A 72,089-nucleotide genomic window follows, 5' to 3' on the forward strand; every position below is an offset into this window, starting at 1 on the left:
TTCATGATGTTTTTCAAGCAATAGTCTTGGCAGGAGCTTCGTAAGTGGATCAACAACCTTATCTGCAGAGCCGACTCTCTCAACCAATATGTCTCCTCTTCCTACAATCTCTTGAATGATGTGCAGCTTACTCACTATATGGTTGGATCGCTCATGTGACCTTGCCTCCTTTTCTTGTGCAACGACTTCAGCGTTGTCGTAGTACATTGGGACTATATAAACTCCATTTGGAATGACGCCCAATTCTTGGAAAAAACTTCTCCTCCAAACCATCTCTTTTGTTGCAGCTGATGTATCAATGTATTTGGCCTTATTGGTAGAATCCAATGTAGTGTCTTTCTTGGAACTCTTCCAAAAGACAACACTAATATTGAGCATGAATACAAATCCAGACGTTGATTTCGAATCATCCATATATGATTGAAAACTAGCTAGAATCAGTGTAGCCTTCCAATTTTAATTCTACGCCCCTATAGACCAAGAAAAAATTCTTAGTCTTCTCAAGTACTTAAGAATATCCTTCATGACTTTCCAATGCAATGGACCGAGGTTCGACTGATATCTTCTTGCAACACCCAGTGCAAAGGCTATATTAGGTCGAATAGATATTATATCATATATAATACTACCAATGGCTAATGCGTAGAAAATGTCTGTCATATTTTCTATCTCCTCATAAATCTTAGGGCACATAGATTTGGAGAGATTCACACCATGATAAATTAGTATATATCCTCTCTTTGACTTCTCCATAGAGAATATTCTCAATATGATATAGATTAAGTGGATTTGATGAGTCTTAGCATCCTCTTTGATCTATCCCTGTAGATCAGTATTCCTAATAAATATGATGTTTCACACATGTCCTTCATAGAGAATTTAATAGCTAGCCATATTTTAGTTGATTGTAATAATCCTATATAATTCTCAATGAGTAGTATATCATCAACATAAACTAATATGAATGCCACAACATTCCACTAACTTTCTTGTACACAAAATGGACTTGAACATTGCGACTGGAGAAAAGATTTTCTCATCGCCAATTCCTCGCCTTTGAGTATATCGTTTTTGCCAACAGTCTAGCTTTAAATTTCACTACTATCCCATCCATCCCAAGCTTCTTTTTGTAAATCCAATTGCATTCTTTTGGAACAATTCTCTCGGGGTAGATTTATTAAGGACCAAACTTGGTTCGAATACATGGAGACCATCTCAGACTGCATGGCTTTTAGCCATTTTGGTGAATCGGCATCAAATATTGCTTCTTTGAAGTTCCTGGGATCACAGCTAGGTTTAGGCTCATTTTGGTCGTCTTGAAGAAGCGGACTCATCCTCATAGATGGTCTTGATATTTTTTTAGATCTCATAGGAGCGTGTATCTCTTGGATTGGATGTTGGGATGTGAGTGCTACAATCTCAAGTGTGGTGCTTCTCAAACCTCATCGAGTTTTATAAGGCCTTTTGTATACTATATAAACTACTTCTCTAAGAAGGTGGCACTCCTAGAAACAAACATTTTTGTTTCCTTAGTGGGATCATAGAAATTATATCCCACAGAAATTTTTGGATATCCACAAAGTACCACAAAATGGAGGAGGGTTGTTCCTTGACTCATCATATAAGAACTCGTCATGTATGACTGGACATATCCATGTCCCTACTAATGAAACACGGCATGTAATATCATAAATCCTAGTTTCGAGCTCGAGTGACCTTTAACCTTATTTAAGTAGTTGAATCAACAAGGGACACTTTTAGAATGTACACTAACTTTTAATTGAGTTTCATGAACGTCCTGACTTGTACGACCTCATTGTACCATAATATATTCAAAGTCTTTATTTATACAGCTTACATTGGTATACAAATAAAGTAAATTTCAGAAAGTATTAGATCGTAATATATTATTAAAATAAATTTTGTGCATCACATAATAGTCAATAATGCTCAAACCATGAGTTGACTTGTTGAAAAGCTACTCTAAAAATACTCACTAGCAAAGTTCTAGAAATACGAAGCGCGTCAAAACATGGAGGTCAAGCTTAAGTGTAAAAAAGCGTTTTCAAGTTTTGCAATAATTTTACTTAATTCAAGTCAAAAATAAATAAAATGATACACTAATCATAAATTTAAGATTAAATTAAAAAAATTTCAAATTATAGAGAACACAAATATATTAAAATTTCTATAATTATTATTGTTTACAAATCTAAAAAATAATCTCGTTATCAATTAGCATGTCATACTTATATTTATGATTTTTATATTTATTATTTTAAAAAAATAATTTGAAAACATAAATGAAATCTTGTACCTAAAATACGGTTTCTTAATCGAACTTTAAGGAACTAAAGCTTAAGAGAGATTTTTAGAATACTGCTCACTGGGAATAAGCCAATATCAACTGAGTTGGGTGTCTAAGATATCAATCACAAAAAGGAAAAAATACTCTCTGAAAAATAAAAACTAAATAATGTATAAAATTATTTTCTAGACTCAGTCTCCCAAGAAAACATTGAAGAGAGGTGTAAGCCTTAGTAGAGCAAATATAAAAAAACGTTTAGGTATTATGTATCCTAATATTGAAGTAAAGCAGACATATTAATTAATAATATCGTTATTAATAACGTACGGGAGGCCAAAATCAACTTGGATGATATTATTAAGGATGATGTACATTATCTAAATATAGACGAAGATATAATAGGAGATAAAACACAATGATATAAGAGGATCTATCTAGCCGATCGCACTTAGATTGAATTTTTGAGGCAATTCAACAGACATATCCCGAATTGTTTTCAAAACAATTCTCTTACAAAATCAGAGTCTAACTGATGAGAGCATAATGAATATCATATATACCATGAAAGCTTTTCAATTTGTTAAAATATCAAATTACATGGCCACTATCATAGTGTACTTTTTGTCATAAAGGACGATGATGTGGTACAACAATTTACTATATCTGTAACTGCTATCGGATTCAAAAAAAGTCATTGGATAGAAGCCTATAAATAGATCGGTTGGGTGGACATTCAGGGAAGAAAATCCACGACCTACAATCAAGCATTATCTAGGGATGTAAATGAGCCGAACTGTTCGCGAGTTTTTCGGATCTCGGCTCGTTAAAAAGCTCGTTCGGGCTCGTTCGTTAAGCTTATCGAGCCGAGCCCGAGCCTTATTTTGGGCTCGACAATTTTGTCGAGCCGAGCTTGAGATTAATGATGTTCGGCTCGTTAGCTCGTGAACATGTTCGATAATAGGTTCGTGAGCTCAAAATTGAGCTCGGCTCGTTATGCTGGCTCATGAGCTCGAGCTCGAGCTCGGCTCGTTTAAGTGGTTCACGAGAGTTGCTGGTATAAAAAAAAAGGGATATCAGCGACAGTTTTTACTAAACCGTCGCTATATAGCGACGGTTTTAATTAAACCCGTCGCATAATAAATTCAGCGACGGTTTCTTAAAACCCGTCGCTATTATAGCGACGGTTTACATAAAACTGTCGCTATAATAGCGACTGTTATGAGTAAACCGTCGCCGATTAATATCAGCGATGGTTTTAGCAAACCGTCGCTCATAGCAACTGGGGTTTAGGGTTTAGGCTTTAGGGTTTAGGGTTTAGAGTTTTAGCAAACTGTTTAGAAATTGTCGCGTTTAGAGTCGTTTGTAACATTTGCACTTAGTCATCTTGAGTGTTTATTAAATGGATATATCTGTTGTCCTTACAATCGAAAAAAATGTCAGAACAAACCATATTTAGACGAAATTACAAACCATTTTTGTTTTCTAATAAAAAGTACAAAATTGTGGATGTCAATCGAAAAAAAAGTCTTGGATACTACGAACCCTTTGTGTTTCCTACGCAAGCCTCGCAAGTTGTGTATTTGACTTATCCAACAATGAAGAGAGCAGAATCAGATTGGATGCATGTGAGTACTCTACGTAGGCGAGCTTATGTCACTGATGTTGAGCCAAATACTGAGCATAATCAAATTGATGCGAACGATGCATTTCAAAACAACGAAAGTGGACCTCATGACATCTCAACTCAATTTCTTTTATCGTCTCAAAATCTAGTCAATGTTAATGTTATGTACGACAACGAAATTGATTTGAACTGAAAGTGAAATATAAGAGGTTCAATATTCGAGCGACGATGTTCGTGACATTTATTGAATTGTACTTTGGAAAAAATATATATTTCATTAATTATAAATGTTAATGTTTTACAATTATTGAATTTATTTTAGCGAGCACGACATGGCAGAGATCCAACGTCATAGGAGCTATACGTTCACACACATCGACATGCAGATGGATCTTTCGTTGACACGCGATTCGCCTGCTCCACGTAAGTTTATTAAATTTCGTTATTCTCATCAACGTTACATTAAGAAAATTCAATTTGATTCATTTTAAATCAACATCACAGGAGGAGATGTAGCGCTACATGGCTGATTCATTTTGTATGAAACACTTGTATTATTATTTGCAGATTAATAATATGATTACATTTCTCAAATTTTGTTAATTTTTTTTCGATTATACAGCACAATATATTTTTATTTCAGATTTAAATAATTATAAAATTTAAAAAAAAAACATTTAGCGGCGGTTTTTTGTTCAAACCGTCGCGACATTAGCGACATGTTTTATAAAACCCGTCGCTAATGGCGACAGGTTTGACATACTGTCGCTATAATAGCGACGGTCTAAAATAACCGTCGTTTTTTGGCGACGATGTCTGTAACTAGCGCTATTTGCGACAGTTGTAGAAAAACGTCGCCGATCAGATCGGCGACGGTTATGCATAACCGTCGCTGTTGGCGACGGTTTAAGAAAAACGTCGTCGATCCAGATCGGCGACGTTTTTGTAAATACCCGTCGCTATTAGCGACGTTTGTGTCAATACCCGTCGCTATTAGCGACGCTTTTAATCAAAACCCGTCGCTATTAGCGAACCCGAGACAGTCTCATTAAACAAGATAAAAGAGCCATTAACGAGCCGAGCCCGAGCTTCATAAATTCCGAACGAGCCGAGCCCGAGCTTCAAACCCGAGGCTCGTAACGAGCTCGAGCCGAGCCCGAGCCAGCTACTGCTCGGCTCGGCTCGGCTCATTTACATCCTTAGCATTATCTATCTTTAGTATTTTGCGATCAAAAATTTCAAAGCCCAACTGATCAAGAGTTTATTTCAGCACATGCTTAATTATTCATATTCGATAATTGATGATCATTTTGTGCTAAGTGTATTTTGTTTTGAAATACCTATAACTGATAGTAAGTGTCTTATTGATCTGATTTATTGAGTTGTAAGATAGCTACCAGTTTCGGTATGTCTGTGATAAGCTCTATTGAAGTGAGTTATTGCAAGTTGTAATTGCTAAAGTCTTTTGGTGAAATCATTTCTGAAAATAAAGAAGTGGAGACGTATGAGTATTTAAGTCTCCGAATCCCATAAAAATTGTTTTGTTCATTTACTTATTTTTTTGGCCTAACTATTCTTGAGCCTTATTATTTATTGTTCAAATCGATTCAGTGAGCCTTTTTCGCATAGTTTCCTAACTATTGGCTTACTGAATTCTAACTGAAAAGAATTATAATTTAATGTTGTTAAATCAACCGAATTAATTATGAGATTTTATTGGGATTTTTTATTCAACCTCCCCTAATCAATATCACGATCCTAATATGTGGTATCAGGTAAAGTTCATTCTTATCTCTGAACATCGAACATATAATGTCCTCTTTCATTAAGATCCCAATATTTTCCAAAGAAGACTTTGATGAAAAGAATATTATAATGCAGGTTCATTTATCCGCACAATATGATCATATGTGGTACGTCATGACAGACAGACCAATGAAGATTTTGAAGACAAATACAGTTGTTGCTATTTCCGAAGGTGCACCGCAGATGGTTGAAAAACCAAGGATGAAATGGACAATTGACGATATGAAGAAAGCCAACTTGGATACTGTGGCTAAATTCATATTGAACAAAAAACTAGATAAGAACACATTCAGCAAAATTAAAATGTTCTCAACTGCAAAGAATATCTGGGAGAAGTTAATTCAGCTCTACGAGATCAATGACCAAACAAAAGAGAACAAATTGTATGTTTTCACGCAGAAGTCTAATAGCATAAATATGAGTTCAGGTGAATCTATGTCAGATTTTGATGAAAGAGTCGGCAGTATAATAATCGAATTGGTTGCTCTGGTAAAGAGTAAAGGAACAGAGATAGACTTGAAGGTGATGAGAGAACTCCTAAGGGAATGATATGTCAAAATAATGGTCATGAGAGAATCTAAAGACCTAAACAAGCTTAAACTGCATGATCTGATCGTAGATCTTAAGGCATATGCGATGGAATTTGAATCCAAAACTGATGGAGAGTACACATAAAAAGACACCAAAGCACTAGCTGCTGTAAAAATAGATCCATCGGTTCCCAAAGAAAAATATGTCAAAAAAAAAGTAGTAATGACATAATGTCATTAATGAAGAAATTTTGGAAGTTTCTAGGGAAAAATTAGGTCAAATTTTAGAGTCCCAGCAGAATAAATAATTACAAGAAATAGTCCATTGATGAGGACAATGCATGTTTCAACTACGAAAGAACTGGCCATTTCGTAGCCAGTGGTCAATTGATAAGGACGAGATATCCCATGACAAGAAGAAAAGACACAAGGGTGGATGAGGAAGTAAGAGTAAGTAGGTGGATTATGAATTTGATTCATCTTAATCATAGAGTGGTTGAAACATCTATTGATTTTTTTTAAAACTAAATCTCGAATATAAACATTTTATGCATGTATGTGATAACAACTGAAAATTTACACATTTTGAAATAAGAGTACTCCACCATCAATAAAAACGCTGTAGTAAAAAGATACGACAAAACGTCAAACATGCAAAACTCCTGCCAACCATCAACATATAAAAATGACAGAGTATGAAAATATCCAAAATCTCTTCCAACTCGTAAACATTATGTGCGGAAAAGTAAGGTCCTCGGGTTAGCGTGCGCACATCCAGGCTCGCCTACTCAGACTTTGGCATCTCCAGTCTCCTCATCGATATACTCACATGAATCATTCACATCTAGTGAGTCTAAAGACTCGACACACCAACATAACACGCAACAGTGAAGAGTACCGTAGTAAAAATAAATTTCATGATCTTAAAAAAACTTGAGCTTAAACATGTCGTAATAAAGCATAACGTGTCAGAACATGTATCAACATATCATCATATATGTGTCCATTTTCTTTAATTGAATTTTATTCATTAGGTTTCACTTTCGTATCAGCTCTATTCGATGGATCCATCTATGTATAACTGTGGTACCCGGCGGCGGGGACATCAGTGACAATATTATCCATCCACTGAGCATTGGCCTTACATGTCATTGTATTCTTATTAGTCACAACAAACCCTCATCCTTCAAAACATATCATCATATTCATTGTTTATAAAATCATGCATATACGTAAATTTTCTTAAAATCAAACATGCAACGTATTTTTCATAATTATATAAAAATTCATGTTCATTATATCGTATACATTTAAAAACGTGCAATTTTGTGGTCAGGGAGCTGCCATGGCTACTAACTCGACCCGGATGCAAAATGATCATTTTGCCCTTAGAAACCCTAATTGACCATTTTACCCCTGGCCTCAAAATTTCGACCCGAAGCCAACCAAACTCCATAAAACACCTAAAAACATAATTATTAACATTTACTAGAGGTAATCTCAAGCTCGTTTCGTAACTTACATGATTTGTTTTAAAACATGGACCGAGGTCCCGGTTTTAACTCGAATCAACCCGAAACTTAATCCTAAATCACTTGTTCCAGACCCATTAAGACTTACGAACCACGCCTAAAAGTTGCTGGAAATTTCCAGCGCACACAAGTTGTAGTTGCACCAACCAGCATTTTATCGATCCTAGCATAAAAACCGACGTGTCCAGCCCTCAACCCAAAAACCTAGTACTAAGACTGAGCCAAGGACCCACCCCACCTCTTGGACCATTCAACCCGCGCCTACAGCCCCATGAAATTAGTTGTACGCCTTTTCCCTGAAAACACCAAAACCGACTCCAGTTGCCCTCGATTTCCTCTTAGCCCGAGACCAGCCATGTAAGGACCTCTCGCAGACCTCGGTTTGGATCCTACAGTACCGCACTATGGCCTGGTTAAGTCCCCCTTGGCCGTGCCTCCCCTTTCCTTCCACTATACCAACCAAAAACCCTAGCCGCTCAAGAACAACGGTCGGCCCTCACTCAAATCGTGAACCATTCGAGATTCAAACCTGTTGACGCATATTTCCTTGACATGAACATCCCCCTAGGACCCTCACTCACCATTCCCTTGCACCAAGGTAACAAAAACATGAGTTATGAAACAAACCATGCATATTTCATGTCAAAACGTTGTGAAAAGAATAATATATGATAAATCAAATAATTTCTCATGCAAACACACACAAAAAAAAACATATACATAGCATGAATGATGATAAAAATAGATACATGGCATGCTTTAATGTTTATACGCTCAAAAACCTAAAGACCCTTGAAAAGAACGTGCACTGGAGGGGCGGGGGATGATTTTCTTTAAAGCCTTGAGAGGATTTTCGAGAGGGCTGCTGGTTTTTCGAAAAAAAATGAGCAGCTGAATGAGGGAGGTAGCAGCCACCTTGAATAGATTGGGTTTAGGGTTGAAAATTAGATTTAGGTTAAGATAATAACACACTAATGGGCCCTTAATAAAAATTTAAAGAGATTAAAAGGGTTTTAGGCTCATCAAGCAATAAAATAAACCCATCGAGCCCAATAACACTCTTGAAAAATATTTTGTTTTGGTACGTTTTAGAAAATATTGTCCGAACCCTCAAAAAGTCCCCCGACTCGCTAATTTTTTGCGCACCGGTTTAAAATATGACTCGACGAGTAAAAATACTCAACCAAGACCCATTTTCGAAAATCACACTTAAATACACCTTATATTAAATAAATAAAATTAACTATTTAATAAAAAAAATTTCTAAATATCATCGATATTCGTTCTTCGTTCGAGCGCGAAATATAAGTTAAAACCCTAATACATGAAACTTTAGTTAAATCATGAAATGACATACGTAATAATGCAATAATCACGCCTTTAAAACTTTAAAATAATTAAACACTGATTTTTGTAAAAACCCTAGATTGCATGAGTCAGTTTACGTAGTTCGAATTTCCTAGACCTTACAGTGGTAGCAGTAGCAGTAATGAATAATAGTTTCAGTACCTCATGACCAATACTAAGCTGGAATCAACAAGTGAAAAGATGTTTGATTTTAACTCAACTTATTTCACACGAGATGATCTTGTCACAACACTTCATGAAATGGTCAATGAGTATACAATTTTTTCTCAATCATTCTAGCAAGTCAAAGCTAAGCATTCAAGGTTGGCTGAAATGGTACATATCCTAACTAGTAACAGTCACGCGAAGTGTCAAGTATTAAGGCAAAATTTGCAAAGATAAAAACTGAGAATGAACAAGTACATATTGATCATTAGCGTTTGATTTTTGAGAACAATAAATTAGTCGAGATGATCAAACTTTGGAACGATTATTTAGTTAGTCCCGAGATAAAGCAGGAGCTACATAAGCCATCAGGACACATGAGGTCTCAGCTTCAGTAGCAATGATTGAAACCTAGTTGACATTAATACTCAAGTGTGCGTAAACAAAGGCAAAACAAAACTCATTAATTTCGTTAGATCTAGCACAATATATGAACATCGGGGGCATATCTTTCAAGTTGAGAAGAATGTGGAACAGATGAACTGAATGAAATTTTTTTATAGGGTTACACGAGAGAGTTTTCATGCTAAGATCAACTGGTATGGTCGCAGATTTAGTTCAATAAGTCACAATTCTATGAAGGATAAACTCTACTAATGCCATAACAGTAAGCCTGTCTAGAAAAGATACATGCTGAACAATGCATTCAGGAAGGTGAAACAACACTTGGTAATAATACACAAAGAACACCACACACACATGTTTCTACACAATAATTTGTGAACAACCAGAGTGGTTGGTCAATCATACTGATCCAACTTTGGTTCTAAATAGACTAACCTAGTTAGAACTCAAATAAGATTGGGTACTGATTGATCATATCTATGTCAGAAGGTCAAAAATAAAAAAAAACTGAAGGATTCAGTCTAATACTTGGACAATGGATAAACGAAGCATGTGACTGGACAAGCCCAACTTCTAACAGAACTGATTATAAGTGAAGGACCCAAGATTAATTTTGGTGTCAATGCGAAGTTTAAAGTCATGGGTAAAGGTAACAATACTTAAATGCTGTGATTAATGATGTGTTACTTGTTGAAAATTTGTTCTATAATTTAATCAGTTTCAATCATATTTGTAATAATGGTTGCTTAGTTGAATTTCATAAGAGTAACAGCTTAATTAAGTATGATAATAATAGAACTTTACTGATTGGAATTATAAATTACAATACATATAAAATTGGTTGAAATAATGATTATCTAGCTTTGCCGAGTTGTTTTGTAGTTGTTAATCATGATAATAATTTATTATGGCATAAGAGGCTTCATCATTTGAGCTTTAAATCAATTGTTAATCTATGTAAGAAAAATATTTGGCAATTGGTCTGCCAAAAATCGAGTTTGTGGAAAATAAGTTTTGTTTAACTTGTCAGTTTAGTAAGCAAATCAAATATAATTTATAAAATAAAAGGAGTAAGCTAACCTCTCTATGCTTATAACTATCGCGGATAAATATTTTTAGACCCATATCATGCTAAGTTTTGGGGGAATGAAATACACATTTGTTATTATCGATGATTTTTTGATTCATTTGGGTAATTTTCTTGATTGTTAAGGATCATGCTAATTCTCAACTGATAAAGTTCTTAGCACGAATTAAAAATGAAAAATCTTGTGGGATAAATCAGATTCAAAGTTATTATGGCATTGAGTTTACAAATAAAATTCTTGAATACTATCTATATGATCAGGGAATCCAGCATGAGTTCTCAGCAACGAGAACACACTCAGGAAAATGGTGTTGTTGATGGAAGGAATAGAAACTTGAAAGAAACTACTTGAACGATGCTTGCTGATTCCAAAAATTCTCAACGATTTTGAGCAGAAGTAATAAAAATTGAATGTTACACATAGAACCGAACAATGAATAATAAGAAAGCTGGTACAACGCCTTATAAAATCTAGAATAATAAGAAACTCAATGTAACTTATTTCCATGTGTTTGTTGTAAATGTTATAATCAAAAGAATGGTAAGAACCATTTATCTTTTTTCTAGGCCAAATCGGAGTTGATATATTTCTTGGTTACTCGGCCATTAGTAAGGCATTTATTTTGTTTAATAAAAAGACCTTGAATGTTGAGAAAACTATTAATCTCGTGAACTAAATAATGATCAACTTAACCTTGTTGAGTTCAGTAATCAGATTAGATAAATTTATTTAGAAGATGAAAGTGAAGAATAAATCAATATGAACAAGAGGAATCATCAATCACCTGAGACAGAGATGCAAGATCATACAACTATACATGTTACTGAGGAATAAGAAGAATATATTGATAACCAAGCTTATCCAAACCAAACTAAGATGAACCAGACTGATAATATCCAAGCTGATGGAAACCTGACTGAAGAGAACCAAACTAAATAATCAGAAAAATGCTGACAACAATCCTCCCACAGGAACAAGCTACAAATGGAGCAAAACTCATCTAATATCACCGGTGATCATTAACCCTTCATCACAACTTAAATCTAGACAATAGTTAATTAATGATTTATTGCAAGCTACTTTTATTTCGCAATTTAAAACCTAAGAAAATAGACAAATCACTTGGATAACAGTTGGATAAAAACGATGCATGAACAATTGAATCAGTTTGATAGAAATAAATTTTGGTATTTATTTCCTGGACTTACCCATTAGTCAGTAATAGGAACTTAATGGGTATTTAGAAACAAACTGAATGAAGATTGAATTGTAATTAGGAGTAAAACAAGATTAGTCATACAAAGATTTAGATAAAAAGAATAAATAGAATTTGATGAAACCTAAATAGTGATTATATTAGAGGAAACCATAATGTTTCTTTCTTATGCTGGTTATAGGAATTTTTTAAATATTTCAAATTGATGTAAAGAGTGCTTTATTAAATGGCCTACAAGAAGAAGAATTTTACGTGAAACACCTTCACAGCCTTCAGCTTTTGTTAATCATACCTTAAAAAATCATATGTTTAGAATTTTTTTATGAATTAAATCAAGCACCACGTGTCTGAAATGATACTTTATTGCATTTTTTTCTTGATTATAACTTTACAATTGGTTATTGATGGATCGGTTCGGACACCTACGTTGGTGCTTCAAACACAATATTCTCAATGAGCTGCAATAGCGCGTGTTCTAATAATATAAACACTGATGAATTAAACCGAGTTTGGTTATAAACTAAGCGAAAAATACTTGAAATTATCCTTCGTTAAGAAAGCTAATAAGTTTAAAGCTTTTAACTTGTGTAAACTGATTAACTGATATAAGGAGGATCAGTTCTTGCATATATCAGTTCAGTTATGGTGAGAACTAAACTGATAACAACTCGAACTGATCAAATCAGTTTAAAAACAATAGTTAAATAGTTAATAACGAAATATATGTTTATGGATGTTCGGAAACTTCAACTGCTCCTACGTCACCCCTTCTACCTCCTCGAGTAGGATACACTAGAAGACTTTGCTTTATACAATACCTTGTACAAACCCACTCAGCTTAGTAGTTACTCTACTGCCTAACTGAACTCCTAGTTTAGACTAAAGGCAACATCTTCCAACAAACACTTGTTTAACGTCTGTGTGTTAAAGACTTCATAAAAAAGTTTTACGTCTTTGTGCAAGACTCACTCAACTGATCTTTTAAGCTCTACTCTCTGACATATGTGTGTGAACTGAACAATAAATATACCGAGAAGGTGTTCTCATACACTGAGGGAAAAGAGATTCTATACTGAGCTGATAACACATTGAAGTGTTCCCTCACAACTGGGCCGATCACTTCTTGTAAGCTGATAAGGCTTTTAGCGTGCCATTTTTCTTCACTCACTCTTGTTGTTGTGTCGTCTTCACTGGTCTTCATCTTCTATTTATAGGCGTGAAGTTTGATCGTACAATGATACTCAATTATTGTATCTGTTGCATTTTGAATATGTTCCACAAAATATGTTTGTACTTTCCGTCAGCCATTCTGGAACGTTTTGGATTTAAACATTGATGCAACGTCTATTATTGTCCTTTGACTGGACAATTTCTTTTGTACCTATGTGCACAGTTGGATTCCATTGAATAAGCTTGTCGTGTTCTGCAACTGATTGGTTCTAACTGATGCCTTGAACTGGTCATATGAACTGATCTTCAGTTGGGCTGGTGAAATCAGTTGACTGGTCAGTTGAACTGATTTCACTCTTTCAGTTGAACTGATCGGCTGGGCTCTTCAACAGCTGGCCAAGATTCTGAAAGTCTTCTTCTCAACAACCTATCAGTTGGAAAATCAGTTGAACTGGTTTACGATTCATCAGTTGAACTGGTTCAGTTCGATTAATCAGTTGTTACTTTCAGTTTACATTTTTCGATAGTTTCAGTTACATTCAGCTAACTGCACACTTAAGTAATTTCATTAGCATCAAAATAACAAGTTTTGTTAATATCAAAATCTAGCAAGATTGAGAACATGAAATTTTCCAACAATCTCCCCCTTTTTTATGATCACAAAACTTCAACAATTAAAGCGATTTAAAAATGTAAGTTTTTAAAATTTAACTAATTCTCCCCCTTTGTGAAAATCAAAAACATTTAAAAAAAATCAGTTTGAAGGATAAGAAAGCTCCCCCTCAAGAACAGAAATTAAAAACAAGTTTAAAACAATTTTCAGTTCGAGGGATAATTTTAAAGAAAACCCCCCCTCAAGAACTGAATTAAAAACGAGTTTAAAACGAATTTAAAACATTTTTCATTTCGTGGGATAATTTTAAAGAAAACTCCCCTTCAAGAACTGAATTTAAAACTCCCCCTAAAAAATATAATCATTTACGTGATTTTAACAATGAGTTTTAGTATCATTCAACATTCAACCAGTTTAGGCAACACATATGAAAATAGCAGGGTTCTCTGAGAGAGAGCCCTGGTGACAGTTATATAGTAACTAACTGGATAAATGATGTTTATTTAATCAAATATGCATTCTTTTTATACATTTAAGTGAAACAAATTGTAAAGGAAACTGCTATTATAATAGCAAATTTTAAACAACATCAAATATCAGTCAGTTTATACATGCTAGAACTGGATATACCAACAACTGGTCGCCTTGAATGCTTTGAATGATGCATCGTTCTTGAGTCCCTTTTGTCATAAGAGCAGCTAATTGCCTTGGACTTGACTTCTTTTCTGGCTAACTAGTCGATCTGACTCAAACTGAACTCAACTGATGCTGAACCACATTGATCATCTATTTTGATCTGATATGGCAATTAAGCGGCGGTACTTCTGATGGTTAAGCTCCACTTAAATCATCAGTTTCAGATGGTAGTTGGGTTTCGTCTGTTGATCAGTTAAACTGGTAGGCCGGAAACTGAATAGTCCACCGATCAGTTTAGTTGTTCTGCTGTCAGTTGAACTCAGAACCCTACAAGCTGCTAAAACATGAAAGTTACTGAGTCGAGAGAAGTGGCTACTATGTTAGTTGGAAAACTAAAAACATTCTCTCTTCCCATGAGAAACTTATAAAATATTTAAGGGAATTTTGAAATCCATTTTAAATAATATTTTGAAACATATTTTAAAATATTAGCTTTTAAAAATGTCCTTCTTAGATCAGCTAGTTCTGACACCAATTGATGGATCGGTTCGGGCACATGCAAGGGTGCTTCAAACATAATATTCTGAATGAGCTGCAATAGCTCGTGTTCTAAGAATGTAAACACCGATGAATTAAATCGAATTTGGTTATAAACCAAGCGGAAGATACTTTAAATAATCCTTTAATGCCCCAGATTCGACGACTGTCCTCACTGTATCAAGACGAGTCTTTCCAGCGTGCTTATGTCCTCACTCACACGCATCCTAGGAAACTTCCCAAGAGGTCACCCATCCCAAAATTTTCTCAAGTCAAGCACGCTTAACTTTGGAGTTCTTATATGATGAGCTACCGAAAAGAAGATGGACCTTCGTGATATGAGTAGTACCAATCAAATCTTTTAAGCCCTCTTCAAATGTACAGTCCATTACATTGAACAGTCTCGGAATCCCTCTCATTCCCGTGTGGGTCGGTTCATTAATGTTTCCTCCACCTAGAAGCCTGCAAAGAGCCGCTCATTGTCCGTGCAACTGATGGCATCGGCGATCACCCCCCGCCCTCTTGGGGCCCGGGCCTCACATGCCCACCAGCTTCCGCTTGGTTCGTCTCCGAACCACACCGTACTAAGAGAGGTCGGCTCTGATACCACTTGTAACGCCCCAGATTCGACGACTGTCCTCACTGTATCAAGACGAGTTTTTCCAGAGTGTTTATGTCCTCACTCACACGCACCCTAGGAAACTTCCCAGGAGGTCACCCATCCCAAAATTGCCCCAAGTCAAGCACGCTTAACTTTGGAGTTCTTATGTGATGAGCTACCAAAAATAAGATGCACCTTCGTGATATGAGTAGTACCCATCAAATTTTTTAAGCCCTCTTCAACTGTACAGTCCATTACATTGAACAGTTTCGGAATCCCTCTCATTCCCGTGTGGGTCGGTTCATTCATGTTCCCTCCACCTAGAAGCCTGCCAGAAGCCGCTCATTGTCCGTGCAACTGATGGCACCGGCGATCACCCTCCGCCATCTTGGGCCCTGGGCCTCACAAATCCTTTGTTAAGTAAGCTAACCAGTTTAAAACTTTTAACTTGTGTAAACTAATCAACTGATAAAGCGGATCGGTTCTTGCATATATCAGTTCATTTATGGTGAGAACTGAACTGATAACAGGTCAAACTGATCAAATCAGTTTGAAAACAATAGTGAAACAGTTAATAACACAAGATATGTTTATGGATGTTCGGAGACTTCAACTGCTCCTATGTCACACCTTCTACCTCCTCGGGTAGGATACACTAGAAGACTTAGCTTTATATAACACTTTGTACAAACCAACTCAGCTTAGGACTCACTCTACTGCCTAACTGAACTACTAGTTTAGACTGAGACAACACGTTCCAGCCAACACTTGTTTAACGTCTATATGTTAAAGACTACATCAGGTCTCCTTCAAAGTCTAGTAAACACTCTGGATCTCACAGAGAGCATCACAAGAAATAGTTCTTAGTTCAGTCTTGGTTTCAATATTAGTTTATCAAAAGTTACTTTTGCTTTTCTTCTATCTCTTTTGGTTATTATATGAATTCAGTTTTTATGACATCTCGTGAATATTTGCCATCGCCAAAAATAGAAATTATTAGATCAATTTTTTTTAATTTAACAAAAGTATGTTGATTTAACATGAACATTTATAAGAGCCTATATGAATTGAATTCATAAAAGAAAAAAGAATATTCATGCGTAAATGTTTTTCCAAGCCAAACTAATGCATAACTGATCTTCAATCGTGATAGAGTGTCAAAATTCAACGGATTCACAAGGACTACCTATTGACATCTTAGATTTAATAGTCAGACAATTCAACGGATAGACCATGAGTATTTTCAGAACAATTATCGTACAAAACCAGAGCTAGCTGACAGATCATAATGAATATCCTTCGTACCATAACGTATTTCAATCCATTAAAATGTAAAATTACATGCACATTATCAAAGCATAACTTTTGTAATAAAGGATGATGACATAGCACAAAGTTTTGGAAACTTAAATTTGGAGTTTGACAAATTGAGCGTGACAAGGATGAACAACTGATCAAGAAGAATGAGTGTAACTGAATTGAAACAAATCGTGAACTGACAGTTGCCCAAACTGAATATTAATGTGTATTTAAGGCAACTGAATCAAGCCAACTGAACTTTGTAGTCAACTGGATGATCAGTTGAAAACTAATCAGTTAAACTTCAATAAGTTGATATTAATCAGTTAATCTTATCGGCTTTGTCAACTGATAAATCAGTTTGACACTTCATCAGTTAAAGAACGTAGCTATCAACCGACAATTGTACAAGAGCGGACTACAATGCATGGTGGGAACTCTGCATAACAGAAAAGCTACAGTGTACGATTGTCAGAAGAATGTTGACGTGGATATACAACAGATATAAAGTTTCAAATGGATTTATTGTTACCGTTAAGCAAGTCTATAAATATCCGAGAAGATCAGCTGATCAAATATCTTGAATCCACGATCGAGAGAAATCAAGCAGTCAGCTATCAAGAAAAAACTTAGTGTTCTAAAGCTCTCAAAAGCTCACGCTTAATAATATATATTCATAACATTCAAGGCTATACTTCGAGCTTAAAATCTCAAACTTAGTATTGTATTATTCGATCTTGCAGAGATCAGTTGTGCTAAGTAGTTACATATTAGTTGAGTACTGATAGTTGTATTGGAACTAAGAGTTTCAGTTTTGGCATTGTTAAGTCCAAAAACTGAAGTGGGTTTGTACAAATCATTGTATAGATCAAAGTCTTTTAGTAAATATCTTATCTTCGAGATAGAAGAAGTGACGTAGGAGTGTTTGAAATCTCCAAATATCCATAAATCTTGTGTCTCTTTATTTCAGTTTTTATTATATCTGCAGCACTTTCATCGGTTAACTGATTGACATTGACAAACAAAATTCCAGAATTCAGTTTGCCACCAAACTGATTCATTATTGGAAGAGTTTGTGAAAATGGTCAAGTGTTTATTCAACCCCACCCCCCTTCTAAACACTTTTTCACTCCCAATTAATCCTAACAAGTGGTATCAGAGCAGTTGAATCTTGTTCCTGAATATTCCTACCTATAAAACTGATTATCATATCTTCCTTCAACAAAATTTCAATGTTCTCCAGAGAAGAATTTGAGGATTGGAAGATTATGATTCAGGCTCATCTAGCTGCACAAGATGATGATATGTGGTACATTATCACTGATGGGCCAATGAAAATACTGAAAGAAAACACTGTTGTTGCCATAACTGATGGTGCACCCCATCGCAATTGAAAATCCCAGAGAAAAATGGACTGCAGAGGATAAGAGAAAAGCTTTTTTGGACAATGTGGCTAAAAATATCTTGTACAAAACGCTGGATAAAATTACTATAAGCAAGATGAATATGTGCAAGAGTGCAAAAAAATATGGGAGAAGTTAGTTCATCTCTGCAAAGGCAATGACCAAACCAAGAAAATAAATTTTTAGTTGTTGTTCAGAAGTTCGATAATATTAAGGTGAAGACTGGAGAATCTATGAACGAATATGATGAGAGAATCAGCAACATGATAAATGAACTGAATGCACTTGAAAAAGTGTATTCAAACAAAGAAGTACTGAAAGTGGTCCAAGGTCTTCCCAAGGAGTGGTATGTTAAGAATATGGCCATCAAAGGACCTGAATAGGTCAAACTACATGATTTATTTGCTTATCTAAAAGCATATGAGTTCGAGTAGCAAATAAGAGAAGGAGAACCTTCTACATCAGTAGCTACAAATGCTCTTAGTGATGTAAAACTGGAACCAACTGGTTCAGTTGAGAAAACTGCTGATTAGTTAAGTAATGACGCAATGTCATTATTTGTGAAAAAATTTGGAAGATTCATGAGAAGAAATCAAGGTTCTTTCCAAAGACAATATCAAAAGAATAACACCAAAGAAGAACCAAATTCTTGCTACAACTGTGGCAAAACTGGACATTTTATTTGTAATGCAAGAGAATTATAGAATTGATAAACCAAGATTATTAATCTTCGTTAACGTTAGACTCGGAAGATATGAGAATGCATAATATGCAATGAAGGAAGAAAAGACATGAGAAATTTGGGTTTTGCAAGACCGCACCCACGCCCAGAACAGGAGTGCACCCGCGGTCATGCAATTGTGGATTTTTGTAAGAAAGGCCGAAGCCATACCGCACCCGCGGTGCAACAAAGACCGCACCCGCGGTGAATGTCCAGTAGGGTACCTAATTTTGACATTTCGATACCGCACCCGCGGTAAGAACAAGACCGCACCCGCGGTGGTGTTACCGCACCCGCGGTCGAAGATTTTAGAATAATGATAAAGCTGCCGAAGCATGAGCGCACCCACGCTGCTAAACACACCGCACCCGCGGTCATGCGTGTAGCTTGAAAAATGATGCCACGTTTCATGAAGTGCATGCAGTATATATACAGATGGATGGCACGTAATTCCTCAGAAAATTCAGGAAAAGAGACGAGGCTTTGAGAGAGTTTTTCCTTACGCCTTTTGATTTGCGATTGTGAAAGATTCGTCCATCAGAATTCAAATCCGACTACAGTTCTGAGTTCCTCTTGACTTGAGCTACACAAGGACGTAAGTTTGTTACGTTTTGAGATGTTTTGAAAATATGATGTTGCTAGAATCGAATATGATTCAGATATGATGTTTCTGCTACCGTAGATATTGTATAATTGAAGTCAGATTTCAGAATAGACTGTTTAAGCAATTATTATGATTTTTGAAAGATATTGACTGAGATTTTGATATCAGAATTGTATATTACTGATTTTGAATATACCGATATTAAGATTATGAGTTCTATTTAGTACCGATTGTGAGTTCTGGTATGATATATGTGATGTTGAGACTGACGGGGTTATTCAGATTGTATTTTTATGCCGTCGAAACATCAGTTGATTTAGATTGATCAGATTCAGATATGATTTCGATTATATTGTGATGTCGATTATATGAATCATATTGTACCTTGTTCAGACATTGATCAGATTATGTACTGATTGGATTATTGATCAGAACAGATTGTGTATCGAGTTATTCACTGATACAGTGTATTCGATATTGTCATTGCCAGATCAGGTATGGACAGATTGGAATACCAGACTTCGTCTTCGTCAGACCAGGAAGACAAAGGTATAATTCATGTGATATTCGGGAAGATACAACTCAAATAAGATCCTATTTGAGTTTCCCAACCAAATCACATACTAGAATTATCGTGTTTATTTTATGATATGATTATGCTTTGTTTACAGATTGTTATTCATTGCATTTAAGATAGGAAGTCTTGACAGAACAGTCAAACTTCTAGACGTTCGGTGGTATCACAGCGTAGGGGAAGATCAGTCTCCTATTGTAGATGTGGATATAGATCAGACCGAATTCTAGGAATAAGACGTACCGTCACCCCGATTGGTAGGGTAGATGATAGATCGTCTTATTCACACCGGGATCCCTCGAGTCATAGTTGAGTCGAGTCTAGACATGATTTGACTAGAACTGCATGCGTTTATGGATGTGGTTTCATAGACTATGAAACCCATTTTTATTGCTTTCAGTCATGATAGCATGTTTTTATGATTTGATTTGAGTAGCATGTTTATCTGATTTGAGTTGCATGCTTATTTTGAGTTGATTTCACAGATCATGAAATCTATTGTTTTTAAGTTTATTCATGATAGAATACTTCATGATTTAATTTATGTATATGCATGTTTACCATGTTTTATACTGAGATTTATTCTCACCGGAGTTATCCGGCTGTTGTCTTGTTTTGTATGTGTGCATGACAACAGATGGGACAAGATCGGGGTCAGAAGATGATGAGAGAAGACGAGTTTAGCGTGGTGATTCCGGACTTGGATATAAATAGGTTTTATTACTGGAACTTTAGTAGTTGAACCTTAGATTAATTGAAAGACTGTTGTATATTATTGTACTTTTATACAGATATGTATATTATTTAGATGTCATTACCTTCCGCACTTGTATTTTAAAAGAAAAATTTTTAGACCCTGTTTTATCTGAATTGATAATTAAATCCCAAAGAAGATTAAGAAGAAGATCAGCGTCTGGGTCCCCACATTATTGCTAACTGTCATAATCCAAAGAAAGATAGTCGATGCTCAGCTGAAAAAGGAAAAAAAATCATTTGAGCACAGGAGAAGAGCCAATGATGATTAGAAATCATTTAAAAGAAACATGAAATTCTTCTAGCCGAGGAAAGTAAATTCAAATGGGTAGAAATTGACAGCGATGAATCAGAATATGAGAGCTCTAGCAGCTCCAGCGATGAAGAAGAAGTGAAATGTCTGATGGCTACTGACACAGAACTGGAATCAACCAGTTAACAAGTATTAGATTTCAGTTCAACTAACTTTACACGAGACGAAATTATTTCTACATTACATGACATGGTCAATGAATATCACAAGTTTGCTCAATCATTTTATAAAGCCATAGCAAAGCAAATTAATAACAAAGACAATAAAACTGAAACTGATGAATCAGTTGAAATGTTGAGTCTTAAACAGGAGATTGCTGAGCTGAATGCCGAAAGAAGCGAGAATCAATCTATGATTCAGCAGTTAACGCTTGAGATTTCAAAGCAAACTAATCTTATTCAGGTATGGAATAAATCATCAGTTGCCTTAGTCGAAATGCGGGATATTCAAAAATCAGTTACTGATAAAACTAGTTTAGGGTTTAGCAAACAAGATGAAAATTTTACCTGTGATACAAAGCCAGAACTGAAAGTGCGCAAAGGGAAATATATTCACTTTGTCAAATCAGTTGTGGTACAAGAACAACCTGAGTCAAGTAGACCAGTTGAGCAGCCTATTGAAAATAAGAACAAGGTTAAAAGGTATGGAATTGGTTATAGCCCTAAGAGTTCAACTGATTCACGAAACTGGACACATAGAAGGTTCGGTTATAAATACCGGAACTCTCCTAATGGCTATTCCAATTACTATAACTATAAACCAGTTCAGAAAAGATATAGACTAAACAACCAGTTGAACAAGGCTAAAGCACATAATGTTTCATCTGCAAACAACACACCAAGCACACAAGCCAGGAAAAATCATTTGGAACTCAGCAACTGGAAAGTCAGTTAGACTGATCCAAGTCTGGGTTCCTAAAGGACTAATCAGTTTAGGACCCAAATATATATGGGTACCAAATTTATTCATTTTGTGTGATTGTAGGTGACAGGTACTTCAGCTAAAAAATCAATTTCGTATCTGGACAGTGGTTGCTCATGACATATGATAGGGAATGCCAATTTGTTATTCCAACTGATCAAATAAACTGGTCCAAACATTAGTTTTGGAGACAACTCCAAAGATAGAATTATGGGTAAGGATAAGCTTATCCATGGTTTATCATTAAAGATATTTTACTAGTTGAGAACTTGAAGTATAACTTGATTAGCATTAGTCAGTTATGCGACAACAATTTATCAGTTTAGTTCAACAGACACACTTGTAAAGTTAGAAACTCAATTGATTAGATCATCTTAATTGGCAATCGTCGTGAGAATACCCAGAAAGTAAGTTGGACTGATAAACCTAATGCACCAGTTTGTTTTATAGCTTCAAAATATTCTAAAAACTGGTTGTGGCATAAAAGGTTGAACCACTTAAATTTTAAGTCTATTGTTTATATGAGTAACCATGATCTTGTAACTGGTCTGCCTAAGATCGAGTTTTCAAAAGATAAAATTTGTTCAGCATGTCAGTTTGGTAAGCAAGTAAGATCTTCATTTAAAAACAAGTGTAGTAAATCCTCCTCCAGAGGCTTAGAATTGCTACATATAGATCTTTTTGGTCCAATACCAGTAATGAGTTTAGGGGAATGAAATACACCTTGGTAATTGTTGATAAATTTTCAAGATTTACTTGGGTTATCTTTTTAAAATCAAAAAGATCAAACTGCTGCACAATTGATTAAACTATTCAAAAGATTATTAAATGAATCAGTTGGTATTGACATAATAAGGTATGATCGAGGGACTAAATTCATCAATCAAAATCTTACACAATTTTTAGAAAATACTGGGATCAAGCATGAGCTTTCAACGTCAAGAACTCCTCAGCAAAATGGTGTATCTGAGAAAAGAAATCGAACCCTTAAAGAAGCTGCTAGAACAATGATTGCTGATTCTGGTATTTCTTAGTGGTTTTGGGCAGAAGCAATAAACACTGCATGTTACACTCAAAACAAATCAATGATCAACAAAAGTCATTTAAAATACCATATGAGATCTGGCATGAACATAAAATTGTGGTATCTTACTTCAGAATATTCGGGTGCAGATGTTTTATTCACGATAATGGTAAAAATCATTTGATGCAAAGTCTGCCAAAAGAATATTTTTGAGTCATTCATCAGTTAGTAAAGCTTATAGAGTATTTCACGAATGAACTTTAAATGTAGAAGAGTCAATTCATATTGTATTTGATGAATCTGCACTAACAGATAATCCAACTGATCCAGTTGAGCTAGTCGATCGCTTTACATACATCAGCTTGGAGGATGATAGTGAAGAAGAAGCTCATATCAATCAAAATATCCTTCAAACACATAAACCAGAGATATTGGATCAATCAGTTGAACAAGAAATTGTTCCTTATCATCAGTTGGTAGAGCAAAATGATGAGATTCAAATACCAACTGAAGCAGCAACAACTGAAACAGAAGAAAGCTTTCAGCTACCAACTGAACCAGTTGCTGAAATCGATCCAGCCAATGCTGAATACAGATGAAAGAAATCACACCCACCAAAATTGGTAATATGTAATCCATCTGATCCGGTAAGAACTCAGAATCAAATTTTTAATTTATTTATTCATTCAAAATTTGTTTACCAACTAGAACTAAAGAAAACTGATGAATCTCTTGCAAATCCTAACTGGATAAATGCTATGCAAGAAGAGCTACATCTGTTTACCCATAATAATGTGTGGAACTTAATTTCAAAACCGATTTCTAAAACCGTTATATGTACAAAGTGGGTTTACAGAAACAAACGGAACGAAGAAGGTTCAGTTGTGCGCAACAAAGCGAGGCTTGTAGGACAAGGATATAGGCAAGAAGAAGTGATAGATTACGATGAGACATATGCCCAGTTGCACGACTGGAAGCAATCAGAATATTCCTTGCTATGCCTCATTCAAAAACTTTAAAGTCTACCAAATGGATGTCAAGAGTGAATTCCTAAATGGTCAGTTGCAGGAAGAAGTATATGTTGAATAGCCACCAGGTTTTGCTAATCACTCTCTTCTTGATCATGTTTATCATTTGAACAAAGCTCTCTATGGTCTCAAACAAGCTCCAAGAGCTTGGTATGAAACACTTTAAAAATTTCTAACTGATCATGACTTTACTGTTGGATCAGTTGACAAGACTCTGTTCAAATTTTCAAAAATTGATCATATTTTACTTGTGCAAATATATGTTGATGACATTATTTTTTGGGTCAACTAACCCCAAATTATGGGAGAAATTCCCCAAGTTAATGCATGAAAAATTTGATATTAGTATGATGGGTGAACTGACGTTCTTTCTCGGTCTACAAGTGAAGCAACTGGAAACTGGTACTTCTATCAGTCAAACCAAATACACAATGGAACTGCTCAAGAAATTTGGCATGGAGACATTTTCAGCTCAAGTAATTCCATGAGTTTATCGATTAAATTAGATAAAGATGAAGGGGGAATATCAGTTGAGATGGCACTCTACAGGGGTTTAATAGGTTCTTTTTTACACCTAACTGCAAGTCGTCCTGATATTGTATTTGTTATTTGCATGTGTGCTAGATTTCAGGCAGATCCTAAGCAGTCGCATTTTTTAGCTACCAAACATATATTGAAATATCTTAAAGACACACAAAATGTGGGCTTATGGTATGCTAAGGACTCATCTTTCAATTTAGTAGGACATTTAGATGCAGATTATGCTGGATGTAAACTAGATAGTAAAAGCACCAGTGGATCATGTCAATTTCTAGGAGGCATACTGATTTCATGGTTCATCAAGAAGCAAACATCCATAGCAACTGCCACAATTGAAGCAGAATATATAGCTGCTGGAAGTTGTTGTGCACAACTGCTCTGGATTCAGTAACAACTGAAATACTATTGAATCATTGTAGAATAATCACCAAGCTTATTTGATAATACAAGCACAATTGCGATTACATATAATCCAATTCTTCACTCTAGGACCAAGCACATTGATGTCATACATCACTTCATTAGAGATCATGCTCTAAATAAGGCAATCAGGCTGGAATACATTTCAATTGAACAACAAGCAGGTGACATATTCACAAAGCCATTACCCGAGACTAAGTTTTCTTACTTTCGAAATATTCTTGGTTTAATTGATTTGTCTGAATATTAGTTGCTTTCTTATATCAGTTTGAAAAATCAGTTAGTAGATTGTTTAACTGTCACTGATTATTTTTTAAGATTAGTATCAGTTAGTATGCATAAATAATAAAAAGTAGACAAACATTAACTGAAATGAACTTTTCATTGATTGAAACGATTAACTATTACATTGGTTATTTCTAATTCTAGTGCTTCCAACCAAAAGTTCATCCAGGCGAACAATTTTCTGGTGGCAGACTTCGTAAAATCATCTGAAAGAGCAATCTCTTTCAGAACCTTCTGCTCTTTGAGTAGTATGAGATACTTCATCTCTGAAAATTTCTGATGCTTGAGCAACACCAAGTCGATTCATATATTAAGCTTCAGTTGCCACTCGTCTTCTAGTGACCTTCATTTCTTCCTCTCAAGAGGACTGCAGCTCCTGGATTTTTGACCAGGTTGACAAGGTCTTCTAACTTAAGCTTTCACGCAGCTTCAATGGACTGCTTAAATTTCTCAGCCATATCTGGTTGTCGAGAATTACCTGCGTCGTCCATTTGCTGATTATGATAATTTTTGCTATTTACTGAGATACCCAAATGATATTGTGACTAATCTCTTTATATGAATCTAGCCAGCCATTATGCGTTCCAAGAATCAATCCCGATAGTACGCTTGAAGATGTTGAATGTTGCTCTTCATCCAACCAATGAAAGCTTGGAAACAAGGCTCGAAGGGTTCGGATTGCATCACAATCAAGTAGAGGATGACCGAGGCTACATGGACGTGCACACGGACCTGTACACGGGGTCCGTGTCCCTTACATTCGAGAACGAGAAATAACGTGCCTACACAGACCCGTTTCCGGACCTCTACACGGGGTCCTTGTCACATACGATTTCGTGCAGATTTTTCCTTTCTAGAGTTTTAATTATTTTGGAGACTAGATTTTTTATATCTTTTGTTTATTAAAACATGTTTGGACGAAATTTTGAACACTAATTCAGATTATTATTGATATTTTATCAAAGTTAGAGTTTTTCTCTAAACATTCAAAGCTTCGCTTTGTTATTCAATAATCAAACTTATCAAGATTCGTCTTGTGGCGTTTGTCGATCGTGCTTGTGCGGATTGTCTTAGACTTGTTCTTTGAAGGTTCGTTGAGTTTTTCGATTGTTTATTCCGTGATTATTTGTTGCTAGACTTTTCATAGTTTAGAGGTGAAAATCACAACACATAAACTTGATTCAAAAGATCGGGACAACAACGATTCTTTGTTCGTTATTGAATTGAGGGCGCGATTTGATTTTAATCGTGTTTTCTATTCGTTTGTACGAAGATTCACATCATCTCTTCATTCTTATTTATAGATTAACTTTGCAGCCATCTGAAGAGACGCATTTTTCATATTCCGACGATTCATCTTCAAAGGATAAGAATCATTTTACTTTTATGTAATTTAATTAGAAGGAAATCTTTGACTTAATTTTAATCTAATTACGTCAGTTGGTCCTAATTATTGTTCAGTTAGTCAATTGATTTTTATTCAACTGATCTTCAGTTAGTCAATTGTTCTTTAATCAAACTGATCATCAGTTAGTATGAAAAACGTAAACAGAAAGGAATTGGAAATAGCAATTTTATTGATAATATCTCTCAATTGTTACACGAATAATTTCTCTCTCAATGGAATCTAGCCAAAGAGACATCCAATCAGACAATTCATTGCAGGCAATACTTCCAAATATTTCTGATACAATAATCTTTTCCAGCACCATCTGCTCCTTCCTAAGCATCAAATAGTAGAGACCTTCGTTGGTTACAAGATCCGAAGTGTGGATAACATCCAGCCGCCTCTTGTATTCGATCTAATTTTCCTTCTGTTTATCAGTAGCAACTAATCTGTTTTGCTATGGTCTGAAGGTCATGAATCTTAGTCCAGGTGGACATGACCTTATCGAAGACAAAATCTTCAATGACCTTCTTCCATGTCTCCGCTCCTGCAAGTCTTGGATTCGGATTGTTGGAACTGCTGGATCTATCCATATTTTCTTAACTGTTAATATCTAATGAAGTTGAATTTATTTATAGACAGATTCCAACTGAAGAAACAGCAGAAGACAAAGAGACATCAGTCAACAGAATGCATTTAATTTATTCAGACTGAGCTTCTCTTACTTTTATTCACTTATAAGCACTTAATTTAGGGGATGTCGATTCTAAAAAGTTAACTGATAAGACAATAATCAGTTGATCTTCGACTGAACTGATTCAGTTTTCAACTGATCACTCAGTTATTGACTTAATTGATCTTATCATATAAGTTAACTGATTAATTGATAAGCATTCCATATTAAGTTATGTGACAGTTAAAATTACACCTTTAGTTTATGTCATTCATTGAATAGTAATTTGAAACGTGACCTCACGTAGTCCATTAGACTTCTGTTTACGTTTTCACCGCACAAACACACGTTTTTATTCAATTTATCTTGGACTGACACGTGTCCAAAAATTTGAACAGTCACAAACATAAGTAATTGTTCCGCTACATTTCAGTTTCTTCACGAGCACTTCTTTTTCATGGCAAATCAAATTTACAAAGCCTTTATTTTTCACAGATACTCAAATCTAAAATGGCAAGCCAAGTTCCAACATACATGCTCAATTCTGTGGCAATCGATTTTGACTTCATCCTCTCTGTTAAGGACGAAGCCGTTCACAATGTCTTTCTCAAGCTGGAAACTTCCGGACGGAAGAAATTTCTTGGGTCGTCTACTCAAGAAACTTACTCTAAAGAAACTCAGTATTTCTACAGCAACGGCTTCCTCTCAGCTGAAGGGAAGATTACAGCTACTGTCAACGGAAAGTTGCTGACTCTTGATGAAGAATCTTTCAGCTCCATCTTCCAACTGTCAACTGATGGCCTCTCTCATTATCCTGAAGTGAAATTCACTGATGTAGAAGATATGCTCATGCTTTTATCTGCTGATGGGAGAAAGATAAAAGTATCAGATCCCAAGAAAGAGCTTAAGTATGAATATCATATGCTGGCCGATATCGTGGCAAAAGGCATTTTAGCCAAAGAAGGTTTCTTTGCTGCCCTCACACTAGATAAATTCCAGATAATGGCTGCTCTGGTGAATGGACGGAAGCTAAACTTGTCAACCATACTGTTCAGCATTTTGAAGAACTTGGTTCAATCTTCCAAACAGTCCAAAGGATATGCTGTGCCGATCAGTTTTCTACTGAAGACCAAAGGCTTGGTGGATGATTCTTCTGAGAAATCATCCAAATACAAAGTGTTCAATGATAAAAATGTTCAGCCTCCCAAGACCAAGTTGTACATATCTCCTGATTAGTTTGTCCAGATCAAGAAGGAGATTGGGATGCTAGCAGCTCCCATATCATTCAAGAAGCCCAAAAACTTGGCTAAGAAAAAGACAATCAAGAGGAAACTGATTGCCAGTGAGTCTGAATCAGAGAAAACTCCTTCTCCGAAGATTATGAAGAAGCTAAGGACTCAAAGAACCAAACCCGCCACTGTTTTGGAAACAATCCATGCTGACATATTGAGGGAAACTAGAGCTCAACAGCTAATCAGCGCAATATCAATCTCGGTAGTTCCAGTTGATTCATCAACTGAACAGCAGTCTCCACCTCCAACTGCTCACTCCGAGAAGACTATCACCAAATCTGGTGATAAAAAGAAAATTGTTGGAGAAAAAGCACCACTGATCACCATCACTAGCCCAATGACTCTACCTTTTATCAGACCAAAGGGCGTGGATCTGAGAACATGGATGCAACTGTTTCAGGGCTGAGTATTTCTAATTCCCTATCTGACCCGAAAGGTAAGGGCAAGATGATTGAAGAGCCCAGACCAACCAACTATGTTCAGACTCATATCGACCTAATTTGGAAAGAGGTGAATGAATTTTCTGAATCGAAGTTGAAGACTTACAATGAATGGGTCAGATACAGAGCTTAAGTGGTTGCCAAGCTACAGCAGAAGAAATCAATTTTGAATAAATTTGTTGCATTGGAAACCATAGTTATGAAAATTGTCAAAGCTGCAACAGTTGTTCAGGCACTGGAGAGGTGGATGTATTTCTTTGATCTGATGCGAGCCAAGAAGCTAGCTCAAATAATAGCTCAGCTACGCAATAATTATGATCCCACCAATCCAACTGCCTTCAATGACAAAGCAGTTTACGATCAGTTGGAAACAGATCTATTATCACTGCTGACGAAGATCAAAGATTCGGAAATGGGTCAAGAGCTGACTATTCCTACAACTTCCCAAAGTCCATCCTCAGAAGAGTAGGCTGGACCTTTATCTCAACAGCAAGAGCCGTCCAAAGAAGCAGTTCTCAATCAACTGAACAAGAAAGTGCTCCTTCTTCAAAGGATGCTCAGCCGTTAACTTCTGCTCTTCAATCCTCTCCTAAAGGTTCTCAACTCTACACTGAAGCTGAGTTATCACTGGCCAATATCGACGAAGTTATACAATCAGTCGCCAGTGATATCAAGTTGAATGTTGAAGAACCTAGCCTAACTGAACAACCAACCTCAGAGGCTATTTTGCAAGAAACTGAAGAACCAGTTCAGTCGCCTGCCACGACTGAACAGGTAGACCTAGCTGAAGCTGAATGTCTCAATTGCACTTGATTCCAACTGAAGCAGTGCCAACTGAGGTATCAGCTGACCAACCAACTGAAGATCCTTCAAGCTCAACTGATGTTCCGACGAATACTCCTCCTCCATAACTCCAATAAGAAGAAGTCACAAAAATGGTTGTCGTTGTGATTGAATCAGGCATTGGTGATTTTTCAATGAAGAAGAAAAGGAGCAAGAGTGAGAATTCTCTGAAGCTATATATCCTGATATAACAATGACAACTGATTCAATGGTAGAAAACATTCAGTCCAACATTCTCCATTTAGTATCTTCTATTTCCGACATCAAGTCAACTCAACTCCTACATAACTTGAAGGTTGGTTCTATGAAGGAGACCACAATGAAGAACATGAACCAGGTCACAAAGGACATCACTTCTTTATTTCTCCAGCTATATGAATTAAAGAGAGAACGAGTGACGGTTCAAGCACATTTCCAGACTCAAGACATGTTCAAGAATTGCATTGAATTCTTGGAAACTGTTGTAACAAAGAGAATGGATTAAATGCAAGAAGAAATAATGACTGTCATATCTAATGTCACCTCGGAAGTTCGTGCTTTATCATGCAAGGTTGGTGAGTTTGACAAAAAAGGGGAAGAGGTAGAAGATCAACAGAAGCTATCCAAAAAAAACCGAGTCAATTGACTGATCAAGGACCAGCAGTTAAACTACAAGCTGTTGATGAAGTCCAAATTAGTTAAGAAGACAGTCTTCATATTCAGTTGAGAAAATTTGGCACTAGAAGATTCTGTTATTCTTTCATTCTTTGTACGAATCTGTACATTGACAAGGTTGTTAATAAAAGATTACTTTATCTATGAAGAGTTCAGTTTGATCAGTTCATATATTCTAAGTTTTGTCAAACACCTAAAAGGAGAAATTGTTGGAAACTTAATTTCGGAGTTTGAAAAACTGTTCGTGAAAAGGATGAACAACTGATCAAGAAGACTGAGTGTAACTGAACTGAAACATATCGTAAACTGACAGTTTTCCGAACTGAAGATTAGTGTGTATTTAAGGTAACTGAATCAAGCTAACTAAACTTTGTAGTCAACTGGATGATAAGTTGGAAACTGATCAGTTAAACTACAATCAGTTGAAATTAATCAATTAATCCTATCGGCTTTGTCAACAGATAAATGAGTTTGACACGTCATCAGTTAAGGAACGTAGCTATCAACGGAAAACTGTACAAGAGCATACTGCAATGCACGGTGGGAACTCTGCATATCAGAAAAGGTACAATGTACGATTGTCAGAAGAATGTTGACGTAGCTATACAACGGATATAAAGTTTCAAATGGATTTATTGTTACCATTGGAAGCAAGTCTATAAATAGCCAAGAAGATCGGTTGATCAAATATCTTGAATCCACAATCAAGATAAATCAAGCAATCATCTATCAAGCAAAAATTCAGTGTTCTAAAGCTCTCAAAAACTCACGCTTAATATATATATATAGCATTCAAGGCTATACTTCGAACTTAAAAACACAAACTTATTACTGTATTATTCGATCTTGTAGAGAACATTTGTGCTAAGTAGTTACATATCAGTTGAGTACTGATAGTTGTATTGGAACTAAAAGTTTCAATTTTGGCATTGTTAAGTCCAAAGCCTGAAGTGGGTTTGTACAAATCATTGTATAGATCAAAGTCTTATAGTAAATATCATATCTTCGAGATAGAAGGAGTGACATATAGTGTTTGAAATCTCCAAACATCCATAAATCTTGTGTCTCTTTATTTCAGATTTTATTCTATCTGTCAATCAGTTTATTTTCTCACTTTCATCAGTTAACTGATTGATATTGACAAGCAAGATTCCAGAATTCGGTTTGTCATCAAACTGATTCATTATTCGAAGAGTTTGTGAAAATTGTCAATTGTTTATTCAACCTCCCCCCTCGTAAACACTTTTTCACTCCCAACCGATCCTAACACAAAGGTTATTATATCTGGAATGACTATCAGATTCAAAAAGTCAACTGTTGGATGGAAGCCTATAAATAGATCAGTCAGATGAACTTTCAGATATGACAATCCACGACCTACAATAAAGCATTATCTATATTGATTATTTTGCAATAAAAAAATTTTAGAGCCCAATTGATCAAGTTATTTTAGCACACACTTAATTATTCATATTCGATCATTGGGGATTATTTTGTGCTTTTTGAAATACATGTAACTGACAGTAAGATTCTTACTGATTAGATTGATTGAGTAGTGAGATAGCTAGAAGTTTCAGTAGGCCATTGATAAGCCCTACTGAAGTGAGTTATTGCAAGTTGTTGTAATCGCCAAAGTTTTCCAGTGAAATATTTTTTGAAAAGAAAAAAGCAAGACGCGAGAGTGTTTAATTCTCAGAAAACCCATAAAAAATTGTTTTGTGCATGTACTTCAATTTTGCTAGTCTAACTGTTCTTGAGCCTTATTGTTTTTGTTAAAACTGATTGAGTGAGTCTTTTTCCGCACAGTGGTATAACCGTTGGTTTGTTGAAGTCTAATTGACAAAAAATCACAGTTCTGCATTGTTAACCCTGCTGAATTTCTTTTTAGATTTAGTAAGATTATTTATTCACCCCTGATCGATCTCTCGATCCCAACTGACAAGCTGTGAACCGTTCCTATCGGTTCACCTTTTTTTTTTTGTTTAGAAATTGATTATTTTTTTACATTCCTTGAAAAAATATTTCTTATATAAATCTTATTTTAGTTATATATATATAAATATATATATATATATGTGTGTGTGTGTGTGTGTGTTTAATTGGATTTTAAAATTTGTTAAAAACATTATTTTATTAGCATTAAAGCATATTTTGATTTATTTTTTTGTCTACAAAATATAGATATATATGTTTTTTAGATTTTAAATTTTGATAAATATTTATATTTATATAAACATTTAACATCTTTAGAATTTTAAATATAAAAGTCACTCTAATTAACGAAAATAGTGATACTCAAAAAGTCATTCTAATTAAATAAATAACTTGATAAAAAAAAATTACTCCTTAAATTCTTGATTTAGATTTTAGTAATTTGAGAAAAATGATATTTTTGGTTTATCAAAAATCGAACCATGATACAAAGAGTGTTATTATAAGTATTTTAAACTTAATAATATATATATATATATATATATATATATATATATATATATATATATATATATATATATATAATAAATGTCACTTTTATGAAGAATGTATCTTGTGAGATAGTCTCTCCAAACTTTAACTATAAGATGAGTTGATCTGATCCATAATTATCATGAAAACTTAATTTTGATATACAATGATATTTTTTCATGAGTCGAGTAATATTGAAAATTTATCTCATAAAATTAATTTGTCAGATAATTTCATAATTTTTTTTGCCTTTTCTATCAAAATAGGTGAAATTCTCGAAAGTGTATACACCTTTAATACGTGTCATCAATTATTTCACAAGAAAGGTAGCCATGTACACATAATACACAGTATTATCTACGGCGAGCAGTGAGGAAGAGTCTCTTTTTCAGATCCCAAATAAGAAAATATAATATTTTAACAAAATAAATATAATAAGGGATAAAAATAAATAATTAATATTTTTATATAAAAAATAATTAATATTATCAAAATGTTTGAAGAGCCGTGGCTTTTTGTACAGCTTTGAGGTGTTGTTTTTATGCATAAACTTCAAAATAGATTTGGGTCCCACACACTCCTACTTTGCAGACATTCTGCCAGATTTTCAAACTCATCTTTTTGAAATTAATTCAACCATTAAATATGCTTCAATAAATATGAAATAAACATTATATTATAATAATCACTAATAGATTATCTGTCATTAAATCCTGTTGATTTTTTTTTTTTTCGCAATATAGATGTCAATGATTATTAATTTTTTTTAAGATTTTTTGTATTTTCTAAAGTGAAATTCAATATTATTTTTTTACATGTGTGTGAAGATATATTTTCTAAACAAAAAAATTATGAATATCATATTCGATTGAGTAAATAATTATTTTAAACGAATCCAACAATTACAATATTGAAAAAAAAAATCATATTACCCTGTTAAAAAATATTTGGGTAGTCTATAGAGATTCGAGTGATCGACTAAAACTCAATATTTCAGAGAACAAACTTTTTAGGTTTATATCCGCATCGCAGAGCAAATTCAATGAAGTTAGGAGGTGTTCAACAAAAATACTCTGATGTTTAAGTTAGTAATTGTTCTATGAAATCTCGTACCGTATGATTAAAATATTTGTCTAATTATTAAAGAAATAGGTCTTTTGTGAAACGGTCTTACAAATCTTTACCGGTGAGACAAGTCAACCCTATCGATATTCACAATAAAAAATAGACAAAAACTTGTGTGAGACGGTCTCACGAGTCGTATTTGTGAGACAGATCTCTTATTTGGATCACGCATAAAGAAGTATTACTTTTTATTGTAAGAATATTACTTTTTATTGTGAATATGGGTAGGGTTGACCCGTCTCACAGATTATGATCCGTGAGACGGTCTCACATGAGACTCTTTTTAAAAAGTAATACTCTTATCGTAAAAAGTAATAATTTTTCACTGATGACCCAAATAAGAGATCCATCTCACAAAATACGATCCGTGAAACCGTCTCACACAAATTTTTGCCTTTTCAAAGACCATACATTGAAAATGTGATAACATTGTTTATTTATTGATTTTTGGAGAGTTTTACAGTCTTTAACATTTATACAATATAGTTTAATTTATGGATAATGATAAATATATCAATAAATAATTAAATCTCAAAAGCCTAATTTAGTGAGATAAATAGTTGAATCGGGTCATATGCTCTAACACGTGTGAGAGTGACCTTGTAGACAGGACTCAAACTGCTAAAACACAAAATCGGAGGGTTCAAAGTGCATAATATCATATGTCTTACACGTGAGAGGGCACCAAAAGTTGGTGAAAAAAGGAAACCACTAATTCAGATGTATTTATCAAACTAATTATGGTTGCATTATTAAAACCCTTGTGAAAAAAATAAAATCGGTTTATATATTATATCATTTCAAATAATATCTACCAATTTAATATTATAAAGTTTAAATAATATTTTTAAAATTTTTATATATATTATTAAGGATTGGAGTATAAACTAAAAAGTAAATGTAACTCCATGGTCCGTCACTTTTAAATACCCTTATTAAATAATTATTTTATGTAATGATAGTCAACGAGAAAATTCCAAGATATCAAAATTTTATAATACCCAATAATATGATTTAGATTACAGTATGCCTCTTGTGAGACGCTCTCACGAATCTTTATCTATGAAACGAGTTAACTCTACCAATATTCACAATAAGAAGTAATACTCTTAACATAAAAATTAATAATTTTTCATGAATGACTAAATAAGAGATCCGGCTCACAAAATATGACTCGTGAGACTTTTTCACACAAGTTTTTACCTTTAAGATTAATATTTAGATCTAACTCAACCTTAAAAACTAGTTCAAAGAGAATTTTCAGGTCTACATAGTTGCTCCCAAAGAACTCAACCCCAAAAAGCAGTTGAAATGAGAAAATTTGTCCAAGATTATATATACAACTCTGAAGACCGTAATCCAATCGATGTGCGATATCTTAGATACATAAATTGATTTAATTTTTTGTTTGTGTTCGTTTTTATTTTTTAAAAAAAAAAACGACTTTATAAACAAAATTCACCAACTTAAAATAGAGGATGACCTCAAGTTTATAAAAAGGTATGAAGAAAGACAATAAAATGATTGAAGCCTTTTTACAATTGCAAAAAGCAAGTCAAATAGTATATAGGGCTGGCTTACTCTTACTCTTACTCCTACTCCCCAGGCCGGTATAAAAGAGAATCAAAAAGCGCAGCAAATCCCAAACATGGCTTTAGAAGCCCTTTCTTCCAATGAATTCTTGAATTTCATTATGTACGACTCAATAATTGGTGTTTGCAATGATGACGCCTCCGCAACCGCAGCACTACTAACCCAACAAGAAATCGGTGGCCATCGGAGCAGCGGCTTCCAGCCAGTGGCCCCGCCGGAAGCTCCATCCGAGAGGCCTGCGGCGGTTCAGGGGCGGAAGAAGCGGCGGAGGAGGCCCAGGGTTTGCAAGAATAAGGAGGAAGCTGAGACACAGAGAATGACGCACATTGCTGTGGAGAGGAACAGACGGAAGCAGATGAATGAGCATTTGGCTGTGCTGAGATCCCTCATGCCTGAATCTTATGTGCAAAGGGTATGTTTTTTCTTTTTCTTTCTCTTTGTTTCTCCTTTGATTTTGTGTTCCCATTCACAATTTTTGTTTTTGTTTTTTTTTGAAATTTTTAAAGGGGTTCTTAATTATATGTCATGAATCATTCTTGGTCTTTTTTTTTTCATAAAAATATTTTTTTTTTCGATTTTCATGAAACCAAATTACTAAATTTCTGAGTTTGTAATTTCTTGCATAATTGGGCATCCGGCCGATATAATGAAAGTTAATTTAAATTTTTTTGGTGAAAAATTATTTTTTAGAAAAAAAGAAATTCTAGGCACAATTATGTGCAAGAATGTAGAGTTTTTGTAAGCAATTAAACAAATTCATGCATAAAATATTTCAATGTAATTTTCTAGAGGGAGATTGAAAAAAAAAATATATAGTTGGATTTCTTTTTTTTTTTTTTTTGATTACTATATATAGTTGGATTTCAAACTAGTAAGAATGTAGAGATGAATAAAATATAATATAAATTTTATATAATTTTTTAAAATTAAAATCCAACTTCGTAAACCTTAGAAAGTACAATTAGAGCCAAAGTTTAATTTATTTAATTTCTCCAACTATTTAGCAAATATGTATTGTTGTAAAATAGTTAATATTCTTATACTCCAGTCTCGTATATTAATTTCACATGTTCTGTTCTTTTGGACGTACGTTGTTGTTATAATTCTCTGAGGTACAAGCCAAACATATATTGACAAAGTAGTAATAGTAATTAGAAATCAACCTGACTAGAATCTCCTATACTTTTATTATATTAATCTCATTTATTTTGTCATTTATTAGCTTAAGAATCATTGCACACTCCAATATAAAAATGTTAGAATAGAAAGAAAAATAACATGAGAATAATTAATGAAACTGACATTTCTAGAGCAATTTTATATATGTACCATAAATTTCAAGAAAATAGTAATTAGAAATATTAGATTTCGATGATCCAAAACAGATGTGATCCAAAATGTGCATGTTTCGTGAAATCTTTTTAATCCCAACATAAATGGTTGATTATTTGGTGTAGGGTGACCAGGCATCCATAGTCGGCGGCGCCATAGAGTTCGTGAAGGAGCTGGAACACACACTACAGTCTCTGGAAGCCAAGAAACACAAGATCATCGAGCAGCAGAAGGCCGAAATATCCCCGGAAAAGCTCGAAACCGATCCCCAAAACCCGTTTTACAGCACCCCGTTTGCCCAATTCTTCACGTACCCGCAGTTCAGCTGCAGTACCGGCGGCAGTGTGTCGAGCTCCACCAGCCAACTGAGCAGTAAATACACCTCCCAGAGCAAGGCAGCCATCGCCGACATCGAGGTGACCTTGATCGAGACGCACGCCAACATTCGTATCCTCTCCCGGAAGAGGGTCCGCCAGCTCTCCAAGATTGTCGCCGCGTTTCATTCCGTGTGTTTCACCATTCTTCACCTCAATGTCACCACGCTGGACTCGTTTGTACTCTACTCTATCAGTGCAAAGGTACGTACAATCCCATTATGCATACGTCGACATACATATATACATACATACATACATACATATAACTCTGTGTGTGTTTGTGGGGCGGGGGGGTGGTTTGGTATATATACTGTGGGGGTGGTAACAAAACAGAAACTGTAGAAAAATGACAAGAGCATGCAAAAGAATCTACTTTTACACATGCTACACGTACTTTTACATCAGATACTGTGTACAGATTTGACTAAATTATTAGTATAAATAAGGGTTATTTTTTAATAATAAAATATAATTTTATCGATAAAATCGATTTGTTTTGGATCATTCATACATACTATTTTGTTTCGTATATAATAGGTCAAATAATTTGTTCTGAATTCAAAAAGATGGATTTTTGGTTCATTCATGCATTTTCATTTCGTACATAGGAGGTCGCGCAAAAGCAAGTCAAATAATTCGCATTCTTGTGACATTTTCTAGTGTATTCGTATGGTCATACAAATTCCCTCCCAAAATATAGAAACGAATCCCTCGTCACATCTACAAAATAAGAACTTTGAGTCGAGCTAAACTATTTGGCAAAAATTTGTGTAAGACACTCTCACGGGTCTCTTATTTAGGTCATCAATGAAAAAATATTACTTTTTATGTTAAGAGTATTACTTTTTATTGTGAATATCGGTAGGATTTACCCGTCTCAGAGATAAAGATTCGTGATACCGTCTCATAAGAGACCTACTCAAACTATTCATTCCGTCGGTTCCAAATATATAGTTCAGTTTCTTTTATCAATTGAAATTCCAATAATTTGTATCCAACTAAAAAATTTATTAAATCAAAGTAAAATGAGAAATTTCATTGTAAAATTTACTTTTTCACTAACTTTCTTTTTAGGAATTTTGTTTGATAATTTACTAAATTTAATTTGTAGGTGGAAGAAGGTTGCCAACTGAATTCGGCAGATGACATAGCTGGCGCAGTTCACCACATGCTTAGAATAATCGAAGAGGAAGCCATCCTATGTTGTTAATTAATCCTACGCACCTACCCTATAATATCATGTTATTATATTTTTATTTCTTAGTAAAAATTATCAAACCTTTTCTAATTATTTTTTTTCTTTCTGTCTATTTTATTCCATGTTTATTAATATTAATAATGCATGCGCATCCTTGGGATTTATGGAATGGAGATGTCACTTTTGTTCAAAAATAATTGGAACTTTTTTAGAGTTCTATGGTGATTATTATCAAATGATTTTGTTTTTGAATATAAATCGAGGGTTATTTCTATTCTCAGGAGCTGTAGTTGGGTAAAATTAATTATTGGAATAGCGATTAGAATTTTTGTATTAAAAGATTCGAGTCGTACTACTATCATATGCGATTTGATATTCGGCGAAAACAACTACGTGTAAAATGATAATCTATGGTTGGTTCGATGTTATATTCAAGGAAACTAAAGGCGATTACTATTTTTTTAATAAGAAAAGATTTCTCTATATTTTAAAATTCCAGATTTTCTCTCTTGGCCTTCTATTTAGGTAGAAACTTGAATGCAGAAACTTGTGTAAGACGGTCTAATGAGTCGTATTTTGTGAGACAGATATCTTATTTGGATCATCTATGAAAAAGTATTACTTTTTTATGCTAAGAGTATTGCTTTTTATTGTGAATATCGATAGGATTAACCTGTCTTACAGATAAAGATTTGTGAGACCGTATCACAAGAGATCTACTTGAATTAAAATAAGAATATCAAAATGTTGGCTTAACTAACTTACCTCGTCCTCATTAATGTAGGAATAAATGAATGGTGTGGCGTCGGATCCCATGAGGATTCATTGCAACGAACCAGGATAATGAAGTACAAAATATTTTAGAATATAAATAAATAAATAAATAATTAGTGATGATATATAAAATAACACAAGAAATTTAATTACAAGTTAGTTTCTATTGAAGAAACAGACTATGAAAAAGGAGTTGAATCTAAAACCTTTTTTTAAAAAAAAAAGATATGATTAATTACTAAAACTTCTGAAATAGGAAGTAAAATAAATTTGGTTCTAATTATAAATGTATGTAAGTTTTTTTCTAAAAGTAACAACTTTATTGCTTATAATATGCTCATATTCGGTTTTAAAAATTAGTTTATTTATCATTATAACTTCTTTTTTTTTATCGGTAAATGTAAATTTCATAGATCAAAATAGTTCGAACATATACAAATACTCCGAACATATCCAAATTGTACGATCAATAACGGAAGTTTTCCTGTTACCGTACATTTTTCTCAATGACGAAATAAATTTTCTATCTCGTTATAAATTTATGTGATGGAATCCTCTTCTCGTACAATATTCATAAAGTCCTTAATCATAGTTTCAAGATCGCATTCGTTTACAAAACATATAGTTGATGGTAATCGTACAAATTAAATATATCAAAGTATAGCAATTCAAGTACACGTTTCGATCGTTCTCTAGTAATTGTTGCTGGCTAAAAAACTCTCCCTCGGAAAATTAATTGATCTTGTTAATTGATTTATGCATGAATCACACAATCAAACCTGGTTCTTATTAAGTTTTCTTAGGAGGTGAATTTAATTTGATAGGGAACAAAAAGCATCTTCTGAAATATTTGTTAAATCTCCTTTAAGAAATGCACATATATACTATGTCTAATAAGGAGCTAATAAGAACAAAACCAGCCTATTGCATGATGTGTAGTCTTTTTCATTATTGAAACAAACAACGAAATATGATTTATACATGTTCCTAGCTAGCTAATTCTCTCTGTGGTCCATTTCTTTATAGACCTTTTATATATATATATATATATATATATATATATATATATATATATATATATATATATATATATATATAGCAAACCTCTTATAATTATTTTTAGTACTCGATTAAGATTTCGAATAATGTCTATGATTAAGCGAGACGATCTGTATGTTACCGCAAGTTTCTTGCGAGCGACTTGACTAGAGCTCGATTGATATCTAAGAAATTTCAAGCTTGATGTAGATCGATTGAGGTCAAGTTATTAAAAATTTACTAAAGTATGTAAATTTTATTGTGGCATGTCAAGCCAGAGTAAGGTGCAACTCAAGATTGACTATCTTATAAATTTGAACCCCTAGCTAGCTAGATTCACTAGGCCGATGAATGTCGATTTTCGACTCTTAAGCATGAAGAGATTGATCGACGACGAGAGAGTTCGCTCTATCGTGGGGTCGACCGGAAGCGGCCTAGCTCGACTACTGCAAATTAGTCTAGGACTAATATATATAACTTGCAAAATCACAAAAAATGAGAAAATTGTTATCATAATCTCTCAAGATATGCATGCATGGATGTATACGCATATATTTATTGGTAAAATCAACGAGCGCCACAGAATGAAGAGGTCGTGTTGGGATTCAGCATACGCACAACTCTGAATCGCCCACCCTAAAATTAGCTAGCTGTCATGAAATATATATACATACATATATATACACACACACTTGAAATTAAGTCTTTGTGTGATATTTATATAAAAACGAGTAGAAAAAGAAAAAAAAAACAATTCCCATTTGTATGTTTAGGTACAGAAATCTGCACAAGAATTTGTAGGATCGATGCAAATTGCTTTCAGCCTTTTGTTTCTTAGTGTAAAATAAATCTGCAGCCTCATTAAGGATTGTGTCATTTTGTGGAACTTTGATAGGGACTAGAAATGCCAATCCAACTGCGGTGGGGTTAATCTGGATGCACGTATCTCTTCCACTTTTCTTTTCTTTTCTTTTCTTTTTTTTTAAACCTAGAAAAAATATTCTAAATTTTATTTTTTTTCTTATTAAAATCACATTTTTAGACAACCTGATTTAGTCGTAAATGCAAAATATTCATCAAGAAAAATTTAGTAATGCATCGGCTTGATAACCTAGCAGACACCTAGGAGACCGGAGCTTCACGCAATTCTTACCGAGGGTGTAGGTTACATCCCGGGGTAAATCCTATACAAGAAAGCCCTCAATTTTGACTGTAAGTTATCGTCAATGGCAGAAACAGAATTATTAATATATAAATTTTAAATTACAGAATCCTTTAATTTTTTTTTTAAATTTTAGTCATATGAGTTAATATTAAATTAATCGAAAATTATCACAAACCTATTTATTACATGATATATTTTTTTTACGCACGCACTCACCCTATATTCCTCCTTCTTAACTAACGTTAATCTTTATAATATTTAATCGCTATTAGTCAATCATAAAAGAAACAAAACCAAATGAAAGAGATATACATATACATTATATTGATGATAACCTGGAGAATCGGGTGCGAGATTAGTGGGCGATTACATTGAGTCGGATTGATGAACTGGAGATGGTTGATCGGGCATCTGGACCTGTACTCTCAAGGGAGAAAGAACGTTAAGAGGCGCCGGAAGATTCTTCGACGTGACCACTCCGACGCTTAAGTCAGCGGAACGATTTTTAGAGAATCTTGTAGTAAATGTTATAAGCAATATGTAAGTGAGTGAATGAATGAATCTTTAAAGTTTGAGCAAACCTGATATTTATATCAAGGAAGTTAATGATGAACTTGTTATCAGTGTCCACTTACTAATTATGGCAAGATGGTTGCTCATGCCCACTTCCTGGCAACTTTTTTGACATGCCAAATCCATGTGATTCTTACAGTAATGATGACCAAAATAAGGTATCACATACTTTCGCACTCGAGTACGGTGCTACTATCGAGATAACCCGGGTAGAAAACCATTATTCGGGAACTTGTCTGGAAGCCCGGGCTTCTGGTAGCTCGAGGTATATACCCGACTACTAATAGCCTGTGTAGATGATGTCTCAGACATATATTTACCCGGTTATCTATCAGATTGGCTCAAAACTTCTCGTAACCTGATCCATGACCTGGGATCATCTGATATCCATGACGTGGGCCTCCCCGGGGTATCACCACTCCCTCTCCAAATAGTCGGACTAGAGTCATACTCGTTGTCCTGATTAGTCATACTTAGACTCCACCAAAAAGATAATTAATTCTTGCTAAAAAAACGTCAGGGCCTCATGTCTTCCGAACTTAAGATAAAGTGCCGAAGCCTCATGCTTCCTGGGCTTGGAAGATTTTTGTCGTTTCATATTATCGGGTTGGTAGGGCTGATGTCATGATGAAGGATGCCCTAGAATATAAATAGCCCAAAGCGCTTCGAATTTTGATAAGGTGAATAGTCTGATACGCTTCGAATTCCGAGCATGTTCTTTCTTTTTGTAGATATAATCCATTCTGAAAAAATATCCTGAACTTAAATAAGAATTCAAAAATACTTCAAGTCCTGAATAATAATTGGGTTTCTTTTTTCCATCGACTGTTAAATTCTCAGAAATTTTTCTAAGTGTTGGATAATAACAAGGATTGGATAGAACATCGTGGCCTCATACCTCCCAGTTAAAATACGAATCCCTAGTCTTATCGGATAACCACGGTATTGAGCCCTGAGCTAGTGTACGAGTCACTGGACTTATAGGATAACTAGGGTACTGAGCCCTAGGCCAGGATATGGGTCCTTGGACTTATCAGATAACCAGGGTATGAGTCTTGGGTCAAGGTATGCGTCCCTGGACTTATAGAATAACCAGGGTACTGAGCCCTGGGTCGGGGTATGGGTCACTGGGAGCTTAGTGGACGATTACACCGGGTCGGGTTGATGAGCTGGAGATGGTTTCCTGGGCACCTGGAACTACACTCTCAAGGGAGAAAGAACATTAAGGGGCGCCAGAAAATTCTCCGACATGACCACTCCGACGCTCAAGTAAGTGAAATGTTTTTTTAGAGAATCCTGTAGTAAATGTTATAGGCAATATGTAAGTGAATGAATGAATCTTTAAATTTGAGCAAACCTGATATTTATAGCAAGGAAATCAATGATGACCTTGTTATCAGTGCTCACTTACTAATTACGGCAAAATGGTTGCTCGTGCCTTATTTTCTGGCAAATTTTCTAACACGCCAAATCCATGTGATTCTGACAGTAATTATTACAAAAATAAGGTATCACATACTAAAGCACTCGAGTGTGGTACTACTATCGAGGTAACCCGGGTAGAAAGCCATTATCCGGGAACTTGTCTGGAAGCCCGTGCTTCTGGTAGCTTGAAGTATATGCCCGGCTGCTAATAGCCCGGAGAGATAATGTCTCAGACATATATTTACCCGGTTATCTGTCAGATTGGCCAAAAACTTCTCATAATCTGATCCATTACTCGGGATCATCTGATACCCATGACACGGGCCTCCCCGGGGGTATCACCATATATAATATACCAACCCCCTATAACAAAATTTTTTAAAACAATTACTATAAAAATATGTACACGCGAATTATCACATACTTGGGTTGATAATATAAATGGTTTTCTACTCAACCAAACTGAATTTTCTAGTTAAATTGGTTCTACTGATATTTTGGTTTAGCCGAAACTTTGTTCATCCCTAATGTTGCTAATTTTTTTTAAAAAGGTGAGCCACCCAGGCTTTATGAATATGGCTTCGCCTAAAAGTTGTATATCGTATCGTACGAAAAATTATATAACGTATATCGTACCAAAAATTACGATATAAGCAAATTTTATAATAATACTATACATATAAATAGCATACCGCTTATACAAAAATTGTATGGTATACCGAGATTTCGGTACGGTATCGGTATATAGCATTTTATACTTAAAAACCATTATATTTTTAAAATTCTAAAATTTTATTGTTTTAAAATATTATATATTTTTTCAGTTTCCGGTATATACCGAAATTTTCAAATTTATTTTATTACTGTAACCAAAAATTCGGCATCGTTACCATATCGTACAGAAATATTTGGTACACCAAAAATTCGATATTTTTTCCTAGCCTTAGCTCCCGCCACTTGTCATCATCCTTGTGCTTACTAGTGAGGTACTTTTATGTGAAAATAGTGATAATATAAATTTTCTCACTTCAATACATTAATCCGATTCAGTAATTCAAACTTTCAACGCAAAAATTTTGTACATTTTGGTACAAATTATATGGGCGAAGATAAACGAAATTTTCAAGATCCATTCTTATTTTTTTAATATATATAAAAAAAGGTCTAAAGTTCAAAGAAAATTTAATTAGTATCATCATTGTCCAGTCAAGCAACTCAAAACCACTGATTTTACTACAGTTTGGAAGTTAACTCAAATAACGTATGTTCGAATTTTGACCAAATCGAAGGATTTGGGGTCGTGACATGGACAATTTACTTACCATGAAACTTGCAATGTTTGGTGATTCAGGCACTAAAATGGAAAAATCCATACAATTTCCCTATTTGTGCTCTAAATTAATGCCATTGTCTTAGGCACAAGAAGGTTGTTCAATTTTGGTACAAATGATTGTAAATGTATTGTTGTATTTCGATTTATAATTACGATTTACCAAATATATATTCGCTCGTCTAATGCATTATTCTATGTTACATCTGGAGTATTTCTCTCTATGATGTGATCAAATGTTAACCATTGGATCATCAATATATATTTCAGTTTTCACTCGATTATTCTATGTTACACCTGGAGTATTTAACTCTCTGATGTGGTCAAATGTTAATCGTTGGATCATCAATATATATTTCAATTTCCACAAATACGAGTGACTCATATTATAGCATATAGGGGTGTCAATCGGGTGGGTTGGGTCGGGTTTCGGGTCAACCCGCGAATTTTTTTTTTATTTTTTTTTTCAACCCGAACCCGAAGCAACCTGAAAACCCCCAACCCGAACACGAACCCGTATAACCCGACTCAACCCGTCTAACACACCTAACCCGAATTTCATTAATTTTTTTAAATTTTTTTAATTCAAAAAATAAAAAATAATAATAATATTTTAATTTAAACAGATCATAACAAAAATTTTTTGATTTAAATTTGAAAGTTTAATCATAGAAAATTAAAAGTATATTTACTAAATCAAATAAAAAATTGTTAAAAAATAAAAATATGTAAAATAAATATTAAATGATGAAAATTTATCATATAAATATACAATAAATTTTGTTCAAACATACAATATATAAAAATATAGGTAATATTTTCAAAAAAAAAGTTCGCGGGTCAACCTGCGACCCAACCCGAAACCCGCCTAACATGGCACTAACACGAATCCACCCAACCCTAACCCAACCCGAACCTGATTTTTTTTATGTTGGATCGTGTCGGGTTGACGGATCGTATCGCATTTTGACACTCCTAATAGCATAAATAATGTAATATGGGAGAAATATTTTCGATATACTAATCCCTTATATATTCATTATATATTCTACCTCATGCATTGCGTAGTTGAGAGTATATTTCTTCATAAATAATAAAAATTTATGTAAATAAATATATTTTAAATATATTTATTTTTACTTAATTTGATTGAATTGTTTTTTTTTATTTTTTAATACATTCTATTTCATTTTATTTTATGTTTTCTAGTATTTGTTTTTTAGGTCATCTCCAATCTATATCCTCTATTTTTCATCATCTATCCTCCAAAATAGAGATTCATGATCTCTATTTTCAAAAACATTATCCAACACATATCCTCTAAATATTACCAAATACTCTATTTCTTTAATTTATTTCATTTTCAACCCATTCTTTTAAATATTACCAAATACTTTCTTTTTAAATTTATTTCATTTTCGAATACACACATATATAATTAATTAATTACATAATATATTATTTAACTAAACTTAATTAATTTGCTAAACATCACACAACTACATGTGTATTCGACTCGATATATTTTAAACAATACATTTATTTTTTCATCAAATTGCAAACAAAAGACAACATTCTTCATACAGACATAAAATAGATATCAAGACAAACATAAAAGACACATATGATTTAAAGAACAACACACAAATTGATTATTTGATAACTATTATAAATAGTAAATTATAATTAATTCATTAAAAAAATAAACAACGTTCAATCAACAAGATCGGCCCACTTTGGTCGACCCAAGCTTTATCTTGGTTTGGTATCTTGCTTGGTCGACCAAAGCATACCATAGCATGGTATGCTATGGTTGACCAAAGCACAACCAAAGTATGGTGCTTCGGTTGGTCGACCAAAGCACGACCAAATCTGCTTTGGTCGACCCAAGTGTGGGTGCGTGAGTCGACCAAATTTGTGTGTGGGTCGATCCTTTTAATTCAAACCAAAATCAAAAGGACTATATTGTAATTTTTAAAATATCTATTTTCAATTTCCATAATGAGGATTCCTCAATTATGGAGGACGGTTGGAGATGTCCCAAAGTATTGGACTTTTTGTGGTTTGATGAGTATAATTTTGTAATACATGTACATAATATTAATAAATGGTATATATGTAACAGAATTATATATTTAATTTGGCATAACCATCATTTATTTGTCTATAAATTTATCCACTATTCAATATTATTTACTTATAACTTACGTTTGCGGCAAGAAGCCAATTTCTTTATTTCTTTTTTTTCGAAGGAAACTACACTTTTTATTGGAGCTTATGTGATGCAAAATTGAAACACAGGAACACACGTGAGATGATTTTGCATGTTAATTTTGTGAACAAATATTTTATTTGAATAATTCATGAAAAAATATTACTTTTTACGTCACAAACATTACTTTTTATTGTAAATATAAGTAAAGTTGAATCACATCACAAATAAAAATTCTTAGAACCACCTCTCAATAAACCTACTCAATTTGAAATGTGACTAAGAAAATATGAATTCACCATGTTGGCACGGGTAGTAGACGTTTGTACCTTAATTTCGAAATTGTTACATAGTTCTTATATATATATATATATATATATATATATATATAATTCCTCAACTGGTCCGATTCATCGGGTTTCTAGCATGATTATGGTTTGTCTGATCATACGAATTGTAGTAAAAAAAAATTGTTTAAAAGAATTCCAAATTCGGAAAAACCATACAACGTTCAAACAAATAAGACAAGGTATGGTAAACTATTGGCATTGGGTGCTTTTCAAAAATATACACACAAATTAACCCAATATATATATACACACACACACACTAATAAAAAACACTCATCCGGCGATTATATAAATAACAAAAGAATCTCTCAAAAAAATTAACAAAAGAATCAATCCATATGATATTCAAACTTTTATTCTAGACAAGATATGAAAATGGAGGTAATTTCATCCACAGAACCAGGATTTTTTTCACTCTAAACCTTAAAGGGCGACGAAAGCATATTTCTGTGAGTAAATGGCGATCACCTCACTGACTCGGTAATGTTTGCCACTTGCACACTATAAAATAAGTCAAAAGACAAGCAAAACCTGTTAAGAAGCCGAAACCACCGGAAAAGAAACTTTCAAAGTAAAACATGTCGAGGATGAAGAAAGAGTTGTGGACTCAGTAATAAACTGGAATCTAAAATTCATACCAATCAAAATGAGTCGAGCAGGACATATGCAAACAAGTCGACTAAATGGTATTGCATCTAGTATGTCGAAGATCGAAAAAATACAATTTTCTTACTTCTTTTTGCCTCCATTTACATACAAAAATCATCTCAAGCGCTTGCCTCCGAACTAAAACTTTTCAAGTTCTTCACTGGATGTTTCTGTGCTTTCGGATGCATTAGCATCCTTTTCACTGAATTTCAAACGAATTGGTCTCCCCAATAGCTCCTGCATGAATGGTTTTGATGAAAAAAAGTTGTCAATACAAAAATTATAGTGTAAAAATAATCGGTACTTCTTGCTCCATCTGCTGGAACGACTATTTTCTTTTCAGCAATTAGTCACTTATCTGAATTCGCTGATGGTATTAAGAAATAGCATGATACAAATTATTCATTGTTCTTTTTAGTGTAAACATAAATGAAATAAATTCAACTTCATCTTAAACCTCAAACCATTAAAAGCTGCATCCATAAAGGGCAAAGCTGGTATTTGGATACATCTATATAATCCATAATCGAAATGTGGAGGCACAAGATGGATGATGGCTAGGTATTTTGACTCTCCTACATTTTAAATTCCCCATACGTTTTTATAATCTTTTGCATTTACTTGCACATAAATATGATTCAGTTCCTTCAATTTAAAGCTTAGCTTTATTCCTCAACGCGTAACTTCTACCTCAGCCACCTTTGTTAATCTATGTCTAGTTTGTGCGGAAACTCCATTTTTGCAGAATATTCATGGAGCAAAAAGCCTGAAATACATAGATAGAGTAAGTGTCCATCAAACCAATTGTTGGTTATGAAATTTTGACATCTTTCTATAAGGCATTCTTCTTTATTTAATCAATGATACATTTCTTCTGACAATATTTTATCATGATAATCATGCATGTGTGTTATAGGAAAAGAGTTTCTTATAGGAATGAAGTTCCTTGAACACCAAATCATTCATTGAAAGATCTTCCTAACATGTATGATACTCTTTTCCTAAAGCTTTCTGTAAGGCATTCCAGTTTGTATCCTTGAACACCACAACAAACGTAATTCCTTGATAATTTCATAATTAATCTTTAAGAATAAGAAAAATGTGCGAGAAAAACTCGACTTTTGGAAAAAATTAGTTCAATATTCAAAAAGTTAGTACAAGGTAAACCTATATATGACCTCAGGGCTTCAACTTAGACTTAATGGGCTTAAAACAAGCCTGCACTATCTCTTTAAATGAGCCTACAAGCACATATTTAAAATACATAAATCCTTTTAAATAAGCCTACAAGCATATATTTAAAGTATATAATATAAATAAATAAAAGAATGAAAGTGCATCATTAAAATATTATATACAAATTGCAACCCAATCATGACAACCAAAGTTTTTACTAACCCAATTACATTTAAAGGAGTGCCATTAGCTTACATCAAATCATGTAGTTCTTTGTGCGTAGTACTAGTTCATGGCTAATGCTAGCTCCACTCGGGATGATAAGAACTACATCTTTATCTCAAACCACTCCTTATTCTCATTCACATGTGGTCCTCCATCAAAATCCCTTCTCTCAGGAAGATTTATTCTCAAATCAGCATTCACAACAAATAGAAAGATCAACCACATTTATAGTAGCACTTACATTATACTTACCTAGAAGATCTAAACTGTATGCACATTCATTCATCTCCTCACAGTTGCAGCTTTGACCTTCCTTGCATCAGAAAACACTCCTTCCTCGTGTGCAACAACACCCAATTTCCTGGTTCATATACCCCCTTATTACGACCTTATTTGCCTGATTCATGTACCGCTGAGTTAAATTCTCAATCTGATAAGGAACTTGCTCATATAATTTTCTCACAAACTAAACTTTTCTTTTTACCATCAAAACCAGTGTCTTCATTTTTTGGCATTGAGCAAATCTGTAAAAACCAGACATGGCCTCAAATGGGAGTGTTCTGTAGCTAAACGAGCACTCCTTTAAACATCACATGTACTCCTCCCAATTCTTCAAATTCCATTGAATTACGGCATACAATAAAATTGTCAAGCTTCAGATTACCACCTCCTTCTGACCATCTATCTCTGGATGGCATGTGGTTAAAAATAGAAGTTCGGTACCAAGTTTAATCCTAAAATGTCTTCAAAAATAAGAGAAAAAGCTGATGTTTATATTGCCCCTTCTAAATGTAGCTTATGTCGATAAATCCCACCATTTGTTATTTTATCACAAAAACAACGTACAATATTTGGATTTTTAGGATCCAAAAGTGTTGCATAATTCCAAGAAATATCCTTTCGATTTGGTGGAACTATTGTATTTGATAAGTTAAATTAAACAACTGAAAAAGCAATAACAATTACCTATTAAAAAAAACAAATCAGTTAATTTTGTTTTACAGAAATTCATAAGATTAGGGTTTTACCAATTTTGGGCGGCAAAGAGGATTGGAGGGAAAGTGGGAACACGGTTGGGACGGTGGAACAGAGGCGGGGTGGCAAGCCAAGCGAGGAAGTGAGAGGCGAAGGCTGGTGGTGAGAACTGAGAAGCGAGACAGCCGGCCGGAGGGTTTAAGGGGTTAACATTTTTTTTAAATTTTTAAGCAAACTTAAAATCGCACTTATTTTAGTCTGCCAAAGCTTTAAAAAAAGGTCTGTGATGCTTCTATGAAGCACACAAAAGCGTTCGCTTTACAGACTTTCTGCGCTTCGGAGTTCCATGAAGCGCAGGCCTTGCGCCTAAGAGGCCGAGGCTAGCGCTTTTGACAGCAATGATAAGATCAACAACAAACCATACATATTGGATCTTCCAAGTGAGTATAATATAAGTGCTAATTTTAATATTTATCTCCCTTGTATGTAGACCGTGATTTAAGGACAAATCCTTTTAGGTTGTGTTTGGTTTGATGGATAAAATTGGATTATTTCTGTTCGGTGCAAATTTGTATATTGATTATTTATCTCTAATCAATCAAATCATTTAATTAAAAATTACAACATTTTCTTTCATATCTTTATTTTATTTATATTTATTTATTATTGAAACTGACAAAATCGTATTTTTTCATCTTAGCCCAAATTGAATCAATCAAACCGAACAAACATACTATCATTAATTAAATATTATTTCACATCCTACTCAATACTTTAATAATAACATTATTTATCCTATCCGGTTCCATCAACCCCATTAAACGCAACCTTAAGGGAAGAGAGAATGACAGAGGACCAGATATGCATGATGAACAACAAGCATATTGAAGAGATAATGATGCAATTACTATCATCCCGAGTGGACCCATCATAAAGATACAAGCTGGGAAGTTGTCAACCCATCAATAAGTTTCTTACCACACAATGGTCAAGGAACTACCCAGTTTGATGCAATCAAAGAGCCTTTGAATGTTTAGTCTACTTCAAGTGCAAGAGCAAACCAGTTGAATTGTTTCAAGTCTTTAAAGGTAATTGGGTTACTAAAAATTTAGTTATCATGATTGAGTTGATTGTAATATTTAGTTTATTAGATGTATTTTTCAGGCTGGCATCTAAACCAACTCGATGTGAAGACTGCCTCTGGTGATTTTGAAGAAGAAGTCTATATGGAGCCTCCTCTTGGCTTTACCGTCAGTTTGGGTCAAAGATGAGTAGGCTGAAAATATCTCTACATGGATTAAAACAATCTCGAGAGATTCTCAAAGTTCGTTAAAAGATGGGGATACAATCAGACCATACTTTGTTCACAAAGAAATTGTTCACGGATAGGATCTCGGTATTGATTTATGTACATTGATGACATAATATTAACAGGAGATGATATCGAGGAGATGAATATTGAAGAAAAGCTAGGCCGAAGAATTTGAAATCAAAGATTTGAGACATTTGAAGTTCTTACTTGAGATGGAAATAGCGAGATCTAAGAAAGGAGTTGTGGTGTCTCATCAAGTACATTCTGGATCTCCTAGAGGAAACTGGGATGAGCGGATTCAAGCCTTCAGATATTCCAACAGAGGTAAATGGTAACTAGGATAAATAAATATGATGCTCCCATGGATAAAGGAAGGTATCAATGATTAGTTGGGAGATTGATCTATTTAACTCATACACGACCAGGCAATGCTTTGGTTGTGAGCATCAAACAGAAGATCAACCACATGATATTGCACTTTCGTATGGGGCAACTTGGTAAACTAGAGGAGTAAGAAAAAAGTGTAGTTGCTAGAAGTAGTGCTGAAGCGGATGATTTAACGAAGAAAGTGATGTATCCAATGACGTTATATTGTGATAATAAAGTTGGTATTTACCGTTTTGCATAATCCGGCTCTACATGATAAACCCAAGCACATTAAAATTGACAAGCACTTCGTAAAGGAGAAACTTGAGTAAGGAGCCATTTGTACTCCATTTGTTCCAACTACGTTGCGCAGGTTATCCTAACCAAGGGTGGCTTCCAAGACTACTATTTAAAGATCAAGTTAGCGAGTCAGGGATGATAGATATGTTCGCACCAACTTGAGGAGGATTGTTTATAATTTTATCCCTACTAAAATAAAATTTGTCTAGATATAGATTTGATTTAATTTGAGTTATGATATGATTAAATTATGTCTTCTTTGTCTGTTTAAATGTATGCATTAGACTGAATAATAATGAAATAAGAGTGAGAAAACTTCTGTCTTTTATCTCTTGTTCGATAAATTCTATAATATATATGTATAATATATTTAGACAATCCATCTGTGTGCTTTATATTAGTAGAACCCAGAAAGATGCAAACTGTAAATATACTTTTAAAATAATATATAGTAAGCTATACTATTTAACAAATTTTATATCATTCTTCTTATTTATTTATATATCAGCGTAAAAAAAATACGAGCATATCATACAATGTTTGACAATAAGAAAGTCCTTTAAGAAGAATGTGTTGACCAATTAATTTGATTTTTTAATAAAAACAATAAAACTTGAACTACTTTGTTTATTTTTTGTTACTAATGTAATAATTAAAAATTAAAGATGTCAAAATATAGTATATATATAATTGTCTAACGGGTTATATGGGTGCAACCAGTTAAACTTCGGGAATAAGTCAGATGTCCTACAATGTTTGACAATGAGAAAGTACTTCAAGAAGAATGTGCTGACCAATTAATTTGATTGAGTTGATTTTTTAATAAAAAATAAAACTTGAACTACTTTATTTATTTTTGTTACAAATGTAATAATTAAAAATTAAATATGTCAAAATATAGTGTATATATAATTGTCTAACAGTTTATATGGATACAACCCGTTAAACTTCATGTATAGGTCGGGTCAGGTAAGAGTTTAAGTTTCAACAGGGGGTCGGATCTTGACGACTCGAACCCTTACAATCCATAGATAAGAGGTGCTATGGTTCACCAGAATCACAAAGACGCGTGTTTAACAACTCTAAGAAAGTTTTAAAATCAAAGTTCGCCAAAAACAAATAAGCAATTACCTGATGCGGAATAAAAAAGAACAAAAGTACTAAAATTAATGGGGAAACACAAGGCTCCCAGTAACAAAAATGAAAGCTGACTAAAAATGAGGAAAATTATGATAGTATCTTGACAATTGCTTAGTGAAGCAAGAACCTCAATTTATTCATACCTCGACCGGTTGTCCATAAACAAGACAAGAATCGTGAAACCTTGACCCAATTGCCTATAATAAGGTAAGAACGAAGGTATGAAAACAAACCTCAACCCATGGTTGATGAAAGTAGGAACCTCGGTACTAAAGGATGAATGGCATAAAGAATGATTCTTGATAAGTTTCTAGGGTGAAATATGATTCATTCTAGTACTTGGGTGTACTGAACCCTAGCACCCCTGCCCCCTCGATTTCAGTAAAGGTCTATGGCAAGATTTTCCCAGCAATCATTGTATCGCATGTCATGCTTAATCCTTGAATCGTTTTGACCGTATTTAGAATATGATTTTGCATGTGCTATTCACAAAGATTCAATCTACTGCCACTCAAATGGAGGCAAAATATATTCGGATGGTGAAAACTGGACTGGTTAACCTACCTACTATGGCACGAACGGGTAAAGAATCAACAGATGCAGTTTTAAAAGAGACGACACACAAAATAACACACAAGTAATTCTCGAGGTATTGTGTTGAATTTTATTTATCGCACGAATTTTGAAAGCAACAGTTTAACCCAGGACGCTAAACCAAAAAGTTTTTTTGATTTCCAATGCTTAATAGTTAAGGTTTTGGGGGAACCCCAACAGCATCCATCATATGGTGCAAACTAGCGAAGGACTACATCGGTGGGTCCATTAAATTGGCTCAAAAATTGATACAAGCATCATATAATAAAATGAAAAGTAGAAAGTAATAAGAAATAAATGAAAGAGGGAAAGAGCATTTAGCACCTCGGTGAAAATATATAAAAAAAAAAAAAAAACATAACCCCTTCTGTGAAATTAAGGATCTTTTAAACCCTATGCTTTTAAAAATCGGGCATAAAATACCCTTCAAACGGGAAAATAGTACCTGAATTTTTTTAAACATTGGTTTGTAAAAGACTTTAATTCAATGTAGAGAGTTTTATGTTTTTCTAATATTTTCAGGGGTGATAATTGCAATTTACCCAAGAAAGAGCAAAAGTATTAAAGATAGTTGGTCACCTTTCCATCTAACACAGAGATTGCAGATTCCGCTTCCTCCTTTGTGGAAAATGAAACAAACCCGTATCCAGCTGATCTTCCTGAAGGATTATCAAACACAACTCTAACCGACAAGGGATTGCAGCTGGTGGAAATGAATTCTCGTAGACTGTTGGATCTCACTTTCCATGCAAGATTTGAAACATAAAGTTTATGGACTGTCTCTCTAGATGGACGTGCAGAAGGGGTTGGAGAAGGTCTCTTGAATCTCTTAGCAAACTGCACTCGAATGATCCTACTGGATACTTCCTGCCCATAAAATTATTTTAAATAGTGTGATCAGACGTTCAAGAGGAGATAGGGAGTGAGAAGAAATATTGTTTTTCTTATTTGTAGGAGTCATGAACTCTCTGAAATTTCAGTAATAAGTACGAATGAAATGTGTCGACTTTCAATTGGGTAAACAGTTAAAAATTAATAAAAACAAGAATGATTCAGGTTAATGGGAACTTTGAAATTTGAAATTTGAAATTCGAGATACCATTAACGTGACTGATATTAAAAATACTCATTAACAGAACTAACTAGTTCAACAAATAACACAACATGCTACATAACATATGAATTAATGGTTTTATACAGTTTAAAATTTTATACAGTTTAAAATTCAGAGCCCGTGTTCATCAAAAGGAGGGCATTGCTCCCCGTTCGGGCACAACAATTAACACTTAATAATGGTTCAACATAACTAAAAGGCCATGTACAAACTACAAACAGTATTTTGTCAACATTAGTGCTTTTCAATTTTAGACCGTAACTGATGGTTTAAGAATTGCATTAATATGAAAGAAAATAATTCAATATGACATATTCCTAAGTATAAAAATCCTGGACAAACAAAAATGGTTCACCAAAGGTCCAAAATGATAGAATTATGAGTTACAGAGGCAAATTATATCCCGGTGAAAATTTTATTTGCTTTTTAAGGGTGACTAAAGAATCACATATTGAACTCCTTTAGCACTTTGAATTAGGAACTTTCTTCTAGCTTAAAATTTTTTAAGCCTCACAAATTTCTCCTAGTTTTGTTATTGGTTGATATGTGAAAAATGAAATCTTAAACATAAAATTCATGGTTTACGCCAAAAGGAGAGGTTGTAAAGGAGTATTCTAAAGATAATAGCACGTGAACAATGATAAAGTTCTTCCTGCTTCTCGCTTATATAATAATATATTAAAGTAATTGTATAAGCAAATTATTTCTCTGACTCTATGACAAAGTACAAAGATGGGTACAGTCCCTATAACGCCTTGTTATCTTTCTAGCTGTTGAACAAAAGTTTTGCATCTACGCATTATCAGATGAATAATAAATCAAGAAGCAGGACCTGCTGATAACCTGAGTCCTAATGCTTCATTCTAAAAGTAAAAAGGAAACAAAGAAACAAGGATGGGGCTAAGTAGAATCCTACTCAATGATGAATTTTATTCCGCGTTCAATTAAAATCCACCATACACAACCAAGGAGTAAGGTCAAAGGTGTGACAAATGAAGCCATGATCAAAGAGTGTTCTAGTGGACCAAGGTAGAGGAATAAGAAGAAAGAAGAGGACCATTAGGACACCTGAGGCAAGGAAGATAATTGTTTCACTTCTGCAAAAGGTTGGTCAAAGAACTATTCAAAATAGAAATACCCGTTCTAGGATATATTGAAAGGAACCAATACCATAAAAGGATGGATATTTTTTATCAATGTCCCAAAAAATGAATGCTTTCCCACTATAGGAAGTAAGTTTCCAAAACTACAAAACTTATTAGGCATCAAATGCTCAATGATAACCTAACATGTGTTATAAGAGAAAGAATAGAGGTTAATTCTGATAGGTGGCTACTATATATATTTGGACTTCAGATTCTTTTTGTGACAACACAATCTAATTCTTGTCCTGCATACGTAGCAGCCACAATCAACAAGCTTTCTTGTGCCTACACTCTCCTAAGTCTCAACAATTTTTATGATCTAGAGATAAGACAAATTGCACCGGCTTCAATTGATGGAGAAAGGGATAAAAAATTCCCTGGTAGGAATAATATTGTTCGCCTTCACACCATGAGGAATATCTTCAATTGTGATTTATTTCTTCTAAATTAAAAATGAGAAATTTATATAACGAGATGCCATAATCTGTTATGTAAATAGGATCGAGCTATGGGACAGTTGAGGGGACGGTCATTTCGATCAGTGGTGATCCCTTGTGAGGTGTTTTTCGACCTTGCTTCCCTATGATTCTCGATGGAAGTGATGGGCTCTTTAGGAGAGCCCGACAACATCTACCCAGCAATCTCTTGCAGAAGAGCACGTATATAATAGAGGGTACGCCGAATTTATATCAGTATTGATAATCAAAAGAAATTAGTAGGTTGTTGAATATTGAAGTGGTTAATGTCAACAAATTATAACATTTCAATTATGTATCCAAACAATATATCATGATGCATACATAGCCTATAAAAGATAACCAAATAATAGAATCGAGCTAGAAGAACGCTTCGGTAATTTTAAGTTCCAAAAATGAACGTACATAAGAGTCGAATTTCTCGATTGCAGCTTGTGCCTCATCCCCAGAAGACATTGTCACAAATGCAAATCCTCTGTTCTTTCCATCTTTCTGCTTTATAATCTATACTCTCATACAAGAAATTAAAAACCCATGAGCCAAAAATACACCGGGCAGGCCCTGAAAATTCATATACAGTAAAACTCATAACCATATCTTACCTCAACGTCCGCAACAGAACCACATTCACCAAACAAATTCTTTATATCAACAACGGAGAAAGACCAGGGCAAATTCAGCACAAACAGCTTTCTTCTGCTATCGGATTTTTCAACCTTTTCTTCGATAGTCTCGCTTTCTACAGAGGACTGTAATCTAAAGCCATTTCTTTTGGCGGGAAGAAGATGGAGGTTATGGAGAGGGAACTTTAGGGAAACTGTGGGAACAAAAGGGGTTGCGTGGAATCTTACAGAAGATAGGGATTCCCAATGTGGAAGTAATTTCGGAGAAGTTGAAGGGTACGAGGAGACGACGGAGAATGGCGACTCCATTGCCGGCATAGCCATAGCTCGGAGGAATTGAGGCGTCGAAGAAATGCCCATAATTTTTTTCCACTTATCCACAAAAAAAAATCTACATGTATATATTTCAAATATATACAAACTTGACTATGTTTTACCAAATTTTTTTTAGTAGTTTTTGAGGTTATTGATTTTGAGCGTATGTATTATTTTTAACTCAAACTAAAGAAAAGTAAACATTTAAATTTCAGAATAATAATAAATATAAAATTTTTATTTGAAACTTTTTTACCGAGATTCCAAAGAAACATAAATTCATAAAAATCACTCATAAATGACTTAAACGTCATTTTTCGGCTAAGAAGACTGAAATACTACAACATGAATTTTTTATTTCTTGGTTACTCGAACATTGTGTTTATCATTTCCTGGTTTATCTTTTACCTTATGTTCTAATCAAAGACTCTTATATTACATTATATTCCAAAAATTTAAATAAATTTTTATGTTAATCTAGTTTCAAATTAGAAATAAATATATTTAAAATGTGTGTATTGAATATTTGAATGTTGAATATTTGAATGTTGAAAATAAGAGTTGTAAATATTGAAAATTAGTGTATGATGATGTAGGTAATGATGTATTTTATTTTTGGATTATTTGTAAAGATTTCCTATAAATAGATCTCTCATTTGTGAAGAAAATCACAATTGAGTAGAGAGAAAAATATTATAAAGTATGTAGTTTGGTAAATTTTGAGAGTTTGAGATTTTTACTTTTTACCATAAATTTTTACTTTTTCACAACACGTTATCAGCACGAAGCTCTAAAAGTCCTCCATCCTTTTTCAAGCTCCAAACAGAAAAAAAAGGTAACAAAAGTAATAATATTTATTTTACTGTTATTTATTTATTGTGTATATATTTAATATAATATAATGTTATTATTAATAATAAAAATAAATTTTTCAAAAACTTGTTATAAATCCTGGGAGGATGTTAAGACGACATCCCACACTCTCGGTAAGGGATACGACAAGTATAAAAGCCTGTAAGGTTTTTAAACAAAATAAATTATAACACTTCATTATAATAACGTGATATGATATACATAATTCTTTAAACATGTCTAATATTATATATATCATATTATTACCATAAAATTATACAAATACATACATTATTTTTTTGTACACCAACGGTCATAAACGGTAACAAAACGGCTAGTTTTTGCCTTATAAATATGATCTCACGAACTCTTTCAATCACTCCAACTTTCTCTTCTTCTCTAACAATTATTTTTCATTAAAATTTTCGAAGAAAAAAGAAGATGGCTTTCTCAAAGTTATTTTAAATTATTTTGGTTATCATACTCACGAGTCTTGTATTTATCGGAGAATATCCTCCTCGTGTGTTTTCTTTATTTTTACAAATGCTTGTACTTGTTGTTTATCCATTACTTTGTATTGCAATATTCATTAACTAATAAAATGCATCGTAATTTTTTTTAGTACCACCATGTCAAATTTAACAAAGCTCGAATTTGTTGCGCTCGACATCACTAGGAAAAATTATATGCCATGGACTCTCGATTTAGAAATGCATCTTGAGTCATTGGGTCTAAGTGAGACAATAAAAGAAAATGACATATCGACATCACAAGAAAAGGCAAAAAGCCGTTATATTTTTGCGTCGACATCTCGACGAGGGATTGAAATGTGAATATTTATTTGAAAAAGATCTCATGGCTTTGTGGAAAGGATTGAAAGAAAGATTTGAACATATAAGGGAAGTTATACTTCCGACCGCCCGTGATGAATGAAATATGTTAAGATTCCAAGATTTTAAGAAAGTCAGTGATTACAATTCAGCGATGTATCGAATAATCTCGCAGCTAAAATTTTGTGGACATGAGGTCACAGAATCGGAAATGCTTGAAAAAGCATTTTTCACGTTTCATGCATCAAATGTTACTCTACAGCAACAATACAGAGTACGTGGATTTGCGAGATATTCTGAACTCATCGCCTGTCTTCTTGTGGCGGAATAGAACAACGAGCTATTAATGAGAAATTATCAGTCCCGACCCACTGGATCAACAGCATTTCCAGAAGTAAATGCTGTAAATAAAAATGAATTTAAACCTGGAAACCAAAATCAATTTCAAAGACAAGGTTTTGGTCGAGGTCGAGGACGTGGACGTGGACGTGGAATTGGCCGTGATCGTGGTCGAGGCCGTGGTTTTGAAAACAATAGAGATAGTTATTTTTATAACTCATCTCAAAAGAGCGTCCCAAACCATCCACAGAAAAGGCATCATGAAAATACAAGTGTTAATGAGAATCACTCAAAAAGATATGAAAGTTCTTGTTTCAGATGTGGTACTCCAGGACATTGGTCCCGTATTTGTCGAGCCCCTGAGCATCTTTCCAAACTTTATAAAGAATCATTAAAAGGGAAAGAAAATGAGACCAACTTCATTGAACGCAGTGACCGTTTGAGTGATTCAACTCATTTTGATGCTGGTGATTTTATGAATGATTTTTCTGGAAATGATCAATATGTTGGTGGGATAGAAATGAACAATATTGATGCTGCATATTTTCTCAATGATTTTCTGAAAATGAACAATATAATGGTAGAATATAAATGTACAATAATTTATTTTTCATGTATTCATATAATAATGTTTTATTGTACAATTATGATATGTGTTATATTTATATATGTATTGTCAGTAATTGCATATTTTTTTGAAGTTCAAATATGGAAAATGCTATGAGCAAAGCTGAAGTTTGCATACCCGATAGTGGTACAATGCACACTATCCTCCGAGATAAAAGATATTTCTTGGAACTAAAACCAACAAAAACAACGGTGAATACAATATCAGGTCCTGTAGACTTGATTAAAGGATGTGGTAAAGCACAATTTTTGTTACCTAATGGTACAAATTTTTTTATCAATGATGCTTTATATTCACCACAATCGAAAAGAAATTTGTTGATTTTAATGATATATATTCACATGGGTTTGATACTCAAACAATGAATGAAGGGAATGAGAAATATATGTGTCTTATCACATATAAATCAGGAAAGAAATATGTGATTGAAAAACTACCAATGCTCCCTACTGGATTGCATTATACACATATAAGTCCCATTGATTCAAACATGCTAGTTGATAATTCTTCAATATTAACAAATTGGCATGACCGATTGGGATATCCTGGTTCAACAATGATGCGAAGAATCATAGAAAATACACATGGTCGTCCACTGAAAGACCAGAAGATCTTTCAGAATAATAAGTTTCAATGTAAAGCATGTTCTCTTGGAAAACTTATTATAAGACCATCACCAGTCAAAATCCAAACTGAATCACCAATGTTTCTTGAACGTATTCAGGGTGATATTTGTGGACCAATCCATCCATCATGTGGACCATTTAGATACTTTATGGTATTGATTGATGCCTCCAGCATATGGTCACATGTATGTTTATTGTCAACTCGAAATGTTGCATTTGCAAGATTACTTGCTCAAATAATAAAATTGAGGAATCAATTTCCCGATTATACAATCAAGAAAATTAGACTTGATAATGCTGGTGAATTTACTTCCCAGACTTTCAATGATTATTGTATGTCTATGGGAATCATTGTTGAGCATCCTGTTGCTCATGTACATACACAGAATGGATGGGCTGAATCATTGATTAAACGTCTGCAAATGATTGCTAAACCAATGATTATGAAAACAAAGCTCCCTATTTCTATATGGGGACATGCAATTTTACATGTTGCTTCATTAATTCGCATCAGACCAAGTGCATATCATAAATACTCCTCATTGCAGCTTGCATTTGGTAAAAAACCAGACATTTCTCATTTGAGAATTTTTGGATGTATGGTGTATGTGCCTATTGCACCACCGCAACGAAATAAAATGGGACCTCAAAGAAAGGTTGGAATTTATATCGGTTATGATAGTCCATCAATCATTCGATATCTTGAACCTCAGACAGGCGACGTGTTCACAAAACTTTTTGCTGATTGTCATTTTAATGAGGAAATCTTCCACATGTTAGGGGGAGAATAGAAACATACCGAAAAAGAAATTACATGGTATGTATCATCATTGTTACATCTGGATCCAAGAACACAACAATGTGAAAAAGATGTACAGCAAATTGTGCACTTGCAAAGAATAGCAAATCAAATACCAGATGCATTTACAGATGCAAAAGGGGTAACTAAATCATATATACATGCTGTAAATGCTCCTGCTCTAATTGAAATTCCAAAGAAACAAATTGAACAAAGTCATGATGTCGTAAAACGCCTGAAGCGTGGAAGGCCAGTCGGTTCCAAGGATAAAAATCCTCGAAAAAGAAAATTCATAGAGAAACACGATGATCACAAAATAGATAATGATGTTCCTGAAGAAACACATGATGATCACAAAATAGAGAATGGTGTTCCTGAAGAAACACATGATGATGAAAATGTTCTGTGAGAACCACAAACTGACGAGAATCATGAAATTTCTATCAATTATATTAATACTGGAAAAATATGGAACCGAAAAGATATAGAAGAAATCGATAATATATTTTCTTATAATGTGGCAATCGACATCATAAATGATAATGAAGATCATGAACCAAAATCTTTTGGGGAATGTAAAAATCGGCAGGATTGGATAAAATGGAAAGAAGCCATCCAGGTTGAATTGGATTCGCTAAATAAACGTAATGTTTTTGGACCTATAGTCCTTACACCTGAAGGTGTAAAACCTGTTGGATACAAATAGGTTTTTATTCGAAAGCGAAATGAGAAAAATGAAATAGTAAGATATAAAGCTCGACTTGTTGCACAAGGTTTTTCTCAAAGGCCTGGAATTGATTATGAAGAAACGTATTCTCCCATGATGGATGCGATTACGTTTCGGTATTTGATTAGCTTGGCGGTATCTGAAAATTTAGAAATGCGTCTTATGGATGTTGTTATAGTTTACTTATATGGATCACTTGATAGTAATATATATATATATATATATATATATATATATATATATATATATGAAAATCCCTGAAGGATTTAAGATGCCTGAAGCACAAAGTTCAAAACCCAGAGAATGTTATTCTGTAAAATTACAAAGATCATTATATGGGTTAAAGTAATCCGGTCGAATGTGGTATAATCGACTAAGTGATCACTTGATGAAAAAAAGATATGTAAATAATTCAATATGCCCTTGTGTTTTCATTAAGAAAACAAATCCGGATGCGTAATTATTGCTGTATATGTTGATGATTTAAACATCATTGGAACGAATAAGGAAATTCAAGAAGTTGTGTCATACTTGAAGGAAAAATTTGAAATGAAGGATCATGGAAAAACCAAGTATTGTCTGAGTTTACAAATTGAACAAAAAGAATGTGGAATGTTTGTTCACCAGACAAATTATACAGAAAAGATCCTTAAACGTTTTAATATGGATAAATCAAATCGTTCAAGTACTCCAATGGTTGTTAGATCATTAAACATAGAAAAGGATCCATTCCGACCATGTGAAGAAAATGAAGATATTCTTGGTCCAGAAGTACCATATCTAAGTGCTATCGGTGCCCTTATGTATCTTACAAATTGTACAAGGCCAGATATATCTTTTGCCGTAAATTTGTTGGCAAGATTTAGCACATATCCAACAAAGAGACACTGGAACGGAATTAAACATGTATTCCGTTATCTACGAGGAACGACAGCCTTGGGACTTTTGTATTCAAAAGATGCTAATCCAAGTATAATTGGTTATGCCGATGCTGGATACTTATCTGATCCACACAAGACACGTTCCCAAACTGGATATGTTTTTACTCGTGGAGGCACTGCAATTTCTTGGCGTTCACAGAAACAAACGCTCGTAACAACTTCATCAAATCATGCCGAGATTATTGCACTACATGAAGCAAGTCGTGAATGTGTGTGGTTAAAATCAATGACCCAACATATTCAAATCTCATGCGGATTATCATTCGACGAGAAGCCTGTGATACTATATGAAGATAATGCTGCATGTGTTGCTCAAATGAAAGAGGGATACATAAAAAGCGACAGAACTAAACATATTCCTCCTAAATTCTTCGCATTCACCAAGGAGCTAGAGAAGAATAAATGTATTGATGTTCGTCACATTCAATCAAGTGAAAACTCATCAGATCTCTTCACAAAGGCACTTCCTACGACAATATTCAGAAAGCACATATATAATATTGGGATGCGCAATCTACGAAATTTGTGAAGAATTGTTCATGCCAACATCAGGGGGAGTTTACGTGACTGCACTCTTTTTCCCTTACTATGGTTTTTATCCCAATGGGTTTTTCCTAGTAAGGTTTTTAACGAGACAGTATAAAAACACGTAATGAAGACAATCATTATGATCATCATCACAAGGGGGAGTGTTGAAAAATATATTTAAAATGTGTGTATTGAATATTTGAATGTTGAAAATAAGAGTTGTAAATATTGAAAATTAGTGTGTGATGATGTAAGTAATGATGTATTTTATTTTTGGATTATTTGTAAAGATTTCCTATAAATAGATATCTCATTTGTGAAGAAAATCACAATGGAGTAGAGAGAAAAATATTATAAAGTGTGTAGTTTGGTAAATTTTGAGAGTTTGAGATTTTTATTTTTTACCATAAATTTTTATTTTTTCACAACAATGTTAAAATTATACGAATTATAATAAAAAAAAATTAAGAGTAAACCGGCCCATAATGAGGAGAGCTAAGTCCGACTCCGAGCCAGCAAAAAGTCCATCTTTATTGATTTGATCCAACAAATGAACAAATTATTATTAGTATGAAATATGTACATCATTAGCAAAGGAAGAATAAGAGCAGCAATATAAATGTTTTAAGTTAAAGGACAAAATATTTGTTTATAGAAGTTCGAAAGCTGCACATTTCCTTCTTCCAAAAATCATTAAAAACATCAGTAGACAACATCTAATACACTAAGACAAGTTACAATCTATGGACTCGATGAAATGCTCAAACCACACAGTAAGACGATTTATATAAAACAGATATAAGTGCAACGTCCATATCACATAAGAGGACGATTTACACAAGCTCCAACTCAACGTGCATATCACAGAGTATGACGATTTACAAGCGAGCATAATACAACACAAGAATGTGAGGTTTTACAAATAATTTTGGGCTTGTTTACAAAATATTCACTCTCATAACATTCTAAGCGTTTAATGATCGGATCGACACCGTGGATTGGGAACATGGTTTTTAATGAATAGATATTTGAACTTTGAAACCAGTTCACTAAGGCACTGATCTTTGTCTTCTGATATGTTTGTTACTTTAGTATTCGCTATGATTTTGATTCGGCTACATTCTATTTCTGTTTGTCTCTTCAAATTTAAATCTAACTGGATTTCATCTCTAAGTTTTCTTAAACTCTAGAATTTTTTAATATTTTAAATTGATATACTCGGGCTAATATCATATTATTTCAAAATTTACATATACAATTTTTTTAAAAAAAATTGGACCACCCAGCTCTAGTGGCACTGGCTCCGCCCGCGCTTGTACTTACATTATACCGTGATTTTTATTATTATTATTCAATAGAATGAATATTATTTATAGAAAAAATGTCAGTTTTAGTAATGTGTGTATTGAGGTGTGATATTTTTAGTCGTGTATCTTTTATTGAATATATTAAAATCTCGTAGGCCTTTAACTTATGATCAATTTTAGTTTTTTCCTCAGAATCATATGATTTGACTACTGATAGCATTGTTAACTTTTTGTAATTTTAACAATGTAATTATAAAAATTTAACATTGACATTTTTCATTTAGTTGCATGATTTAAGAGGACTGATTAAAATTGATTATCGACATATAGTTACAAACAATAATTGATTTATTAAATATATATGACTGAAACTTATATAATGAGACATTTTGTCTTATTTAATTATTAAAAACATGAGTACAACACGCCCCACCCCCCACCCCCCCCCCCCCCCCCCCCCCCCCCCACATAAAATATATACAATGGATTTTAGTTTTCAACACTAATTCAAAGAATACGATATATACATTGATTTTTTAATGTTATTAAATTTATATTCACCGAATCGAAAAAATAGTCTTTAAAATAAAAAAAAAACTTAATTTATCATTAATGAATATCTCCCTAAATGAATAAAATTTAATGATCTAAACATTATGAATTTATAGATAATGTACTGCATTTTACATTGCTTTAATAAATGCTAGCGTGAGAAATCAATCGTAACAAGAATTTTTATAAACCAAACCAACTTCATGTGAAGCCTCCTGATATTTCTTTTCAAATTTTTAGTTAAATTTATATTACTCATTTTTAAAAACGAAATATATTTTTCTTCGGAACGATTATATGATCAAACTAATTTTGAAGAAAAATAGAAAATTTAATATATTATTTTTAACGATACATCGATACAATACATCAATTAACTGATAATATTGGATATCTGAAATATATGTATTGCATGGCTAATGTCGTTGATGTTTAAACTGTTGTACGATTTAAAATTTTGGGTGTACAAACTTTTAATAATATGACAATAAATCATCATAAACTTAGTTTTAAAATAAAAGAAAATGGTACCTTCATTGAAACTTTTGTGCAAGTACATTTCAAGCTTTGTCCAAAAGCAATGGTCCTAATTATAATTATTGAAATTTTGTCTTCTTATATTTGATTTTATCATGATATTTTTAATATCTTTCTTGACAATTTCTTCTCTAAGAATAAAGATAGAAGTCAATTTTGATCAATTGTTTTTAATTAGGCATTTCTTTCACATAATTTTATTTATTATTTGTGGTGACAAGAAAATATTTGGTAGTGACGACTCATTCGTAGACCGAAGCAAATAAAACTATTTATTATTGAATAAATTGTTTTTATATAAAAAATAATAGATAGGCTCTTGTCTTTTTTTATTAATTAGATTAGATATTAAATTTCTAACTAGAATGAAAAAAAAAAAAAAAGCGTAGAAATGATGAAAAGGAATATTAATTAGTAACTCTTTATAATTATAAAATTAGAATCATAATTAAATTAGAAAAATACAAAATGGATTAACTGAAAAATCAATAATACCAATAAACAAAATCTCATAAGACTACAAAGATATAATATAACTGTCCGCACTACTGACAGAACTTGAACCTGAAACCTAAACTTGTTTATCTCGGACAAAGAGAGTACAAAGAAACAATTAGATCTACCTAAATTACTTAAGAAAATTACCCGCAATGAGCGGAATTCAAACCTGAGACCAACACATCTCAGAGCCACAACCTTAATCATTGTGTCAAAAGCATCGTCGGCTTCTTGTTTATTATTTTAATACGAGTAAATTAATAAATAAATATTATAAAAATTCCACAAATAGTTTATTTGATTCATGATTAAACAATATTAGTCTAGAAGGAGGTCCCCGCAAGTTGTATAATTGTTTTGGGTTGAGAATAACGTAATCCCACCTTGAAATAAGGCATTAATCACTTGATCACACTTGCCCGAGTCAATTCCCATTTTGACTTTTATCATTATATCTCACTCTTATCTCTTTATTATCATTTTGTGATTAATATCGTAAAATTTAATTACAATACTAATATAAATTCTTATATTTTAATTAATGTTTTCAATGTTTACAATATAAACTAAATTGAAACAAATATATATAAGAGAGAAATAAATAAATAATAAATTACACGAATTATTTTAAATAATTGCAAAGTTTTATCTTTTAATTTAGGAGCGGAAGTCTAAAAAAACAAAAGTATTTTACGTGAAAATTAATTATTTTATGAGGTCTCTCCCTTTAATAAATAGCAATAGATAACGAGATATTCTTCTCCAATTTTTGTAATAGTTTCCGCTAAACAAATACAAATTGGCCTAGTTGGCCCTCAATCTTTAATTTTTTTCCCCCATTTAATTTCGAAAGGCTTAATTTTTAATTCTTGGCAAGTCGATGTTGGATATGATTAAAATTGTTATAAGTACCTATAAGTAATAATTTTTTGGACTTACTTATAAATATTTATGTAACATGAAATATTACACAAAAGAAAAAACTTGTGTGAGACGGTCTCACGGGTCGTATTTGTGAGACGGATCTCTTATTTGGGTCACCATGAAAAAGTATTACTTTTTATGCTAAGAGTATTAATTTTTATTGTGAATATAGGTAGGGTTGACCCGTCTTACGGATTATGACCCGTGAGACGGTCTCACATGAGACTCATTCTTACATAAAATATTACAGAAGAATACATTTCCTAATAAAAAAACAAGAATCAGGAAAATGTCACATAGAATGATGTAAAATTAATAGACACCAAGGATTAGTCAAATGTACATTGATTGATGTGAAAATAATGTCCAAGAAATGCCATAAACATACACCCCTTGTTGTCCAGCTTCAATGAATTTTAGCTGATCAGGGTTTAAGCCCAGCTGAAATAAGGTTTTACAAATTATTGCACTAATTAATTTTTTTTTTTTTTACATTTTTTTTCACCAGAAGAAGGAGAGACATAGAAGAATTTTTTTCGAACTTCTAAACACAAATATTGCATCATTAAATTTTAGTATTTAAATTAATGCTATACTTATTCAACCATGTTGTTTGAATCTTGATGTTTAAATTGAGCATTTTTTTCAAAATATTCACTTAGTCCAGCAGATTCTTTTTGTATTTAGAAATATTTTCAAAAAGTTTCTGGTGTAAGTACTGACTAAGATATCCAACTAACTATATATTCTCATGTGTTGCGTTTTACTTGTAATGTCATATGCGACATCTGAATTTCATGTTGAGCATGTTATTCTTGAGATAGCCTTGTTCTTTGAGGATCTAGCACCGGGAGGCACAAACTTATTCTACATAGCAGCGCGTTATGGTAACCCATGATGTTTTTAGATCCAAAATCTTTTCATGTGTGGTAGCTACCAACCGATTCGATGGAGCAGTGTACTTCACACATTGGCACCACTCGAGTTTTTGAGATTCCTATTGATCCCTGATCGTCAACCCTTGCTCAAGTATGCACATATATATTTGTATACTTATAAATTAAGTACTAGGTGATTCCCTCGTGTCCTTGTTTTTATCTTGGATACCATATTTTCACGGAGCAGGTCTCATGTTGGACGGTCCAGAAGACAGAGCAGTTGCTAGTCGACACAAGTGTTCTCAGAGGAGGTTCAATATTGATATTCGATATGGTTTTATAAATAGTTTTGAACTTCTGATTTCCAGTTACTTCATTTGTACAACTCTTGTTATGAGTTTAAACTGATGAGATCTCTGATCATCTTTGATTATGGTTTCTTTATGTTTCTTGTTGCATGCCATAATATCTTAATGTAGGTGTTCTGAGTTTAGAGCACTACTAAATCTTAGAACAACTTGTCAAATATATCAGCTCAATAGAAATTAGCTGGATGAGTACTTGAGGGCAGATCAACAAGATTGTTTGAGATAGCTCAGCTACTACTAGCTAGCTAGCTAAAAGATTTTAAAAAAAAAAGCACATATTAAGTTGACCTTTTTGCAATGTTAGTTGTCTTGCGTCAGAGTATTGCTGAGACGATGATGTCTGATATTGCGGATATGATATCGAATATCATTGATAATGATGCTAGACATTACTGACATATTCGTTGCAATATAAACACTATGTTTTAGATTGAATGGAAGTGTAAAGAAAAAAAACAATTTATTAAAGTTAGACAACTGATTATTTAAAGAATCCAAAGCTAAAGCAGACAATTTAGAAGACGATTTTTCTAATTTAATCTTGATATGGAATGCATATATATTGTTATATTAAATAAAAAATGGGTGTTTTTTTAAAAAGACCATACTGTATGTATTTTTTTTTAAAAAAATTAATCATATCTTATATATTTCAATACATTAGGGATGGATATTTTACAAAAAAGAGCGAGTCTCATGTGAGACCGTCTTACGGATCATAATCTGTGAGACGAGTCAATCCTATCCATATTCACAATAAAAAGTAATACTCTTAGCATAAAAAGTAATACATTTTCATGTGTGACCCAAATAAGATATTCGTCTCATAAATACGACCTATGAGATCATCTCACACAAGTTTTTGTCTAAAAACAAAACACACAATGACCGAATCCATTTACCATAATTTCCTTTTGAAATAGAAAAATTTATAATTCCAGATTTATATATATATATAAATTAGAATATTTAATATTTCACCAGGTATGTCGTACCAAATTAGGTAATGTTTGATGGCCTGCCCATTAAAAAAATATTTAATGGATTGAATAAGTATACCCTACGAAAGAAATTGATGCATGGAATACAATATTTTCTCATTATATATTATTTAAAATTATACAAATGAAATGGTCATGTAATATAAGTGCCACCATGCCTCACGCCACTCGCCAAATTATATATTACCTTTACTATCTCCACCAAATTCTTAGTTTAAACGAACTAAAAAAAAAGTGATTAATTTGAGATGTTTGATAGTGAAATTAAAGTATCCAAAGCATTGCTTTGGAAATGAGATTCACATTTCGCCATTTGTGCCACTTGTAATTTTCGACTTAGTGCCCTCACTTGGACTTCACTACGCGAAAAAGTTGGAGTAATCCAATTGAATATTGAAATTTTGAAAGAGCATGTCTCTTGTGAGACGGTCTTACGAATATTTATCTGTGAGACGGGTCAACTCTACCGATGTTCACAATAAAATACGACCAGAAGACCGTCTCACGCAAGTTTTTGCCCTCAACATTATATTCCGATCGTTATCTCAACATGAACATTTATTATTCCTCAAAGCTAACATTGTACATACTCACTAGGCCAACCGACCAGAATATTAATGAAAATTTGGATCTATATTATCATTGTCACAAAATTTCGATTTAAACATCATATTTCGACTATTTTTCTCCCTTAATTGTTTTTCATCAAATAAAAAAAGACAAAAACTTATGTGAAACGGTCTCACGAGTCGTATTTGTGAGACGGATATCTTATTTAGATCATCCATGAAAAAATATTATTTTTTAGAGTAGGTCTCATGTGAGACCGTCTCACGGATCATAATCTGTGAGACGGGTCAACCCTACCCATATTCACAATAAAAAGTAATACTTTTAGCATAAAAATTAATACTTTTGTATGGGTGACCCAAATAAGAGACTCGTTTCACAGATACGACCCAAGAGACCGTCTCACAAAAGTTTTTGCTTATTTTTTATGCTAAGAGTATTACTTTTTATTGTGAATATGGATAGGATTGACCCATTTCACATATTAGGATCCGTGAGACGGTCTCACATGAAACTTACTCTAAAAAAAAATATAGTACATATCAATTGGAAGAACCCAACAATCAAACCCGGATAATCTTGTTTGAGCGTGTATTGGTAATCAGGGAAATATATGATCTATGTATATACTGATAATTCACACCGAAAGTGAGACACCCGGAAATTTTAACAAAATTGAGATATCATTCTTGTACTTAAAGTTGTACTGAGTTTATCCAAGATGTTTTATTTAAGATTATCCAGACAATGTAAAATTGAGTGTGATTATTAAATTCTGGTGTACAAATATTCATGGAATTTGGAATTTGATGATAAGCCTATATTTTGATTTTTTTGGGATAAATAAATTGGTCAAGGTCCAAAAATTTAAAGAGCAGGTCTCATGTGAGACCGTCTCACGGATCTTAATCTGTGAGACGGGTCAACCCTACCCATATTCACAGTAAAAAGTAATACTTTTGGCATAAAAAGAAATAATTTTTCGTGAATAACCCAAATAAGAGATCTGTCTCACAAATACGACATGTGAGACCGTCTCACACAAGTTTTTGCAAAATTTAAATAAGG

The 72,089-nt window shown here is 33.6% G+C and overlaps 2 protein-coding genes across 4 annotated transcripts; one reads left to right on the forward strand and one right to left on the reverse strand.

The window, feature by feature from the left end:
* Positions 1-35,854: 35,854 nt before the first annotated feature.
* Positions 35,855-38,938, forward strand: LOC140813090 (transcription factor bHLH71). Its single transcript, XM_073171521.1, has 3 exons — positions 35,855-36,345; positions 37,391-37,843; positions 38,754-38,938. Exons 1-3 carry the CDS (start codon positions 35,989-35,991, stop codon positions 38,850-38,852), a joined length of 909 nt encoding a protein of 302 aa, XP_073027622.1. The 5' UTR covers positions 35,855-35,988; the 3' UTR covers positions 38,853-38,938.
* Positions 38,939-47,877: 8,939 nt separating this feature from the next.
* LOC140811947 (28 kDa ribonucleoprotein, chloroplastic-like) lies at positions 47,878-58,191 on the reverse strand. Of its 3 annotated transcripts, none has more exons than XR_012113571.1 (5): positions 57,781-58,191; positions 57,584-57,682; positions 55,023-55,310; positions 48,441-48,592; positions 47,878-48,208 (listed from the first exon to the last, which is right to left on the reverse strand). XR_012113571.1 is itself a non-coding variant. In XM_073170082.1 (4 exons), exons 1-4 carry the CDS (start codon positions 58,159-58,161, stop codon positions 48,494-48,496), a joined length of 867 nt encoding a protein of 288 aa, XP_073026183.1. In that variant the 5' UTR covers positions 58,162-58,191; the 3' UTR covers positions 48,242-48,493. The 3 variants fall into 3 exon arrangements, 1 of the variants encoding a protein (XP_073026183.1); XR_012113570.1 differs by having other exon boundaries at positions 48,430-48,592; XM_073170082.1 differs by lacking the exon at positions 47,878-48,208 and having other exon boundaries at positions 48,242-48,592.
* Between the last annotated feature and the right edge of the window lie 13,898 nt (positions 58,192-72,089).

Source organism: Primulina eburnea, chromosome 14 (assembly GCF_022965805.1).
Source record: "Primulina eburnea isolate SZY01 chromosome 14, ASM2296580v1, whole genome shotgun sequence".
Lineage (NCBI taxonomy): Eukaryota > Viridiplantae > Streptophyta > Magnoliopsida > Lamiales > Gesneriaceae > Primulina > Primulina eburnea.

Excerpts from the sequence above, each read along its gene's own strand:
- LOC140813090 (XM_073171521.1), top strand. The coding sequence starts at position 35,989 with ATGGCTTTAGAAGCCCTTTCTTCCAATGAATTCTTGAATTTCATTATG. Across the intron at positions 36,346-37,390 it reads CTGAATCTTATGTGCAAAGG|GGTGACCAGGCATCCATAGT; the intron begins GTATGTTTTTTC and ends TATTTGGTGTAG. Across the intron at positions 37,844-38,753 it reads TCTACTCTATCAGTGCAAAG|GTGGAAGAAGGTTGCCAACT; the intron begins GTACGTACAATC and ends TTTAATTTGTAG.
- LOC140811947 (XM_073170082.1), bottom strand. The coding sequence starts at position 58,161 with ATGGGCATTTCTTCGACGCCTCAATTCCTCCGAGCTATGGCTATGCCG. Across the intron at positions 57,683-57,780 it reads GTTCTGTTGCGGACGTTGAG|ATTATAAAGCAGAAAGATGG; the intron begins GTAAGATATGGT and ends ATGAGAGTATAG. Across the intron at positions 55,311-57,583 it reads TCGAGAAATTCGACTCTTAT|GAAGTATCCAGTAGGATCAT; the intron begins GTACGTTCATTT and ends TTTTATGGGCAG.